The sequence below is a fragment of the Uloborus diversus genome, chromosome 9 (assembly GCF_026930045.1).
Source record: "Uloborus diversus isolate 005 chromosome 9, Udiv.v.3.1, whole genome shotgun sequence".
Lineage (NCBI taxonomy): Eukaryota > Metazoa > Arthropoda > Arachnida > Araneae > Uloboridae > Uloborus > Uloborus diversus.
The window spans coordinates 127,735,759-127,807,847 of NC_072739.1; the positions used below are offsets into that span (position 1 = coordinate 127,735,759).

Sequence of the window (72,089 nt, forward strand, 5' to 3'; positions counted from 1 at the left end):
TATAATAGCGACAAAGGAGAAGATTGTTCTTACTTTCTTTTTTTCTTTTATTTTGTTTTTTATTTGTTTTGGACTGATGAAGATTTTTGGAAATAATCATAACGGATATCATGAGAGGGAAATGTTATTTGAAAACGCTGATAGAGACCATTCTAATAGAGACTTTTGGGAATTTTTCTCTTTGCGAAATAATTTTTTTTTTTTTTTTTTTTTTTTTTTTTTTTTGTGCTATTATCCTCATTTAAATGGGAACTTAAAAAAAAAAAAACTGTTGTGCTTACTCTGATTTTAATGGTATTTTTACTCTGAACTTTTCCGTATTGTAATCAGGACCGTTTACGTTATTTAGAAACAGTTGATTTCCTTCTGGTGGGAATTTTAAAGGTTAGATGTTCTGACTCTAAAGGGACATTATTAGAATCAGTTTTTGTAGTGATTGTTGACCCTATTTTGGGACGATTTCTACAGTAAGAAGTTATACATTATACAATAATTTAGACTGCCGGTGTAGCGCCGGATATTATGTATTTGACGGTAATCGGGATTATAAAGGAAGTGTTTCACTTTATTTGGGAATAGTTGACCTCACTCGAATTGGATTTTTTGAGAATTACCCAAACTGATTTCTTTACAACTCCTGAACGTTTTCGTGATTTATTTTTTGTGATTTTTGCGTGTCTTCTCAGTTTTGCCGACATTTCATTAACTCCCTTTCCCCCTAATTTTCAGATTTAATCATACCTTGATACATTTAAGGGGGCAGGCAATTTGAAATGTCGGCGAAACTAGAGACAAACAATTTTTTGGTAACTATTTGACCTCTGCCTGTAATGACCATTAACTTGAATCAATTGAAAAAAACTACATCAACGTGAGCGAAGCCGCAGGTAAAAGCTAGTAAGTAATAGTTTTGTACAATTTGCTGCATTGCACCATTTCTTGCAAGGGTGTTTATTCCTAAATAAATCTAAATTTTGAAAAAGAGGCAACAATTTCTAATCCCTGAGTCCTTGAACAAAGGGTTGGGGGAGTCAGAGGTTAATCTTAGCTGCATTACACAATACGTGCCAACTTTTACTTTTCATAGAAAAATACATTTTTTCATTAAAAACATTTGAGTTTTTAGTGTTAAACGAGTGAGAACATAAATTTTAAAATTAAGTCTGTTTGTTACGTAAAAATTCACAACAGAGAGAAAAATGAGAAAAATCTAAAATTTCTTTATGTAGTAGAACATACTTTTCATAGTAAGAATTGAAAATAAATAAATATTTATGTATATAACGATTGGTTATCTTTTCCCTTGCATTGGAACCCAAAATTTGTTTTCAAAACTTCCTAATACGATTTCGGAATCAAAAAACAACTTGCAGCTGCCTCATTAATCATGAAATCTCAAAACTTTTAACAGGCTGTAAAGCCAAAACTATTAGATATTCACCATAAATATTTTTTACACTTTCTTAATATAGAACTTTTCTAAAATAGAACTTAATATATATTTCTTAGTATAGAACTTGATGCCTACATTTCAAACTACAGTGTATGTCTTTTCACAAACAAGTGACATAACAATTTGCAATGGTTCAGCAGGCTCATAAAATGCACTTCAAGATGAGGAAATTGCATAAGAGTTAACGACGCATCCAGTTAGTTGTACTCTAGCTGCAATGCTTGGTCTTGCATTTTTTTACTGTTCCACTAGTCAGTTAGGCACCTATGCGGGCGAAGAGCCACAATGACGGCAAAAAATCAATTGTGCGGTTTAGTACCTTTTCCTAAATTTCGTCTCTGATTGGATGCTCAATTAAGTTTGCTTTGCACATGCCTTTTTGCAATTCCGGATAAAGATTTCCATTGAAACGGTGGTCGAGTTCGAAAATAGATCAGCAGGGAAGTGGCAGGAACAAAATTCTCAATCGCATTCTTGAGCCCCTTCCAGCATCAAACGCTTTTTATCACTGTAGGACATCAGCCGCCATTTTACAAATAGCCAGCTAATTGTGCAAATATCTCTATGACACAGTTAATTGCACTCCATCACCTAGTTGAGCAAGCACAGGAGAGATTCATTTGCTTCAAATTCAGTTCGACTTTTAAGTCTGTGTTGGTTTTTAAAACGTTAGACCCGTGTTGATTGTGGTACGTTGTCAGTTGTTAAATTAAAAACGTTGTCAGTTGTTAATACAACATATTTCATTTGAGTTTAACACCCCATTCTTCCACTACACCGCTCAGACTTCTATATACTGTCTGCTTTACGGTCTAACTAGCAAAAATACCCGGCGTTGCCTGGGTCAGTAATAATTATGAGAAAAAATCGTTACTTGCTTTTGTTTTCTGTTTTAAGTGAGAGAATTTAAAACACATCTTTTTGACGTGATTAAAAATCGAGTTTCTTCTTTACCCATAAAACTAAAAGAGCAATAAGTATAAAGAACAAAATAGTATTGATTTAGAAACGAAAGCACTATATTTAAGCATATACAAATTTCCAAAACATGAAATTAATCTTCTCATGTTTAAAAAGATTAATCTGTTGATAACTTTTTTTTTTTAACATGAAGTCTAAAACCTTCTCTGAATGGCTAATGAAGTACGAAGTGATTAAAAAAAAGTAGCTGCGCTCGTAATCCCCTTATACTTGTTTTAGTTATTTTGGGAAATTTTAATCATTGTGGGCTCTTGGTGCTATTTTACCGAATTTGCGAGAGTCGTTTTGGGGTACCTTCGATGATGCTCCCCCCTTCTTTCCTTACATTGTAAAACGATATGATATTAATTTTCGTTACAGAGATATTATCGCCAGATGCTGAGATACTTTTGGTCACCATAAAATGGCGCTAAACAGTTTCATCCGAAATGTTTCCAAAATAAGTAGTAAAATCTGGTGATTGTTTGAAATTGTGCAAAAAGGAAAATTAATGAAAGTTTTTGTGCTGTTTATGGATTTGCCTAATTTAGTTTCTGGATTATTTAACACAGTAAAAAAAGTCTTTTGAAAATTCTTTGATTGGCGATATTTTGTTTACATGGTGAAAGCTGAGAAACATGACGTAGTCTCCGGCTTCAAAAACAGCGACGTTGAAAAAACTGCCAAATGCATCAGCTACGGAAATCTTTCTGCAAAAATTTTGGCGATCTGCTGGTTGATTGGATAATAAGTAAGTGTTCAATCAGCATAAATAATAATAAAAACCATTAATTACATTAAAGTTCCGTTTAAGTGGAAAATGATCAGCCAAATCATGTATTATTTGCCAATCTTGTGCAAAAATCTTATTTCAAGATTTGACTTGAGAAAAGCCTTGAACAGTCACGATAAGCAAAGATAGTCAACAATACAACAATTGTCGTTATCGACAGGGAGTTGAGATGATACACTAAATACTGTATTGAGTTGAGGAAAGCCTTCGAACATGGAACTAAAAAGCTCATAACTCGTTTTTTATTCTACTTAGAAATTTCGAACAGGTGCCATCTTCAGCAGAAAAATCAGAGCTTTCGATGGACATATAATGTAAATATGTGAAAGTATTTTTTCATCCCAATATTAGAGAATTTATACAAAAATTGTGTTTTATTGCCCCCTAAGGGGGTTTTGCCCCCCTTAACGCGACGAAAACTACCCTATGTGTTATTCTGATGCATAAGCTATATTATTGTAAAGTTTTATCAAAATCCGTTCAGTAGTTTTTGCGTGAAAGAGTAACAAACATCCCTACATCCATACAGACAAACTTTCGCATATATAATAGTAGTAATATTCAAGATGTCTGCAGCTCAAAACAAGTATCAATCTATTTCCATTCTTGGGAAATGGTAATACTATGAAAGCAAGGGCGCCCATATGCAAAATTTTAGGGGGGGGCGCTCAGATATTTTCCCCATGGTTTAGCTAGCTATTTTCCCCATAGAAAGTGGATTACAGTTATTAAAATTTGACATTTCTAATAACTTATTCATTAATTGCTGGAGAAGAAATATTTTCATCTTTTTGCAAACAAAAAAGTACTAAAAGCAAGGAAGTTCTAATTTCTAAGGGGGGGGGGGGGCGTACTTAAGGTACGTTACAAATGTGTCTTGACAAACAATTAATGAAATACACGCCAACCGAATTGCATCTGGCCTACCAACTTACAACAAGATCAACAGTAAGACAACAACATCTTTCAGCCCAGATGTGGGCCCCTCACTACCCATCTGTGGTGATTAATCACGCAGTGAAGGTAAGAGAGATAGCAATCGCAATGATGCTTCCATCGCCATTCAGGGCTCAAAACTGAAGTTCCAAAAACGAAATATCAAACGATCTTTGACATAAGAAGGCACTCTTCTGTGGTAATTTTTCGAAATGGAAGTTCTAAATAGACCGTTTGGCGATGTAAAAAGGAAATAATAGGTTACTCTCCCCAACTAATTTTTCCTCAAATTTTTCTTTTCAAAACACATTTAGCTGTTTTGCTTTTTATAATGAAATTTTTTATCTCCACCCAATTACGTTTATTTGTTTGAAATATACTAACTTCTGCGGCCCTAGAAAAATCTGATAACATTTTACATTGAGGTAACGTAAAACTTACAAGAAGACCAACTTACTACAGACCAAATTTTCCCCAAAAAATCCGGAAAGGACATAGACATCTGTTACTGCTTGTTTTCAATACGAAAAATTATAATTTAAAATTTAACTTGGTAAAATTTAAAAATATATATTTGAAGCTTTTAAACGATATATAATACTTACAGTTTTGTTAATATTGAAATTTTGGTGCTCAGGTTGACATTTTCATGGAATTGCCCAACAATAGGTAAAACGCATTGCAATTCACCTTAAAAACAATTGCAAAATACTGGCCAAATTTTCGATCAAATCGGTTAAGTATTAGTAAAATAGATGCGAGCATTTACGAGAGCGGACTGCCGTCATCTTTGATGACATTAGTATAGAAAATGTACCACATGGTAGATGTCCCCCCAAAGCTCGTAATACTCGAACCTTTATTTTCAGTCTCTTTCCGCGTCGCAAGGGCTGCCATCTGGCGATACATTAGCAAGTTCAATTATAGAAACATATAAATATATCATAAAATTATTTATTGCTTGATTAAGCTATAGCTAACATGTGATTGCAGCTTAATCGGTTAGGCGCTTGGCTACTGATGCAGCTACCTCGGGTTCGAATCCGGCTTCCGACGAGGAGAGTTTTAGTGTTCTGTTTTATTAAAGTTACCGATAATATCATGTAAATTTTTAAATCAAGGGTTTTCAATCATTTTTAATTGACATTTTTTTTTTCGGTTTTCTTATTTATCGGAAAATATCGGTGGACAAGGGTGCGTAATGTTATGTCATAGCGTGACATACTTAAAATATTTTTTAAATACATTGTTGTCTTATTGACGCGGGTGAAACCGCGATGCACAGCTAAATATAAATAAAGTGTGCTAAATCGTGTTTTGGAGTTACAATGAACCCCTTTTTCCTTTCAAAAAAGAAGTGAGCTTGGGATTTAAAAACTCCATCGCAGTCGATTGTCTTTGCGCACATCTTTTCTGTATTAAAAAGAAAGAATTCTCCGCGTCTTAAAAACACGGGTCTGGGAGGTTTTGCAAATTTATCATTTTACACTCATTTGTGAAAAATAAAAGTTCATTTTCCATTTTCCTTACTTTTAAAATTTGGTAATGTCCCCCCTCCCCTCCCCACGCGCTGAAAAGCAGCGACATTTGGATTACAAGCTTTATTTCATCGATTATACCTCTTTCGGGTTCTAAAAATGATTTGTATTTCCTAGCTGCGTCCCCCAACTTTGCACGGTCTACCTCGAAAATAAAAGTTACGTCAAGTGACGCGTGTTTAACAAGCCAGGCTTGAACAAAAAAAAAAAAAAAGAAAGAAAGAAAAGAAAAATTCCTTGACAGATTGTGGAAAATTAACCAAAGAGGAAAAATTTTAAATCCCCTGATTTCAGGAAAAGCCGGAATTTTATTTCTTCATATTCAAAGGGAAAAAATGACAACATATCTTTCTTCTTAATGATTTTCTTCATGCTACAAATTTTAATAAAAGCATTGTTCAACAATGACCGTTATCAACAATGGATTTCTAATTGAACGCTTACCTACAGTTAGCATGAAATTAGTCAAGAACAGTTATAACTCACGTTCTAATTAGCTTTTGGAACATTCAGGGATAGAAGTGACATTTGCCAACAAAAATATAGGAAAATATAGGAATTTTCTGAAAAAAATATAGGAATTCGATGGAAAATATAGGAATTTTCTGCAAACAATATAGGAATTTTTCGAAATAATATAGGAATATTTTGAAAAAAAAAAGGATATACAGGAATTTCGATAACAAAGCTTGCCAGTATGACATTTTTTTTCAAAATGCAACTCTACTATTCGATTAAAAACATGTAATTACACTACCTCACATAAGTGCAATACATACGCATATATAAGTCTAAAAATACACACAAAATCAATTTTACAAACAGTAAAAGAGCGTAAAACTGTAATTTGTACTAAACATATTAAGGCATACTTCTTTAAAAATAAAAAAAAAATAGACGAAACTTTTTGTAGATGAACACAAATCTTTCTTAAAATAGTTGTGTCACTAATCTAATTTTTAATGAAAGATTTTGCATGATCCGATACTGCGATGGGCAAGCTGTGCAGTAGAATGAATTTTGTGAAGTTCTGTTTTAATTTATGCTATCACTTGACAATGCAGTAAAAGCCAAACTTAAAGTTTTATAAGTTGTTGAAACATGTGCTATGCTGAAATCAAAGTCACATGTCACAGTAATATCAGGGGTCAACCCAGGTTTCATTTTAAGTCCCCGTTATGCGAAAAAGCAAAATATTTTTTGTGAATTTTCTTTATTTTTGTGAAAAAGAAATTATTGTGAATTTCCTTTTCTTTTCTAGAAAAAGTGTTCAGGTAAAAATTTAAATGTATGCAAATTAAAAATTTAAATGTATACTGTGTTTTTTTTTTTCAGAAAAATCTCTGATATGATACTTTCTGACCATTTTTTCCCCCTGAAAATCCTGACTTTTCAGAACCAAATTCGATCATAGTTGAAATCCACGATTTCCCATGATTTTGAAGGACACCCAGTAAAATATATATTTGATTCAGAAATATTTGGTCATTAAAGCAAAATAATCCAGACCTAAAAAACTTTGTGGCCACCACTGTCCCAAAGCTTTAAAGTACAAAAAGTGAGGGGGGGGGGTAGTTTTTACTACTTTCATAAAAAAAATTAATAAATAGAACCTTGCACTAGTTTACAAAAACATGCATTTTGGAAAATTTAAGTTAAAATAGGTTTTTAAATTACTTCAAAATAAATAAATGAGAAGTCGTTAGGAAACTGCATTTTAGTAATCAAAACCGTTTCTTTAAGTTCATACCAAAGCCTCCAAATCAATGAGGATCGAATGCAATTGTGCAGATAAAATTTCACTTTTCTAGAAACTAATGCAGGGCTCCCAACACATTTTAGTTTTAGAAAAGGGTAAAAGAGGACCAATTTCAATCAAAAAGAGGACTAAAGAGGACCAGTTAGGATTAAAAAGAGGATCTTGAGAGGACCATTCATTTAAACACAAGGAAGCATCAAAAGGCAAATTAGCTGCCTGCTGCTAAATCCCTGAAAATAATTTGTTAATTAACCATAATACTGATTTTTGATGATACAATTCCTTTATCACCTTCTGCACAACTGATCTTTTTATCCATTGAATAATATTATTTACACAAACATTTGGATGGGAGGGGGGGGGGAGGCACTTAGCGCAGCACTTAAGGCAGCCTCCATAGAACTAAATGGGCGTAATGATACATTTTGAATTGAACCAGGGATGCTGGTAGTCTCACTGAAGGATAGATGAAGCTGTGCTTCATCTTTCTATAGTTTAAAATTATTTTTGTGTTTTTCTGTATTGTAATGCTTCTTTAATAGCATTTATATCCCTTCTCCACCGATATGAATCCATCACACACCAAACAGATCTACTGTATTGAAAGTTTCCCTAAAAATGTCTGAAATTTTCAATCACAAAGAGAAGCAGATCACATGAGGCATAGTTTTGCAATTTTCATATTCAAAGTATATTTTCAAGAATCATAAAGCTTACATTAAAAAAAATAATCCATGATTGCAGGGCCATGAGTGTTTTGAACTTTTATGGGGGGGAAACAAATTCCCCCCTTTAGCAGGCATCATGCCGCCTGCCTTGTCTAGTGGTCAGAGAAGTCTGACTGCGATAGGAAGGTCCGGGTTTGAATCCCGGCTCGGGCATGGACGTACTTTCTCTCTCCTGTCCTTGTCCCCTATAAACGGGTCCTTATGGCATGTGTGTACTGTAGAAGTCGGACTTCACACCAAATTACTCTACAGTTGGAAAAGTGAAGCAGTGCACCTCAAATTGCCAGCCTACTTGGCACACGACAACAACAGCAGCAGGCATCATGACAATGAAATGATGTACAAATTCAACTTCATATAATTACATAATTCAACTTTGTTTCATATACAGACGCTACTTTAAAATGTTATGTGCTCAATTGTTTAAATTTAATACCCCTCCCCCTCCCACACAAAAAAACAGTAATAACCGAAAATAAGCTAATGATAATCAAAATTATGTTTGGAAAACTAAATAAGCTTGAATTAAACAACACAAAAAATATTAATTTTTTAGCTATTTAAGTAAAAATTTAATCGAGTTAATCTGACGTAGCATGTCAAAATAACTTCTAATTGCCATAAATATAAAAATATTTATAAGATGCAAAACGATTGAAAGCTCAGAGAAGCAAATTTTCACGAACCAAGTTCAATGTTGGCATGCTTCCCATAAAATAAATTTATTTATTTTCTACTAAATTAAACCTAAAACATGCTAATCTAAGTTGGAATATGGAAAAATAACATTCGATTGGGCAAAATATTTTAATATTTACATGATTCAAAAAGATTGAAATTTCAAACATTAAAAGCAATTTTCCGCGAAGTCCGAGTAAGTTCAATGTTACCATGGTTTCCAAAATAATTCCTACGTTAATTATTGAAATTAAATGAAAAATAAGCTAATCTAAAGTAGTATATGTCAAAATAACTTCCAATTGTCAAAAACATCTAAATGTTTACAAGATGCAAAAGGATTGAAATTATTTTCCGCGAAGTCCGAATAAGCTCAATGTTGTTATTGTTTTCAAAATATTTCCTTCGTTAATTATTGAAATTAAACGAAAAATAAGCTAAACTAAGGTAGCATATGTCAAAATAACTTCCAATTGTGGAAAACATCAAAATATTTACAAGATGCAAAAGGATTGAAATTTCCAACGCGAGAAGCATTTTTGCGCGAAATCCGATTAAGTTCAATGTTGCCATGGCTTCCAAAATAATTCCTTCGTTAATTATTGAAATTAAAAGAAAAATAAGCTAATCTATAGTAGCATATGTCAAAATAACTTCCAATTGTCAAAAACATCAAAATGTTTACAAGGTGCAAAAGGATTGAAACTATTTTCCGCGAATTCCGAATAAGTTCAATGTTGTTATGGTTTTCAAAATATTTCCTTCGTTAATTATTGAAATTAAACGAAAAATAAGCTAAACTAAGATAGCATATGTCAAAATAACTTCCAATTGTGGAAAACATCAAAATATTTACAAGATGCAAAAGGATTGAAATTTCCAACGCGAGAAGCATTTTTCCGCGAAATCCGAGTAAGTTCAATGTTGCCATGGCTTCCAAAATAATTCCTTCATTAATTATTGAAATTAAACGAAAAATAAGCTAATCTATAAAAACATATGTCAAAATAACTTCCAATTGTCAAAACATCAATATGTTCGCAAGATGCAAAAGGATTGAAATTTCGAACGCGAGATGCAATTTTCCGCGAAGTCCGAATAAGCTCAATGTTATTGTTATGGTTTCCAAAATATTTCCTTGGTTAACTACTGAAATTAAACGAAAAATAAGCCAATCTATAGGAACATACGTCAAAATAACTTCAAATTGCCAAAAACATCACAAGATGCAAAAGGATTGAAATTTCAAACGCTAGATGCAATTTTCTGCGAAGTCCGAATAAGCTCAATGTTATTGTTATGGTTTCCAAAATATTTCCTTCGTTAATTATTAAAATCAAACGAAAAATAAGCTAAACTAAAGTAGCATATACTAAAATAACTTCTAATTGTGGAAAACATCAACATATTTACAAGATGCAAAAGGATTGAAATTTCAAAAGCGAGAAGCATTTTTCCGCGTTCGAGTCGAGTAAGTTCAATGTTGCCATGGTTTCCAAAATAATTCCTTCATTAATTATTGAAAATTAAACGAAAAATAAGCTAAGCTAAGGTAAGCACATGTCAAAATCACTTTGGATTGTAAAAAGAATCAAAATATTAACAAGATGCAAAAGGATTGAAACCTCAAACACGAAAGCAATTTTTCGCGATAAATCATATCGAATATATATGTTCAGAAAATTGCACTAATGAAATATTTTTTAAAGAATTACAAGCACAATCCAAACAATAAATAAATTCAAGCAATAAAGAAACTTTTTATACTTTTTCAAGGTTTTCAAACACTAGAAAATGTGTGTGTGTGACCTTTCCCCCCCCCCCCCCCCAAGAACTTTTCAAGGTTTTTCATGGGCGTACGAACTTTGTTTAACACGCGCTGCGGCGGCGTGCTTGGGAGAACAGTAACTTTTAACGAAATGAAAAACTTTTAAAATCTGATATTTAAGTAAAGACAACATAAAAGCAAACTAATCAGACCATAATGTTAAAAGTCTAAAGCGGACTTTACCATAAAACACGGACTTTGGCGGGAAAAGCGAACCATTTGGGAGCCCTGCACAGTAGGAAAGATAAAATGGCGGCTGCACGTGGATCGCTGAAAAGGCGGTAGCCAAAAATCGAGGGGGAAAGTAAAAAAAAAAAAAAAAGGAATCGGAAACTGAAAATATAGGAAAATATAGGAATTATAGGAATTATAGGAACTTTTTCAGAAATATAGGAAAATATAGGAATATAGGAACGCTGCGATGCCTGAACATTGGAACAAATTTTATCTGATGCAGAAAATTAGGGTGGTTGCTATGGATATTTTATTTTAGTTTTTGCGAGGATTTTTTCTCCCTCATATAAAAGAAAAACGCCCTTTTCCGATCTTAAAATTAAAATTTAATCAGTTCGGTACGTTTCGTTTCTGGCGTTTGTAACCCCCCTCCCTTCTACGTTCCTTCGGCCATTTGGGGCGCCTAAAGAACGAGGCCATAGGCTATGGCCTTCAGCAATAATCAGACCCTGTGTATAGGGAACATACACACATATATACACACATACATACATTTATGTTCTTTGTTTTATAAATATCCTTATGTCACAATTGAACATTAATTTTGTAATGATTTATAAAAATCTCGAACGAATTTAAACAGCTAGCAAATTTTTCTTGATTTTAACGGAAGCTTTCTTCCCTAATTGATCACTTTCGTATTCGAAAAATAATTATAAAAAACATTTCAGTCAATATTTTTTTCGTCAATTTTGCAATCAATTATAATAAAATAGAAGTTGTTCTTCCAGATAACAGCAGCACGAGTTATTGACGCGGAATCGGACTGAAACTAACGTAACGTCTCCTCTCTTCGCTGAAAAAAAAAAAAAGACAAAAAGCTTTCTTCCTTAATTGACTACTTTTGTATTCGAAAAATTCAACAAAATTCCAGTCAATATTTTTTGCAATCAACTATAATAAATTAGAAGTAAACTTGTTGTTCTATCACTAGATGGCAGCACAAGTTGTTGTCGCGGAAACGAACTGAAATTATGGCTTCGTCTCGGAATTCACAAAAAAGAAACGCGAATTTTTCTCCTGCATCCCAAAAAATGCACTAAGTTGTTGCCCGAGCTGGACTCGGGCGACACTGGCAAGGGGTTAAGGCGCTGTATTTTTAGTTTCTTGGTCAGCCGAGTCGGTTGTTTGTCGTAATGCTCTCGATTAGGTATTTTAAAATTGTAACTTTGTCAGCTAACCTGACGTTGAAATTAATGGAACCTCGATTAGATAAATGACACTTTATTAGTCATATTACAAATTGCTCAGTAATGGTTTTGCATGTTTACTAAATTATCACGGCTTCGAGAAAATTTATTCTCCAATTTCATATTTCATATGTAAATAGCTAGTGGAGGAGATCATTGTACACTACTGGCCCTTAAAATTGCTACACCAGGAGGAAATGCAGATAACAAAATGATATTTATTGGACACATATATTATGTTAGAAATAAAAAATGATTAAATTTTCAAGAAATTTGGGTGGATAGATCCTGAGAAATCACCACCTCTGGCAGTAATAACAGCAGTTATACGCCTGGGCATTGAGTCAAACAGAGATTGGATTGCATGTACACACTGTAAAAAATCTCGGAAAACTCTCTGAATATACAAAAAAGTTTTCCGTAATACACAGATTCGTACGCCCTTCGCAGTTTTCTGCTATAATCAAAAACGTTTCCCGTTTAGCAAGAAAGTAAGAGTCGACGCATGCGCAGCTCACACGGAAATTTTATAGTCCAGCAGCAAATCTAAACTGAAACTTTCGAAAGCACGCAATGAAAACAAGTGCTGACTCATGTATGCGAAGTAACACTCATCAAGGGGATTAGTAGAAGTTTAGTTCCTCGCATGAATTCACTGAAGATAATTTTAAAGTCTTATATTTTCTTGCTTATGTATCGTCATGAGATTGAATTTGAAGCTATGTCACTTATTTTTAAGTACGAAGTGCAAATTCTCGACGCATGCTCGCGGAAGGAATACAAACTGAAATTAAGTCGCTTTGCAACTCTTTTACTTTAAAGAGATTTAGTTCATATAAATCTCGTTAAAAAAAAACTATTTTCTTCAGTATAATTTTTTCGTTGTGAACTATTGCAATTTGAAAATATTTTACATTACATAGAACACATATTTAAAGTGCAAGTGTGTCTAGTTTTATTCTGTAAAATTTATGAATTGAAGATTATAAAAAAATTTAAATAAGTGTTATTGTGTACTTTGTTTTTATGTGTCAATCTCAGTTAATATTTGGCTGAACATTTATGTATCAAGCATTATGAATTAAATGTTATAATATGCAAATTGTCAGGTTTAATAGTTCGTCTTTAAGGTTGCATGTTTTCATTCTCTTGTAAACAGCGTAGCTAGATTGTATGAAGTAAAAAAAAAAAAAAAACTATCTCTTGTAATTAGGAACATAGTGCTTCAGTATTATCTAAATGACGATATCTCTTTAAATATTTGCATTAGCGAAACGCTTTAAATTAGTTAAATGTGTATTAATTTATTTAACAAATAGATACATATATGTATTTAAAAGTGTCTTCATTTTTTTTCGTTTTACGAGCCTCAATTTTACCAAAAGCAAAAAAGACTTAATAAAATAATTTTGTATTTTTACACCATATTAAAGTATTTGACTTATAATTTATATGATACTTTGATTTATAATGTATATGATACTTTGATTTATAATGTATATGATGTTGCTTTTTCAAGGGGGGGGGGGGGCGCTTCATAGCATTTTATGGGTGCACCATCACTCTTATGGTGGGGGGGGGGTATTCTCGTATATGAAATGGAATAATCATGTAATAGAGTTCAATGTTTTAATAAATAAAATATATAATGCATTTTGCGCACACTGTAAAAATAAAATCAGTAACCTATTTTGAATAAGTATTTATATTTGTGATGAGCTGGAAAAGGGCAAGAACAGAAGAATCAACCCGAATGGTTCCAGCAGGGGGACTTGGTGTCATATTTAAATTCATCAATTTCTCTGTTGGTACTTTTCGGTACACTTTGTTCGTCAGAGAAATTGACTTGAGGTGAACGAATTTAGGAACGCGAAGGGTAGGTAAGTCCTGTCAAATTTTATCCGAAGATAAAAGCTATCAAGTTTGATACAAGATATGTTTTTAAGTTCTGCATTAAAAATACAATATGTTGATAGTTTTGTCTTGAAAATATTGAGAGAAAAACTGAAGTTTAAGATTGTTTAACAAACAATCCCCACTTTTCAGAAGGTACCCCCCACTCCAATTCCCCGACGATTTTGTGATTAGGAATGAAACTACTAGATTATTTCATAATTTCTCAAAAATTTATAACTGTGCATATGTTATGCTGTTAACCATGCTATTTGTCATTAGAAATTCCAAAAAAAAAAAAAAAAAAATCCACGAATGATTCTAAAATTGCTTGTATTATTGCTCTTAGATATGAAAGAATTGAAATTGATATGGTATGCAATACTATAATAAAGAATTATATTTTAGAAAAAATCACGGAAAAAGGATTCCGAAATTCTCGGAAACGTTTTTGAAAATTGTTTGGAGAATTCCGAAATACTCGGAAACGTTTTCGAAACTTTCATGAACCGCAGCTGCACAGAATACTCAGAAACATTTCTGGAAATTACGGAAAGAGGATTCCGAAATACTCAGAAACGTTTCTGAAAATTACAGAAAGAGGATTCCGAAATACTCAGACATGTTTCTGGACATTACAGAAAGAGGATTCCGAAATACTCAGAAACGTTTCTGAAAATTACATAAAGAGGATTCCGAAATACTCAGACACGTTTCTGGACATTACAGAAAGAGGATTCCGAAATACTCAGACACGTTTCTGGACATTACAGAAAGAGGATTCCGAAATACTCAGAAACGTTTTTGAAACTTTCATGAACCACAGCTGCACGATATACTCAGAAACGTTTCCGGATTTTTTTTACAGTGCAGGTACAGATGCCCATGCAGCTTCAACACGATGCCACAGTTCATCAACCGTAGTGACTGGCGTTTGGTGACGAGCCAGTCGCTCGGCAACCATTGACCAGACGTTTTCGATTGGTGAAAGATCTGGAGAACGTGCTGGCCAGGGCAACAGCCGAACATGTTCCGTATCAAGGAAGGTCCGTACAATACGGGCAACATGCGGTCGGGCATTATCCTGCTGAAACGTAGGGTTTCGCAGGGCTCGAATAAAGGGTAGAGCCACGGGTCGTAAAACATCAAAAATGTAACGTGCACTGTTCAAAGTGCCGTCAATGCGAACAAGAGGTGACCGAGACGTGTATCCAATGGCGCCCCATACCATCACGCCAGATGATGGGCCAGTATGACGATGACGAATGCACGCTGCCAGTGTGCGTTCACCACGATGCCGCCAAACACGGATGCGACCATCATGATGCTGTACACAGAACCTGGATTCATCTGAAAAGATGACGTCTCGCCATTCGTGCGCCCAGGCTCGTCGTTGATCACACCATTGAAGGCGCTCCTGTCTATGACGCAGCGTCAAGGGAAGCCGCAGCCATGGTCTCCGAGCTGAGAGTCCATGCTGCTGCAAACGTCTTCGAACTGTTCGTGCAGACACTTGTCTTCCAAACGAGCCCGTTTCTTGACTCACGGCTCGTGGTTGCACGATCCATTAAAGCCATGCGGATAATATGCCTGTCTTCTCGGCTGCTAGTGATAGGTGGCCTTTGAGATCCCGCACGGCGTTCCGTATTACCGTCCTGAACCCATCGATTCCATATTCTGCTAACAGTCATTGGATCTCGACCGACGCGAGCAGCAATACTGCGATAAGATAAACCGCAATCCCGGTAGGCTACAATTCGACCTTTATCAAAGTCAGAAACGTGCTGGTACGCATTTCTCCTTCTTACACGAGGCATCACAACAATTTTCCAACACGCAGCAACGTTCAAACTGAATTAGCACGTGGGAAAATGTCTGTACAATTTCCTTATTTAAACACATTGTAGGTGTCGCTGCGGGCGCGTGAAAAGCTAATCATTTGCATATCACACCACTTCTTCCTGTCGTTTAAATTTCATGTCTGTACTATGTCGCCTTCTTGGTGTAGCAATTTTAATGGCCAGTAGTGTATAATATCACCATTTGAGAAAATAGACTATCTTCTTCTATAATATTAAAATCTGTTCGCGTCTGTCTGTCTGTCTGTCTGAAGATCTATCTTCTCTAGAACCACTGCGAATCGGGAATCAAACGAGATACCGATCGACTCGAAATTTTCCAAAGAAAACAATAGGACCAATCTCGTAATTGTGCGACTTTAATTAGCAGAGATATTAATTAAAACGTTAATTAACATAACGTTATTCAGGAATTTTTATTTCTTTCCTGTTGCCATTTTGCATATGCGCGAGCAAGTAAAATTCTAATAATTGTTTTAAAAGAGATTTTTTGGCTGCTGTCCAAATCTTAAAACAACGTTTCCATCTAGAATTTCATTTTAAATTAGTTTAAAATTGGTTGCCCTATTCGGAAGTAGCCTTTATTTTATCGTCTGTCCTTTTTTTATTTTTTACATTCAACGTTCTTAATTCGGAACTCCAGCGCTCGAATACGCTACCTTGCGGTGATTTACAAAACTGCAAATGAAGCGTTCCACGTGTGTCTGTTGACGTAAACACAGGCAGTTTGTTCTGAGTATTTATTAACGCAATCGATGTGTCTTAGTTTGCTTTCAGCTACAGAAATTAATTCGTCACTTAGTAGTATTCTCGAGCTTCTCAAAATAATGTTAGTTTTCATTATTTCCTTAATAATTGGTAAAAGCGAAAATACTGGATTAATTAACTTGGATAACGTTATACAAGGTAAAATTTTTTATTGTTTTGTATGAATTTGTAAGAATATGCGTTTTTTTTAATCTTAAATTAATTAAACTTACCATATTTTACAGCAGCATTTAGTTGGAATGGACAGTATGCAAAATATTTTCTTGAATATATTATCGTAGAACAAAATGAAAAATGTTTAACCGAGAAAGAATTTACTTTATTCCTTTTATTCTCAGCTGAAAGGTATCGCCAAATTTGTTTAGGGTTATAGTTTTGGTATAGTGCGAGCAAAGTAGCCTTGTCGAGATTTCGCGTTTTTAGTTAAACCATTTTCAATTTTTATCATGAGTGGAATAAAATGGTAGTAAGATTACAGAATTTGATAAGTAAAAAGAAATAATTGTCAATCAACTGAAAAGAAAACTACCACCATATATCCGTGAGAATTTTGTTGATGATTTGCATAACATGACACAATTAAATCGTAACTCAGAAATTAGAAAAATCGAAACAGAAAATTTTTAAATTAACCGATTCGGGAATTCAAGAGAAATAACTCAGCTACAAATGGAAAACAAGTGCTAGCCAAAGCAAAGCAAAGAAGTATCATCTTCTTTTGGTAATAATTTGTAATGTCATATTAAATTTTCTAGCATTAATTGTTCTTGTCAGGCCACAATTATTATTTAGTTTTATCAAGAATTGATAAATATCGAATTCAACATCGTGAAAATGGCTGCTTAGAACTATGAACTACGTGTACTTTGCATTAATGTTTGACGTTTAGTAATGCTTCTTGAATTCTCATTTCTTTCTACGTGGGTCGGAATATCAAGAAGACTTTGAAAATTAATTTAAAAAGAATAAAGCGAAAAAAATCATACGTACGAACAAAAATCACAACACTTTTAGCATTTTCTTCGTTACCATGTGCGTTTGTTTTAGTTTTCAATTCCGCCATTAGACAGTGACTTCAGTGCCCCCTATAGTTCGTTGGAGTTGCGAATTCTTTTCAGCATATGAAAGTTGCTTCTTTAGCTATGTTTATTGATTTTAGTGTAAGTTTATTATGCACCGACCTCATATTTTGGTACATTTAGGATATGCGACTAATTATGTTTATTTTGTTGGACTTTTTCCCGTCACATGGGTGAGTTTTCGAATTGTAATAACTCTCTTTTTCCTTCCTGTTTCTATTTCTGAAATACAGTTTGTATCGTTAAAAGAACATGTCAAATTAAGATTGTTTGAATTTCTTTAAGTGAAACAGAGTTGAACAAAAATATTGTTTTTAAGGATTTTAACTAAAGCTTAATTCGAATCTGATGACTTGGTATTAAATTAATGCTAATTGGTATTTATTAAGTCTTGGCGCTTTAGTATCACGTAAGCAACCAAAAAGTATGTGTCATTTTATGTAAAAAGCTGATCGTAATTGTACATACAAATGTTTCAGATATAGTCTATCAGATTTAATTCAGTTTAAAGTGAGCACAGATTTTAATTGATAATGCATGTATTTTTATCTTTTGTGTTAATTAAAAATACGCATAACTTGCATTATTGATAACTATGATTAACTTTAAAGAGATTTTTGCTAAAAATATGCTCTACTGGTGTTTTGCAAACCTTGCATTACGCGTATTTATTTACTCCTTAGCGCTTTAGAAACTGAAGTCAGAGTAATACAAAAACATCAATTGGACATCTCTTTCGTTTTTTAAGTAGCCCGTGCAACGCCGGGCACGCAGCTAGTAAAAAATGAAATTGAGTCTGCGCACCGATTTAAATATATATATTTTCTTAAATAGTAAACTTTGTCAAATTATTTAAAAAATGGTCAAATCCTATGTTTTTAAGCATGTTCCTTCAGAAAAAAATACTTTTAAAATTTCGCAAACGACCCCATTATCATCATTCGGCGAAATTCGAAGTTCCATTCGGTAAATTGAAAATTTCTGCCCTCCAAAAATTTAAAAATTAAGTTTGGAGCTCCCCTGTACGAAGTCACTGTATATATGTATAACCGCGGCAAGTTTTCAAAAAGGGAGACAAGAGGGCACATGCCACACAAGAACAAAGCAAAATTGTAACTATCGCATAGAAACTTTTTTCATTTATTGCGTAAAATACCACAAAAAATATTTGAATCAAATCCCTTGTTTTCAACGATTATAGCCGTTTTCCTTACGTAACTAACTTGTTTCTTATTCAAGGATAGGTAATTCGTTGACGCTTCTTTGATACAGTCAGTCATTAACATAGAAAGAAGGACACGTGCGTGTGTTGCTGTATTTAGAAGAGTCTCGTGAATCAAGAAAACAAATTCTAAAATTAATGACTTATTTTTCAGGTTACAATAAACGGAAAAAGAAAGAAACCACATGGAACGTAAATAGCAACACGATTGCATTAATCAATCACACTTGTTGCTGTGACTTTCTTAATTACGTGGTATTCCGTGTTCTAATCAATGCAGAGCCATGCGCAAAGGTTAGAACTAACGATTGCCATCTGTTCCCCCTTGGGAAAAAATTTAAATGAATTTATAAAAAATATTTGTCTGTTAACTTATCTTGTTTTCGTGATATAATCAATACGCGAATTATTCTAATTATTACAGGTCATTGATATGGAAATCGGTGAAACGAAGTTAAATTTTTGGGAGGGCAGAAATTCTCAATTTACCGAATAGAATTCCAAATTTTGCCGAATGATGATAATTTTTCCGAATCGTCAGACAAAATTTGCCAAAGTTAGATAGAATTTGACCGAATGGAATTCCAAATTTTACCGGATGATGATAATTTTGCGGAATCGACAGACAAAATTTGCCAAATGATGATAGAGTTTGGCCGAATGGAATTCCAAATTTTACCGGATGATGATAATTTTGCCGAATCGTCAGTCAAAATTTGCCGAATCAAACATTTCTGAAAGTTTTACGGTGACCTCCCATGACTTCCCATCGGTGCGCCTCTGAAAATATTGTCTTCCCACAGATGCTATGGAATTGTCAAACGTCCAGTTAAGACGAGTCTATTTTTATGAGGGCGGAAAAGTAAAAAAAAAAAAAAAAAAATTAGTTCTTTTTTAATGACCTTTAAAATTGAAACACGTCTGCAAAAGCTGGCATCCCTGAAAACTAATAGATGCGTCCATTTCCGCCTGTGAACTGAATATTAGTCTTCCACTTCATCAGTGGCCAGACAGTATATGTGCTCAGAATTTAAATGACTTAAAATGTTAAAAAGTATAACTGTACCTAGACTGGGTAAAGTCTAAGTCACAAGAGGAAAATTATCCTGGAGATGAGTTTAAAGTTTTTCTTTTATGATGGTTTGCATTGCTGGATTGTCGTTTATGCGAGCTCATAAAATGAAAATTTGTTTGTTAAAATCTTAGTGCATTAACCTTTGAATAGACTTAGAAAAGTTAGTACGATGATGTTTAAATCTCGATTTTGAAAGAAAAATACGGAAAGGACATCGTGTCATTTACCTCCTAGGGATAAATATTAAATATCCTCTTTTGAAGTAAATTTCTACATTATTTCTTTGTAGTTTAAAAGAAAATTATTGGTTTTATAGGAATTATAAAACAACGTCATAAGAAATTCTTTTCACAATTTTGTCATGAAAAATTTTGAACGGGAATCACGTCTTACTCCCGGGTGCCGCCTTCCGGATGTATTTATAGATACGCTCCTGATATGTGCAACGTATATAATTTGAGGTTATTTTATTTATTTAATTTGTTTTATTTTATTTATTTATTTTATTTTATTTTATTTATTTATTTTGAAATAATGTTTTTTTTATACGCAGCTATTTGTGCTTTGAAAACTTCGCGTGAAATGTTTCATTAATGAATTATTTTATTCAAATTCTGAATCTTTCTTATTTAATATTATTTGGAATTACCAATTCAAAATTTTAGAAGCTATAACGTTTTGTTTTAGTAGCATCATGAATTCTTTTAAAATTATTTTTGTAAACTCTCTGGTTCAGTTTAGGCCTCTTAGTGGTAAAATTATTATTTTCTTAGGTCTCTTTAGTGCTGACCATATGCCCTACGTTGCTGATGAACCGGACCCATCACTGTACCCGTCACTGTCTGAAATGGCAGCAAAGGCAATTCGAATGCTAAGTAGAAGCAGTAATGGATATTTCCTGCTTGTAGAAGGTAAATATTTTTTATTTACTTTTTAGTAAAACCCGTCTAAGGATTAATTTCGATTTCAAAAGTTAATCTGCTCGTTTACAAGGTGGTTATAGCCTACGAAAAGAACGTTCTAATAAATGTCTATCACTGAAACTTGGTACTTATGCTATATAGACCAAGGGGAAAAGAAACGGGTTAATCACGAAAAAATTGAAAACTTTTAAACTATTTTTATCAATTTAAAGACTATCACTTATTAATTACATTTTTATTGATGCTCTATTTATTTGTAAAAATCTAGTATCAATGGTTTGCACACAACTACTGCTTAGTGCCCAAACAAAACTTTGCCTTAAATTGACGAGTTGAACCGCATCATTGCGACCGACTCTCGCTTATTGTGCTACATTCACTTTAGCTACCAGTTTCTTGATACTCCCAGCTTCAATTAGATGATACTTGCCTCCAGTTCGGTTATTGACTATTCCAGACTGGTGAGTCCACAAGAAAGACAAGAATGACATGCAGTCTCTGATTGTCATTACCAAGCTGTGGGTATTGTATATACTTCTGCATTTGTCCTGGCTTAACGGCGATAAATTAAGACTCCTATTCAGGGACGGTTAGTTGACTCCATCTTTTTAAAAAAGTTGTCTCTGAACTAGTTGGCTGTCGTTTTTCGTTGCATTCACTTAAGGCAACTTAACTGAATCAACTTTTCTTAGAATAAGCCGAATTTGTTCGAGCAGCTGTTTCACAACGCTGTTAAACAGTGGCGGCAATTCTGGGAGGGGGGCAAGGGGGGAAACCGTCCCCTTTTACTTTTTATAGTTAATTTGTTTATATTATTTTACAATTTAGGAACCAAACCTAGAAAATTTTTAAAAAGCAGATATGTCGAAATTTTCAGAACATAATTATTTGTTTTACTTTCTACATCTGTTTACGAAACATTATTTAGCACAAGCAGTGACTTTTAGTAATGTATTAAGTGTTTAGATATTAGTAAATCGATTGTTATGCTTAAACAAGCCACACTTGTTTAATGAAATTATTACCAAGTATTTGTGACATCTCAAAATACTTTGGGGTAAATTATGTAAGCCTAATTAATTTTAAAAGGTTTCTTTGGGGAAAGTTATTGTGTACAAAATTCATCAAAATCTTAAGAAAAACGTGAGTTAAGTTGTTAGATTTACATCTATTTACACTCATCTGCTCTCAAAACCAGCCCTAAAAATTTTTTATATACTTTCTTTTCCCTCCATTTTTGTGCTGCTGCTATAAGTCCTGTGGCTTTTTTTTTTTTTTTTTGCACCCCCCCCCCTTATAAGCGCCAATTGCCACTTTTGCTGTTAAAATGGAACCGAGTTGACTCAACTACTTTACTCGTGTATACAGAATTGCTCTAATACACTGAATCAACTAAAAATTGATTCAACTCATCGGGATGAGAATGGTAGCAGCACATGTGCCTATTCTAGCGATTTGACTGACGTGTTAAGGCTGCCGGGCATACACCCGGCACTTTTCTACCTGGTTATTAGATAACCGTCCATTCGAATTTTGATTCAAGATGCCTCGTGTGAGGGCGGCCTCTGCGTAAAAAAATCTAACCAAAAAGAAAAGTTACCGTTGTGGAACAGAAATTAAATAGAAAAAATGATTCTAAAACGTTTTCTGTTTGCAATTTCAATAAAAGAAACTTTTAAAAAATCATTAATATAAATGCGATACAGTGGACATTTAATAACAAAAATTAACTAAAGCAGTTAAGCATCAAAGTACTACTATATACTCTTCTTAAAAAAGACCTTACTTATTTTATTTCGAAATGGCTGCAAGAGAGCGGTCAGTATGAACAATAGAAAATTTTCAGACACAAATAAAAATCAAACTTTCTTTTTCAAGAAAAAATTTTTTTTTTTTCAATTTATGTTGTAAAAAATGTTTTGTGGAAGGCATAGGGTGGCGGCACCAGTCACAGACATGCTTAAGACATCGCTCTCAGGTTAACTCAATTTTCTGAGCCTTTTAATGTATTTAGACCTTTTAAACTATTTTTCGCTCATGCAACTACATCTCATCTAACGTTTGGCTGCTTCTGGATCCTCTGAGTTAGTTAATTCTATTTTTATTTGCTCAATTTCAAAAAAAAAAAAAAGGTTCGACCCCCCAGTAACAGACACCAAACATTCTGATGGTATCAAGTAATAGATAGGATGAGGAAAGGATAAGTAATGGACAGAATTCCCTTTTTCTCTTCGAAATGTGCAAAAGTTCTTTAATTTTGGATCTAAAACCTTATTAAATTCAAATGAACATGAAACATCGGCAGACCTCGTGGTGGCTGTTCAAAACCTTCCACCACTGCCTTGTAATTACCAATTGGCTCATAAAATTCCCTTTGATAACACCAGATGGTTGCACCGTATTCATGGGCCGCAGCAACATCAGTTTTACTCGCATAAAATTCTTGTTATTTAAATCTAAACTTACGACTGTCTGTCATTGGACCCTTGTCTGTTACTGGTGCCGGTACTCTACTAATGTAACTATTACACCTAATATTCTCCTTTTGGTTCTAAAACAAGATATTTTTAACCCCTTACATCAAATGTTAAAATATTTCTTGATACATTTTGTTGTTATGGCTTGACCACGAAAAGAAGGCGGATGACTTTGAAGATAAAACGTCATTTTTATCATTTCTAATAGGTTGTTTGCTATTATTTTAGAATAGATATAATTAGCGAGACCATGCCTCTTACTATTCGGTGCTTTCTGGCAGATTCTACCAATTACAAATGTTACAAATGATGTTTCGCTTTAAGGTCATCCGCCTTCTTTTCGTGGTCAAGCTATACTTTAGTAAGATAACTATTTTTATAAATAGCATTTCAGTTATGCATCACATGTGCCCCAATGCTCCTTTGGGTGACTGTATATATATTTTTTGATTTTGATACTTATTAGTAGTTTTTCGTCAGGAGGGAAAATCGATCTTGCCCATCATGACAACTCGGCGTTGAAGGCGCTCGAAGAAAGCTACCAGTTCGACAAGGCCATCGAGACTGTGCTCGGTATGACGAACCCCGAAGACACTTTGATTGTGGTGACTGCTGATCATTCGCACTCCTTCACCATTGCTGGAAACTACCCTTTGAGAGGAACCAACGTACTTGGTAAGACATTTGATTAATGATACCAAGATAGCGAATATGTGAGTTGTGGGAATACTGAACTTTGTAAGAAAAATTGCGTGTCCCAAAGACACACGATAGAAATATCTTCTTTTTTTTACATGCTGAACTGTTACTTCACCTGCACGTTTTCCTTCACGCCACGCTCTTATTCTTCCTACACCTGACTTTAGCATATTCACATCAAAACTGCATATTTTAATGAAGAAAATTGATTAATAAGCAACGAGAAAACTAAACAATACTCGGACAAGGAAAATAATAGAAAGTATAAAGTTAATTTTGCTTGTAAAAGTTAATAAACTAATTTCAAAGGTAAAATTTTAGCAATGTGGATTACACTTTTAACGGATTACTTGACTTGAATTATATGCTTGCTTGATTTCACCCTTGGAATTAATTTGTTACATTAATTAAACTAGTAACTGATTATAACTGTTGACACAGTAACTACAATGAGGTTAAAAGTGAGGTAACAAAAAGTACTTACTCGAGACATGCCCTGCTCCCAGTGATGGTTAAGAGGTCAGACATAGGCTTGCACAACTGCGTCCTGTCATATGATTGATAAGGGTCATAGCTAAACGAAATCTTACAGCTAAATTTATCTTCCCAATGGTCAAGTAGTTCTCCGTCATCATGAAAAACTAAAAACAATGATTAGAAATAAAAACTTGCTTATATTAAAACATGGATTAATAGAGCAAGATCCCACGAGGGTCAAATTTACGTCTTAGTTGAAGAGGCTCCATTGAAGCCTTGAAATAGCTATATGCTGTATCGTCTCCAATATTTGTGCTTTATTTACGTTGTTTTTTCACTTTAATCATATTGTAGCACAAAGCTTATATGATAATTTTTCATATTACGTCTTAGTAGTCTTATGAACATTTTTGACAATATATTTTGACATGTGAATAAAGATAATCGCAGAAACATTTATACAATTTGGTATTGAAATTCGCATAAATTATGGTGATGTTGATATCATGATAATTGCAACAAATTTGGAAAAATATTTCTCTGCAAAAAATGTCGTTGTCGTAGATGAAGACGTTGATCTTCTTGTTCTATTAATAGCTTTGACTCCAAGTAGAAATAATCTTCTTTTTGCATAACCAGGCAAAGATAAAGTGGACAAAAAGATCTTTTATTTATTTTTTATTGTTTATGGCATTAATTTAAAACTGTAAGCAAAACCAAGGATTATGACAGAAAATGTAAGTTAAGAAATAGTCTAAAAAGTACAATGACGTCAAAATATTGATTAACGTTCCAAGCAGAGACTGTGAAATGTCCCTTTGTCCGAACTGCAGTAAAGGTAGCTTGTATGAGCTTATAATAACGTCACACCATCGGTCATGTTGAATTGAATGTCATGTTTTTGCAATTAAATTTTTTGTCATCTTCAAACAATTAAGCATATCCTTTCTCACAGACCTCGTACAATGGAAAAATAGGAATCAATTTTCATGTTTTTTCTTCTACTCTACATTATGAAACTAAAAACTAAAGCATGCTAATACCTCATTGAAGCAGAAGTAAAATCACAATCAGGTACTTAGCATTTAAGTCTTTGAACCTCATAAAGAATACGGACAATTGTAATGCTTGATAATTCAAAAATAAAAGTTTTAAATATATTAATGAATGAAATTACTTACTCAATTTCTTGAGTTCATGATCTATGAAGAATTCTTGAACTATAAGGCCGTTTTCAGTACATCTAGATAAAAAAGATAGATCAGAGGCAATGACATCTAACAACATAAAAATAAAGCAATATGAAAAATACTAACCTTTGAGGACCCTCACGAAAACCTGAAAAAGAAAGCAAGGATATAATGCTTTTGTAAAACAGTGGCAGAGAAAATCATAAAACTTTAAGTCCAACTAAGTACAACTTCGCATTTCTCTTAATTTCATAAAGGAAAAACAAACAACTTCATTAGCTGTAACTTTATTTAATAATAAAATGCAAATCTTATTACTATTATATATGCGAAAGTTTGTCTGTATGGATGTATGGATGTTTGTTACTCTTTCACGCAAAAACTACTGAATGGATTTTGATGAAACTTTACAATAATATAGCTTATGCATCAGAATAACACATAGGGTAGTTTTCGTCCCATTATGGGGGGCAAAACCCCCTTAGAGGGGCAATAAAACACAATTTTCGTATAAGTTCTCTAATATGGGGATGAAAAAATACTTGCACATATTAACATTATATGTCCATCGAAAGCTCTGGTTTTTCTGCTGAAGATGGCACCTGTTCGAAATTTCCAAGTAGAATAAAAAACGAGTTATGAGCTTTTTAGTTCCATGTTCGAAAGCTTTCCTTAACTCAATACAATATTTAGTGTATCATCTCAACTCCCTGTCGATAACGACTATTGTAGTATTGTTGACTATCTTTGCTTTTCGTGACTGTTCAAGGCTTTTCTCAAGTCAAATCTTGAAGTAAGATTTTTGCACAAGATTGGCAAATAATACATGGATTTGGCTGATTTTTTTTTTCCATTTTAATGCAACTTTGATTCAATTAATGTTTTTTTTTTTATTTATTTGTATTGACTGGGTATTTAATCGATCAGCTGGAATCTAGCCAAACTTTTTTGTGGAATCATTTCAATAGCTAAGGCATTTGGCATTTTTTTTCAACTGTCGCTGTTTTTGAAGCTAAAGACTACGCAATACTGTTTCTCGGTTTTCACCATGTAACCAAATATGCCATTTCTTTAATATTTCTTTCTTTAAATTTGTTAAAACGTAAAATAATCCGCCAACTATTTCGCAAATTCATAAGCAGCGCAAAAACTTCCATTACTTTGTCTTTGCACACAATTTCAAACAATTGCAAAATTTTTACTGTTTATTGGAAACATTTCGGGTAGCATCATTGTTGACCCTATTTTGGGACGATTTCTGCGGTAAGAAGTTACACATTATACAATAATTTAGATTACCGGTGTAGCGCTGGATATTATGTATTTGATGGAGATCGGGATTATAAGGGAACTGTTTCACTTTATTTAAGAATAGTTGACCTCACTCGAATTGGAATTTTTGGGAATTACCCAAACTGACTTCTTTACAACTCCTGAACGTTTTCGTGATTTATTTTTTGTGATTTTTGGGTTTCTTCTCAGTTTTGCCAACATTTCATTTACTCCCTTTCCCCCTAATTTTCAGTTTTAATCATACCTTTTGATACATTTAAGGGGGCAGGCAATTTGAAATGTCGGCGAAACTAGAGTCAAACGATGTTTTGGTAACTATTTGACCTCTGCTTGTAATCCCATTAACTTGAATCAATTGAAAAAAAACTACATCAACGTGAGCGAAGCCGCGGGCAAAAGCTAGTTGAAAAATAATGTTATACAACATGTAAAACCGGAACATGTGAATCGGAAGGGCATAAGCGCAACTAATGAAACTTTTCAAAATTCAATAAAAAGTGTTTATTTCATATATGAAATGTTTATTTCCAAATGAACTCCTTTCTACTAGAATTCTTATAACCAATTTAGACATAAGTAGGATCATTACCTCATCTTAAATTACGTTTCAGTTCCTCACTAAAATTAATTAAATTTCTTAACACTATTTGAACCTATGCCATCATTAACCTGAAAATGCAGTTTAGAGTGATGAAAATGCAAGTCAAGTAAAACAGATTTGCTTTAAATTGATTTATTATAAACTAGCAGTAGCCGCACGGCGATGCTCGTACTAAGAATTTAAAGGAATTCCGTTGAATAAAAAAAAAATCCTCCCTCCCCCCATGTGAAATAAGCATTTTTCAAAAAAAACCTTTTAAATTCTCTATGGAATTTAAATCTATTCGTCGAGACATTTTAAAAGATTTACAGTAGCTTTAAAACTCAAAATAATCGTCCAACTGTATAGTTCATCACTTAGCGCGCCAAGCAACCACGCTACGATTACCCTGCCCTTCTGCGAATGAAGCGGTTTTTTATCTGCAATTTGAAATGTTTCAACAAATAACTAAAAAAGAAATCAAATAGTATCTTTCAAATTCAATTCAATCTATCCCAGCTCTTAGCGAGCGAAGAGAACTCCAATTAATTAGCTATCCCATCTGTATAACGAAAAAAGAAAAAAACAAATGCTGTGGGACAATCGAAAATCGTAGTCAGGGGAAAAAAAAAGAAGAAAAAGTATATTTCATTCGGTTAAAAGCAAATCAAAAGTTTCTTTGAAATTCAAAACAATTCGCCAAAACATTGAATTACATTCAGGGCCGTCCGAAGAGCACACGACGCCCGGGGCGAAAGTTTCCTGGCGCCCCCCCCTATACACACAGAAAAATCAAGTTAGTTATAACATCAATGCGTAATAGATACTTATTATTTTTTTTTACATATTAATGAACAGAACAATCAAAGGGCTAATACAAATTAAAGCAAAAGCAATGAACCTGTTTCAAATATTTGTGAAACATAATTGCCTCAAAAACTTTTCGAAAAAAAGGGAAATGTTGAAAACTCAAATATTTATATAGTAAAATGTTATTAAACTAGATAAAAAACTAACAATCAAAACTGGGTTGGTTATTCATATTAATCAAATGAAGAACACGAATAAATAATTTTCTGATTATAAATAGAAAACTTATTTATCGAAGTAAATTACATCAAAATTAAATTTCGATCTGGATTCATTCAATGATTCTTTCCGAGAGTTTTTTAGCTTTACTTGTACCAACTTCATACCAGTTTTCGTATATGTTATAAACAAAGCTGCTTTTCCTTTGCATCAAATATTTGTAAGTTTTAGAGAGAAGCTCACACAAATACTCAACAACATCAAAAATCGCTCAGAATGGCGTTTTTGGAGCTCTAATTTCGAAAAATCACTGGCCATAATAATACAAAATATGGCCTTACAAATTGCAGTTTAAGACTTGAGTTTGAGAAAATATTCGTGCAAGGGTCCCCATGCCGCCTTTCTTTAATATCATAAGCAATGGATTTTTTAAACGACACTTACAAAAAAATTAAGTTGAACAGCCCCTGAATGTAAAACTGCTTAAATGTTTTGAACCATAATTTTGAACAATTTTCCTGGGAAATGCTCCAGATCCTCCTATCCATAAAATCTTCAAAGTTTGTTTAAAGTTGCGTTTTTGAAACTTCAATTTCGAAAACTTGCAGGGGGAGAAGGAATTGATTTCAATCTGTTTAAAAAAATAATCGATCGGAAAGAGTCTGTGAGCCTTTACCGTAACGTCAATAACCATGGCCTATAATCGCGTTTTTAAGGCTAAAATTGCGTTTTTAAAACTCAATGCTCAAAATTTTGACCGAACAACTTATGACCTTTTTTCCTGTTCGACCAAAAAAAAATTTTTTTTTTTCTTTTTTTTGAAAGTGTTCCCTTAAAACTTTTTTATGGTTACGTCACTGCACGCAGGGGCAGAATTCAAGCAAATTTGGTGAGAACTAGACAAAGGAGAAGTACCTTTTGTTTGATTTTAAACAGTTATATTCCCAAAAATTGTATCTGCTTCAATGATACAAAGGAAACGAATGTTTTGGAGACTTAGAGAGAGAGGAATACTTTCGGGCCCTAAGAAAAAATAGAGAATCATTGCAATGATTCCCTATTTTGTGTGTCTATGACTATGTATCTATGATACATGAAATCAGGGGGCCCCGCAATGCACCCCTAATTTTATACAATCGGGGCATTTTAAACCACCCCTCGTGAAAATGTCGTTTTCGTGTGAATGTCGCCGTGTTCCGTCGAAACGAGGGGCGCCTTGCGGCGCCCCCTCATTTCTTGGCGCCCGGGGCGATTGCCCCGCTCCCCCCCCCCCCCGTCGGGACGGCCCTGATTACATTTACAGTTGCTTTGAAACTTAAAATAATCTACCAACTATTGTTATCGTCTAACTCGCCAAGCGACAGCGATGCCGGAATCCAGCATTTTTGCGAGTGAAGCGGATGTTTTTTCTTTTTTTGCAATTAAAAACGGTTCGCCAAATAAACGAAAAAGACGTCAAATTGCATTAAGAGTAGCTTTCAAAAGTAAAAAATTCAGCAAATCTATTGTTTACCGCCAAACTCGCCAAGTGACCCAGTTGCCGTAACCCAGCCGATTAGCGAGTGATGCGAACTCCGATCGATTAGCAACATTATCAAAGAAAAAAAAGTTCCTTGATTAAAAGAAATCCTCTCTCCCCCTTTGATGTAAAATAATCAATTTATTTCACAAAAATGCCCCGGGGCAGTAGCCCCGCCAGCCCTCCCCTAAATCCGGCCCTGGTCGTCATGCCTGCTCCGTCTTTTCTCATTTCTACTTTAATGGGACGTTCGCATTTAGTTATGACTCGATTTGTTCATTTAGCAAATAATTTTACATGTTACTAGATCATTTAAAGTCTATTTGGCGAATTACTGGGGGTTTTCATTTGGCGAACTTTTTTAATTTAAATGACTTGGTTTAATTATTTGGAAAATTACTTTTCATTTTATTAGTTTTGTTTCGGAACTACTTTGATATACCCCCCCAAATCTGAAATTTGGCGACTTTTTTTTCTCGCCAAGAAAAATACCTGTTTTGGCGCCAATCCAACCTCCATCAAAAAATCAATTAACATCTGCATATCTTGAGCCAAATGATGCATAAATAAACAATCAACAATAACTGGCCTTCCAACTGTCGGCCTACCTGACGAAAATGAAGAACAACTATCAATTTTCCGACTCAAAATTTCGTGAATCTTTTCAACAACACTATATACAGTAGGCATATTGAAAGCTAAAAGATAAAAATAATGAATAGAAAAAAAATATATATAATTGGAAACATAGGCGGATTTAGGACTGAGTTCCGGGGGGGGGGGGGGGGGGGGGGGGGCAGGATTTTTTTTGGAGCAACATTTTTAATTGCCTTTCCCTCCCTCTCCCATGTTTCTGTCTGTTTCCTGTGATGCATAAGGCCATTCTTTACATTTTTATGTGTCGTTTTCATTACTGTGTGTAATCATGCTGTCCTTTTTGAATTGACCTTAAAAGAGAGGGAGCTGGTATTAAGAGAGTGACGCAGAGCTGCCTTTTCAGTGGGATATAGAATATCACTAATTTTAGGGGACCCGGGGATTACTCCCCCGGAGGAAATTATATAAAATGGATATAAAATTCTGCATTTTGATGTATTATAACGATTAATTGTAAATAATAGGCAAATATATTTTTTTTAAGTTTTATGCTTTAAAAGTGCTTTGTGATGCAAGTTAATACTTTAAAAGAAATGGTGCACATATTTAGAGAATAGGTATCAAGAGAGTAACATACTGCCCATTTGAAGAATTCTTAAATTATACACTTGCTAAGAAATAAAATTGAAGCACACTTTGCTTAGGAGTTTTAAAGACTTGTTTAATTATTTTCAAGGTTTGGTTGGTAAGATTGGGTTTTTGGCTCAAGAGCCCTGGTAGGCTATACTGCGCCAATTCTTTTCAGGGATTTTAGAACCTATTAATAATTTGCACTTTCCCGTCTCTGAAATTGAATAGTAGATTATACAGTTGTACAGTATTGTTCTTTGTAAGAAACGGCTATTTTAAGTTTAAAAGAAAAAAATAAATTTTTTTAAATTTCTCATCACAATTTTTTTTTAATTATAAGTAGTACAGAAAACGAAAAGGAATAGGGGTAGTGTATCATTTTTTCCCGGGATAAACAGATGAACAATATGCAGTAAAAGTAAGATAAAAGCAATCAATACAAAAGAATTTCCAAAATTCTGCATTTGGGATTAAATAAATAGCAGGATGTGAAGCATGTGAGTTACAAAAATTTATTTCAAGTAATGTGTTACAAACGCGAGAACCTTGATTTTTACATTTTTGATGCAAGATGTAGCAAGGAGCTGAATTTGACACATTTTGGCATTCCTCCCCTTACCATTTGTTAGAAATTTTAAAATTTAAGGTTTGTAGCCACACGTTTCTAAATATTCAAGGTTTTCAAGTGCTTGAAAATGAAATTAGTTTTTCAAGCACTTTCCATTTTTTTAAGGAACGAATCACAATTTTTTGGGAGTTAGGGGCACACTTCAAAGCAGGGGCCCTAAGTTATAGCTTGTTTATCTTATAGGCAAATCCGACCCTGCATGTAATTCACTCTTACCTGCAGATTTTTGTTTGATTTTTTGTAGTTGTAACGAAAATTCGGCAGTTTTTACAGTTAAAGGATTTTTACGATTTTACCAATCTGTGTAATGTTTTTATCGGTTTTTATCAAATTTGAGCAAATTTTTCCAAAACTTTTGATGACTGAATTACTCAGATTTCAATAATGACAATAACTGTCTCATTTAGACTTAGATGATTATGACTTACCTTAATTTTTAAACAGTATTTAGAAAGTAAGGAAAATGGTATTTTCCCTCTAAGTAAAAAGATTCAATTAATCAGAACGTTCAGATAACTGAAGTTTATTCACGTTTGCGATAGTATTTATTTTTCTCTCTCTCAAAAAAAAAAAAAAAAAAGACAAGCCGAAAATTTTCCAAGCACATGAAGTAGAGTTCTAACTATTAGTTTCATATATACAATTTTTTTCCTTTAAAAACATTTCATCAGGTAATAATGCGATCTTACAAGAGTTGTGCAAAACTTTCGTACCGGAAATATATATACCCTCACTTTTTCTTTTATTCAGACGTTTTCCTTACAATGTATGATTCTGGAAAATCAGAAATTTAGTTTTGAACTGCTAGGGATTGAGATTCCTATTTTTTTCACCTAAAAAATTAACGCATTGTTTATAATGATTTTACGTTCTGTTTGTTCAATGGCTGGACAATTTTTCCAGTTTTTTTTTTTCATTGTTGAGTTGCACATTCGTTGAGTACGGTGTTAACTGTTACATTTGATAGTATTTTGCTGTACAAAAACCTTTTAGCTATGTACTTCTTTTGCAATGGCATACATTTCAAATCAGCCAATTTAATTTGAATGTGTGAATCCAGAAAGTTCTTCAATCTTTCGTCTGTAACAACCCAAAACATCTAGTTTTTGAAATCACGCAAATTGAAAATAAACATTCTGAAAAGAGAGAAAACAAATCGTAACGAATAGATCGTTCTGTTAAAGCACATTGGGAAGAGTCCCAAACGTCAATAATTATAAGTGTTGCAGCTGAATGCATAGCTCGTTTAGCCTATATTTTCATTCATATACTTGCCCAAATGGTTTTCAGTCCAAAATAGTGAATTTAGACCAATTTTCAGTACCCCAGTGACAGCTGTACTATTTGTATTTAATGTTCGTTTTTTTTTCTTTTACTTTTCTCCCTTCAGAAAAGGACATTTGCTATTCTCTTCATTTTAATTGAACTATTCAAAAAAGAAAAAAATCATGATTTTTTTTTGTTATTTATAAGATTTTGGAAGATAAGTTGTTACTATATAAACTCCTCCCAAAAATGGGGGGCATTGCCCCCTTTGCCCTCCCTATAAATCCACCCATGCTCTTCTAAACTATTCAAAAACGAAAAAATAATGATTTTTTAAAAAATTTTTCGAAGATGTGTTGTTACTACATAAAGTCCTCCCAAAACTAGGGGGGGGGCATTGCCCCCCTCCGCCCCCCATAAATCCGCCCATAATTGGAAAATACAACCAGATTTGCAGCAAAATACAGCAAGTCAGAAATCTGCTTGATCACTTCACAATGAAATGGCGAATGAATGAAAAGGCGCTAAAACATATATGAAATCCAAAAATTGTTGCCACAAAACTTTTTAAAAAAAAAAAAAGCTCAAAAAAATGGTACAAAATACAAGAAAATACTAAATTTGGCAACAGCAAAAACCTAAAAGATGAGAAAAAAAACCTAAATTGGCAACACCAAATAAGAAACAGCAACCCTAAAAAGTCCGTAGGGAGTGCCAGATTTGGCGCGTAATTTTTGGGGGTGTATATCAAAGTTATACCTTTGTTTCAATTCTTGTTTTTTGCTCAAAAAAAAAAAAAAAAAAAAGTGCACAGTGACAAAATAATGCATGATTTCGCCAAATAAATAGTTTCTACGTAGGTTTAATCAAACATGCTAACAATAATCAGAACAAAATCAGTCGCCAAGATTAATAATGTGCCGTAAAGTACCTATAACGAAAAACAAAAGACATGTCTTTGATATAATAAAGGTAATAGTTTTTAAAGAGAGTCGACGAATCTCTTTAAAAATCCTCGTCTGGAATAGTTTCGAAAATATTCATCAGATAAAATACATCTTTCAAATAATACATCTTTCAATAAATTCCTCAATATCGCCATTAAGACAAAACATATCATTCACCCTTAAAAATAACGTAAACAAAACCAGTAAGAGTCAGATTTTTTTTTAAAGACTACGTATCCATTAAAATCGTACACGAAAACATTGCCTTGCGAAAACTTAATCAAAAGGAAATATATTTTACATGCCCTGCTACACACACACACAAAGCCCCAATGCGTTAAAAACCAGTTGCAAGAAATTTTACTTTTTGGTACTCAAGCAAGAAATGGCAACAAATAGTATTGTTCAGCTTTTCTTCAAGCTAAAATTAATCTCGCACAAAAAATGGAGGAAGAAATTTCTTTTTGGAAATAAATTAATATTTATTTCAGACGCTTATAACTTTTTTTGTAGTCATTTTTCGATGTCCGCCGCTCTAGTCTTTGCGGATATTTTCGAAATGATTATTTTTTACGAGCTTTCCAACGGTACAAAAACCGAAAAAATCGGACCATTTCTTGGCATAGACGTATGTTCTCATAAAATTGAGTTTTTAATTAATATAATATCTCCGTTAATTAGCATCCTACGTGGATGAGGCTGAAATATTCGTAATCCATGTAAACTTTCGAATTTTTTAATACCTGGTTTGACCCTGAACTCGAGCCCATTCTTGAGAATTTTGCATATGAGTGCAGAACGTCCCCCATCCCGTTTCACCCCCTTAAAATCGAAATTTTGAAAAATCGTTTCTTAGCACGCGTTTACGTCAAAAAAAAAATGAACCTATGTTCCAAATTTCAGCTTTCTAGCCTCAGTAGTTTTTTCTGTGCGTTGATTGTCAGTCGGGACAAGCTACTTTAATATACAGATAAAAATAATGTAACGAAAGGACAAAAACATATTAGTGAAGCCCGTATGCATAAAATCATTGTCTTAAGAAAAGACTTAATATATTTTCCTCTTTCTCTCGCCTTGCTTTTGTGAAATAATGAAGTCTGGTGTAGAAAAAAAAAGCGTAAAATATGAAAACTAACAAACTGGAGAAAAAAAGCATAAGTTTTGTATGTATAAAACAATTCATATTCATCAAAGACATCCTAATATTGATGTCTTTTTCAAACCTTCATTTTTCTAGTTTTGTGGACCAAGTTCGATGCACATATTAATCAGAATTGCACTGAATAATTATCTTAAGATCGGTTATTTCCTCCTATATTATGAAAGTTTTCCCTTTTTACTCAATGATGTTAAGTTAGTTCAGCTGACAAGCGTTACTTCGTTTTTCCAAAAATGGAAAGTAATAAAAAGCACTCCTGTTTATATGAAAAATTAACTGTTCAAAATCGGGGCCAGGGGGCAATCCCCTCTCCCCTAAATAATCGACCCGCCTCTACCGCATTAATGCTTTAGTAAAGGTGCTATTTCCTGTTATTTAATCACGTGAAAAAATACAATGAGGGACAGTCAGACTCGGGGAACGAAAGGATAAAACACACATGCTACGCCTTCGCACATCACTATTGTTCGTTATATCGCAGCAAAAGGTGTGGAAAAAGTCGAATCCGTCGGAGCACTTTCGAATAGTCAAGTCTCGGGCCAACGCCTCGATTTCCCCCCTCCCCCTCTCCTACATCGATTTTGCAAAAAAATGGGACCTAGGCGCTTTCTGTAATAATCAACTGAAGTCTTTTGTTTATTACTGATTTGGTATATCCAGTGCTATAGAGTAGGGGGGGGGGGGAGGTGACGTCGTCCCCCGAAATCTTTGGTTTTTAAAAGCTTTATCATTTTTTCCCCAAATATTTTCCCCTAATAATTTTTCAGTTTTAGAATGTAAGCCGAAAATTTTCAGAAATGACAACTCAGTTTTCGGAAATTTCGGATCACAAAACCCCTGGTTGATTAAATATTTGTATAGTACTAGACACATCCATCTTGTATGCAGAAAAATAACATCACTTAAAATAATAGTAAAACAACGCTTAAATAAAAGTAAAATATGCGGCGAAAATCTAATAAAAAAAATAAATAGTCTTTAAATATTGTTACAAATTCTGTAAATAGTAATCATTATAGTAACGTAACCTGTAAATAGTTTCCCGTAATGAATATACAGCCCCTATAAATTCGGCTGAAGTATACGCTCCCCTATTTTTCATTGCTAAAATTTGCGAAGGAAGAGAAATAAAATAACGGTCTACGATTTTCGAGAAGCATTTGGAATCTTGTGGAATATTTGAGAGCTCTCTTTTCGGTGTGTATAAAAGCCGTTACGCTGGATAAAAAGTTCAGTTTCGAGTTAGTTTTTGCTTGTGAATCGTTGCAGCGGAACGCTGGAGAGCATTTATTGTTCTGTTTTGTGAAGCCTTTTGCGCTGTTGTTTTTCGTATTTGGAAGTAAATACGTGTGTAACCGTTGATTTTACGGTGTTGTGTGATATTTGTTTAAGTGCTGATGATTAATTTAACAGTCGTTGACGATCTTTCTTGTACATAGTGTAAATAAATTTCCTGTATTTTTAATCAAGAACTATGTCGTCCTTTCAAGAAAGTTGGAAGTCGCACCGGATCCGTTACAATATAATTCGGAATTGATAAATTACTGCTCGACTGATTAATTCCAATTGTGAATATTGGAGGTTGACAGAGACGTCGCAGTCTCAGAGTCTGATACAGGAACTCCAGATATGTTTTCATCGGGGAGGGGGGGGGGGGGTTCTTCAGTTTTTTCAACATGCGTGTATAATTGAAACAGGTTAGGGTGCCGTGAAAAAATTGTAATTCGTCAAAGAGTGCCGTGAGTCGGAATAAATTGGAAACATCTGTTATATGTAGTTTTTTCTAACAAATGCGGTTTTTTTCCGATAGGGTTTCCGTCTAATACGGTGTGCTAGTTTACGAGACCCTTGGTATAATGAGGTTTTCCGCTGACACGACACTCGAATTTTACATTTCCTGCACGATACTAAATCCAAAACACTGATTTAAACTAATTAACTATTTACAGCACATTTAAAAATAAACTCAGCACGGCTAAAGATGAAACTATCTAAAAATTACAATAGAAAGAAATTATAACCTACAGAGACTTTACATAAAATAAAACATTTACACACTCAAAGGTTTTATCAATTGAAGAGATGCCTGCAGCTTTGGATACAGTTTTAACCATACAACAAATTTAATCAACTATCGTTGATTACATTTGTTGCAAAAAAAAAAAAAAAAAATCGTACGGGCGTCACACTTCTTTGTTGCTTTTCATTATACTAGTTCCAGAACAAAGTGCCGCAGACAAACTGTCTCAAGAAAAGCTATTTTACTGTCTATATCTTTTAAATACATATGTTATAAATGACAGGTAATATCCCCCTCCCCCCCCCCCCCAAAAAAAATTTACTGTTTCTTATTATGCGGTTTTGGTTCCGCATTTCCTTTTTTTTTCAAGCAGTCATGTTTACTACTTTAATGCAATGAACCTCAAAACAGATTACAAAGTATTGTCGCAGATTTTGATGGGGGGGGGTCATGACCCCCACCTTTTATGCGGTTTTAATCAAATTTTTTATTTTTTCGAGCAAACATTCAAATACTGTTGCGGGTTGCGGGGGTAGGGGACCACATGACCCTCCCCCCCCCCCCTGTATTCGCCACAACGTCTCAGTCGGTACTGAAGACGATGAACCAGTGTAACTTCTAGTCCATGAAAAACAACTACGCGAAAATGCTGTTAAATAACACTTTTCGGCGCTCGTACGCCTAAATTATTTGTTTTGCCAAAAGAAAAAATGTTATAATATAAATCGTAGGAAATTTTTTCTTGTTTAATTTTGTATGTAAATTAATTCATATACACTGTCAAAAATGAAACGCTCAATTTTGACGATTCGGCAATCCTCGAGCACTATTTCGTTATTTTCTACGATCCTTTCGTCACCGAATCACGTGATATTTGACGAAACCAGAAAGCTCAAATTTTTCACGAAATAATTTCGTCCCGATTTCGTCACATTGCAGTGCATTATGGGAGTTTTCGTTTCAGTCTTGTACTTGCTCCTTAAATTATTTTACTGCAGTTATTCTAAAGGATTCATAAAGAAGGTTAGTATTTATTAAAATTTGTATGTGCAATGTGCCTTCTTTTATGTATTGTTACATTTTTGTTTAGTGTTGTGTTTATTGTTGGATTTAAAACACATTAAAATTGAAAGCGACCTGTTCGATTTGGTTTGGAATTCTGTATAAACTAACTTTGAGTCACCTCCACGTTAGGCTTAACTAGCGTTATTTTTTATTTGCAAATGAAAATGTGTGTTTGTTGACATTTGTTTCCGAAAACGTACTTCCTTTATTTCCCCCCATTAGACTATTGACAAAGATGACCAAAGCATTTTTACGAATTTAAACTTACATAAAAAATTCCACCGTCGCTACAGCAACGCAGATAATAAATACAGCGCCTTGATAAATAGCATAGAACTTTGAAGCTTTTAATTTCAACGTTGAATATGTTGCATGGTTATGTGTTTTCATTCTTCTTCATGAATTTTACTAACATAATTCTGGTGAACGAAGTGTTTTTGTTTAATAATTCAAAATTTTTTTACTCTGCATTTTTATTTTCTTAAACAAATATTCCGCCCCCACCCCCTCTCTAAGTATTGGTATTTTTTTCTTCTACTCTACATGTAATATTTTATTCAATACAATAATAATTTATACAGTAGCTCCTCACAAAAGTGTACGTAACACTTATCATTTACAATGAAATATTGCTCTACCCATTAGGTAAGATTAATATTTTGAAATGGATAAACTATAGATCTTCTATAGTTAATTCTTAACAAAACTACATAAAATATTTTAATAGCAAAATGAAATATGATTTTGAAGAAATTAATAATCAAAAAGTATTAAGAACTCACAAAAGTGTTCATAAAAATATTTTTTAATAATTGCTTAGCAACCTTTTAAACAAGCCCACAAAAATCGAGGAAAAAAAGCGCTTAATGCAGTTAAAAATAAATGCAAACTGGCTATCAGCTTATGGTTCGGAAATGATACCCTCCCCTCCTTTTTTTTTGTTAGGCTCGTTGACCGGACTTATTAAAGTCGCACCCCATGTTGTTTATGTAATGTCATCCCCTTCTGCGGCTGTCTCTTGTTTATGTTGTATCAATACTTCACTATTTGTTGAGTCTGTTTCTTTCTTTTTTTCTTTTGAAAGGTTTTACTTGCAAAATAAAACATGAATTAAAATAAGTATTAATTTAAAACAAAGCATTTTAAGTTACAAAGAAAATATTAATTTCTATAAAGAGCTATATCTTTGTGCTTTGCAGCTAAATATTTTCAATATTTTTTCAATTTTTCCCAAATTTAAAATAAGTTATTGAAGGTAACCTTGATTTTAAAAAAAAGGTAAGTTAGCAGCATGTTTGAAAATAATAACAATTATAAAGCGTTCTTTGTTGTTTATTTTCACATTTAGTACGCTAAATTCTATGTTAATTTGTGTTACCTGATTTGTGATAATTATGAATTTTTCCATTATACATAGTTTCTACAGCTGAAATAAATGCAGCATTAATTTTATTGCCATATTTGCTGCCTCAAGGAATTATCAGCAAAATAAAGGGAATTCTCTTCAGAAGCATTTCATAGATGAACTACTAGTAAGTCCAAATTTAAGTTAGAGTAATGGTTTTTGCTGCAGACAAAGTAAAATGTCTATGTAAAATTTCAATTGAAAAATTGAAAGGAAAATAAAAAGTATATGATAAAAATTAGTAAACTTTTCTCGATACGCTAGTCACTATTTTCATTACATACCTATGAATCTCTTACTTGCAATTCTGTCTTAGCGTTGGCCATAGTTGCATTAATGCTTATGGAGCTATCTTAGTAAATCAGTAAAGTTCTAATCAATTATGTTATATAAAGGTACCTAATTTCCCTTGAAGTTCCAAACAGGTAAATATGAAGTATGTACCAAAGTACTTCAAAGTATAAAGTATGTACTGCATGCAATAATACACTTCCTGTATTAAACATAAATTTTGCCAAACAAGCATTCTACATAGAAGCAAAATTAATAAGGCAAATAATCGATTGAAAAAAGAAAAAGGTAAGCTTTTTTTCAAGATTATCTAATTTCATTTTCTGTATCTAATTTTCGAACAAAGATATACAAACTTAAAGCTGTACATTTTATTGCACTATTTCTTTAAAATTTATGGTATTAATTTTAAAAAAATCTTTTTTTTTTTTTTTTGGAATTTTTTATGCGATGCAATGAAGAAGTAAATCCCCAGCAATTTTCTCTTGAGCAAATATTGATGTAACTCTGCATAAAAGTAACTTATGTCTTATTCTTCCAGAACCCAATGTCTGCTGAGGAAGTAGCACTTCTATATTCCCAGTAGGACTGGACGATGTAGGAATTTTTGCATCGTGATGCATCGTCAAACTTACATCGCGAGTAGTTGAAGCAGTTTGAATTATTCTTCCAACTATAGGTGGCAAATCCCCGATTAGGGGAGTTTTCCTTGCAAAAATCGAAGCTTTTGTCAGAATTTTCCCAAATTTGGCACGAAAACTACCCTATGGGAATTCGCAAACATCAAAGGACAAATGTACCAAACTTGGAATAGATCCGACAAAAACCCACGCGGGGGATTCCCCATGCATAGCGGGACTAAAATGGGGGAATTCTCGAGCATCAAAGGAATTCAGTGCCAAATTGTTAAAATATCTTATAAAAATTGGTTTTTGAAAAAAAAAAAGAAATAGACTCCAATAGCTGGACGAAAACTCCCCAACGAGAAATCCTGAGCATCAAAGAAATTCTGTGCCAAATTCAGAAAAGATCAAACAAAAACTTGCTTTTTATAAGGAGAACCCCAATAGGGTTGCCCCCCCCCCCCCGTAGAGGAAGGAAAACTGATCTGCTTGAATTCCCGAGCATCAAACTACCTCTGTGCGAAATTTAGAAGAAATCCGACAGAAATTGGTTTTTATAAGAATAACCCCAATGAGGGGTTGCCCCCCCCCCTCCCATAGAAGAACGAAAATTATCCTGCTTGAATTCCCGAGCATTAAAAGACCTCTGTGTAAAATTTGGAAATGATTCGACAAAAACGTGGTTTTTATAAGAAGCACCCCCAATGGGGTTCCCTCCCCCCACAATAGAGGGACGATAACTACTTTTTGAATTCCTGAGCATCAAACGACCTCTGTGCCAAATTTAGAAGAAATCCGACAGAACTTGGTTTTTGTAAGGAGAAACCCCATGGGCGTTTCCCCCCCCTCCCCCATGGAGGTACTAAAACCATTGTGTGTGCATTCCCGAGCATCAAAGGACCTCTGTGCCAAATTTGGAAAAATCCGACAGAACTTGGCTTTTATAAGGAGATTCCCCATGAGGGTTGTTCCACCCCCCTCCCCCCCATAGCGGGAAGAAAACTGCTCAATGAGTATTCCTGAGCATCAAGAATGAACCTTTGTGCCAAATATGGAAAAGATCCGGCAAAAAATATATTTTTTTTGCAGGAAAATCCCCCTTATGGGGTTTTAGTTAGATACCATGGGGAGTTTATGGGACCGGACTAACATGCGAGTTTCCGTTCTTTTTTTTTTTTGCTTGGATAAAAAAAAAGCTTGGATGTAAGCAAACTTGTGGAGCACACCGATCTATCGGTTTAGAGGTTTTTATTCTAAACCGGTGTAATGATGTAGGGTGTACTGTACATCGGTATTTTACGATCCATCGATGCATCGTAAAGCCCTAATTCCCAGATACCATTTCACATTGTTCTTTAGCTTGAATTTGCAATAATTATTTTTACATTTTAAAGAAATTGTCTGCTTGTATTTTTACATTAATAAAAAAAAAATTTAACATCTTTTATGTGTCTCTTTTTTCAACAAATACTTGCCTTTTGCTTTAGGCGGAGGGGGGGAGTGCAGGCCAGTCATTTCGATTTTTTTTCCAATTGTGGAAAAAGGTGTACACTCTTCAATGTTTTTATAGAGAACCAACTAAAACCACGGCCTCTCGTACGTAAAGAATAAAAGTTCAAAAATCAAGGGGGGGGGGGAATGTCAACCCCCATAAATGACCCCCCACCCGCCGTAAATGACGGGCCTGTGAGTGTGACTATGCGCGTCAAAGTGGGAAATTATGGTGGTAAGATTCTGAAGTAAAGATTTGACTAAATCTTATAAGATACAGTCGAACCTCATTAAAACGAACTTTAATGGATCATTAAGATCGATTACTCTTAACAGAATTCGTCTTATCCGAAAAACAAAAAACAATGGGACAGAGAATACAAAAAAGTCCGTTTTAGAAGTAATTCTTTTTAAGCGTGTTCGAATTAACGAGGTTCGTCAGTATTGTCAAAAAAAAAAAGAAAACTAATCAGCTCAAAAAAGAAAAAATAAAAATAAAAAATAAATAAACTCAAAAAATTACGAAATTAACATGCTCAAATATGACGAAATTAATTTGACGAAACTAATACTCTCAAAACTACGAAAATGATTGTCGATTTGACGAAACTAGAATGAAGAAATATTTCGTTACATTTGACGAAATTCGCATCTTCAAACCAGAGACGAAAGCAGTTTCCTCAATTTGACGAAATGTTCGCTCGGAGCATATCCCTGGAAGCGATTTCGTCAGAAACGAAGAAAATTTCGTCGAATATGAAAGTCCATTTCTGAGAGTGTAATGCATAAATTAATGTTGTATATGGTTTTTTGGTAGCAAAATGAGTCAGAAAGGAGATATCGTCAAAATACCGCTTTTAGACGCCATTTTTTCAATATGGCCGCGCGAGCGGCAAAGATACGAGGTGGCAAAGTGGAAATTTGAAAAAGAGCATATCAAAATCTATAAAATAACCAATTTTCAAAACTCCCGGAAAATTTTCCAGGTAACCCCCTTTTTTTCGACCAAATGACTGGACCCCGTTACGCGCGTTATGTTACAAATCGGTTTACCCTCCCATCAAAAGTTATTGCTTCAAAAGTCAGCCTTCTTGTGATGCTCCTGCAAGCGATAAATAATTGCTACTGCCAAATAAATATAATGCTTGAAATACACCGCCAGCTCAGTCATTTCCAGCCGAGGACCGCAGTTTCGTGCTTATTAGCACTCATCAGCCCGGCATAGGAAAGTGACCTGTCACTTTCCTATGGCGTGCTAATAAGCACGAAACTGCAGTCCTCAATGACTGAGCTGGTGGTGTATTTCACGTATTTCTGCTTTAGCCCTGGCTAATGGGCGGTAATTTACTGAATATACCTTGCCTCGCGTTCAATCTTCGAGTTGAACCGAACCATTGCTTCGGCCACTCGCCTGGTCTGCTAATTCTATATTAGCTACCAGTTTGTTTCGCACTCTTGGCTTCCTTATGAGGTTTTCCATCTCCAGCTCAGTCACTTTCCTATGCCGGGCTGATGAGTGCTAATAAGCACGAAACTGCAGTCCTCGGCTGGAAATGACTGAGCTGGCGGTGTATTTCACGTATTTCTGCTTTAGCCCTGGCTAATGGGCGGTAATTCACTGAAAATATAATGCTTGTTGTTTGTTTCTTGGAAAGAAATTAACAGCTGAAAATAAGTTTGGTTTTAAAAAATTTTGTTCATTTGTTTTATCACAGCTAATTAGCAGTGGTGTTGTTGTAAACTTTTCTGAAAAGGCGTTGGTAAGTACTTTTCTCCCCGCTCATGATTTAATAAACAATAATAATAGTAATAATTATATATCAGTAGTAATAATAGATATCAGCGAAATGAACTTAGAACTAACTGTAGAGGGACAGTAAGGGTGGGGAAAAAATATGATCGCTTCAGATAGGGTTACCAACTTCAAAATTATCGCCACTTAGCGTCTAGCGTTAAACTTTTATAATGACTTGATTAATATTCTCATCATTTTACCAGCTTGTCAATATTTACGTTTTCACCGAGCGGTGTGATGTTTAACTGTTATTTTAGGAGAAAATTATATGGTTTTGATTTTTCGATGCTCACAAGGATGATCAACTTTAAATAAACTATTTTACTTACAGTTTTTTTTCTTCAGATGTCTACATTTTGAAAAATGCTATCTTTTAACATCCGATATGAGAATCATATTTTGTTCTTTTTTCAAGCTAACTTCGCTTTTTTAGGATGCAAATGAATGAAAAGTATCTTTATTTTTGTTAGAACGCTCATTTCAAGTTTTTAAAGCAAAATTCCATTTTCTTTTATGAGTCAAAAATTAAAATGCTGAATCGATGGTTGTGATTTTTTTTTTTTTTTTGCTACAACTGTGTCCACAGATATCAATGATATGTTTATCATAAGACTCTAAAATGCAATTTTAAAACAATTTTATCAAAAATATTTCTTTTGCAAGTCGTTTTTTATACTTTTGATGCCTTCACTTTGAGAATTGCAATCTCTCTCCGCTATGGGAATTCGATTTTTCGAATTTTTGATGTTTAGTACGCTTTGTTAAAAGGTAAACAAATAAAATCTTTTTATTTTTGTTAAAATCACGGAATTTATAAGTTTTAAACGAAATTCTGGGCTTTTTAACAGTGTCTTGGGTCAAAAAGTTAAATTCTGAACCCTTTGAGTTTTTTTTTTTTTATTATTATTATTACAATTATTTAAAATACTGTACAGAAATATTTCTCGTATAATTTAACATAATGTAGAATGTTAGATAAATATTGATACTTGAGAGAGCGATGCCCCCCCCGCCAAATAATAGAAAAACACCGCAGAATGATGTTTTCAACATAGAAGAGGTAAACACTCAACTTTAAGTTGAAATGATGCAGTTTGTGCCATCTCTAAATTCTAAAATTTCGTTTTAACATTTTTTTTTTAATTATTTGATTTTTCACGAAATAAACTCATTTTTCACAAAAAACGGACTGTGAAAATCCTGGACAGACCCCTGAACATATGACTATAGATAAGATTTTGAGAAAAAAAATAATGGTGCTGCCATCCAACCGGTATTCGAGAATATGCTTTTCGTTACAAGAAGGTTGGGGACCCCTGGTCTAGATTGTTATACAATCCCACTTAAAATATGACTTGCTTCATCACTGTCCTTTTATTTTAAGCGCATTTTAAAAACACTCTACGGAGAGAAACGGAGTAATTAGCAGCAACACTTCTGAAGCCCACTTTCTTTATATCTAGAAAGCAATTTAAAAAAAAAAGCAGAAAAAAAAAAATTAAAATCATAACAATAAGTTTTTGTACCGTAACCATTGCCTTCTTCGTCTTCTGGTGGATCTTCTGAATCAAGTACTGGGAGGTTCTATTTAAAAAAGAGAGAGAAAGAAAAAATTAAGTTGTTTCACAAGAACTGCTGTTGAAGGAATTTTTAATAAAATTTAAAGTATATACTGAAAATGGAATTCCTTTCTTAATGATAGAATTTTCATGTCTAGCTAACAAATGAAACAACTTTATTGCCGCGTAAAGTTGTGAGCTTTCGTGCGAGGGAAGTCCTAAACTTGATCAACCAATCGTAACAATAAACACGGAATATTTTGGAAGTCGCTTTTTCCCTACTTCAATTATTTGTTCCTAAGAACGTGAACATTTTCATACATACATAATTAATATTCAGAAGGAAGTATCAGCATTGAAATATTACATTTTACAGTGTACTTATAGCTCAGCAAATTTAGGTGAAAAATAGTCGATGCACCACAAATTTATAATTAGCTGAATTTTTCAGGATAAGTTCCTGAACATATGTAGAACGAATCCTGAAAAGTCCCCTATGCTCCCATGTGAGCTTTTATCCAAAGACCAAAGATGGCTACCTGAGATATTTTGCCTCCCTTATCAGTGCCGGATTAAGCCAGTGCGGGGCCTGTAGCAGAGGCGTAGCTAGACCCGACTTTCGGGGGGGGGGGGGGGGTTACTTCTTATATATATATATATATATATATATAAATGTGTAAATGTGTGTGTAAATTTTTTAGTATTAAAAAAATAAGAGGGAGGCGAATCTTACATACTTTGGAATGGGGTGCCCCAATTCCAATACTTGTGTCAAACAAAACAAAAGCAAAGATTTTTTTTTTCTTTTTTGTTATGGAAATATCAAATTTTTTTTCTTTTCCCTCCATTTAATTTAAAGTGAAATTATCTAGCAACGGTCTTGTCAAAACCAGTCTATCCGAATCAGGGGGAAATCAAATATCTGATGAGCGTGTTCCGTTCATTTCAGTGTGACTGCTTAGTTTAGAGGCTAACACACATCTACAAAAGCTGGCATCCCTGAAAGCTAATAGATACTTCCATTTCCGCCTGTAAACTGGATGTTTGACTTTCAATCTCATCGGTGGTCGGTCAGACTATAAAGACTATTTTTACTAACTTGGTTTGCACTAAAAGTATGAAATAAAATAAAAAAAAGACTTATTGAATTATAACCTGCAAAAAATGAAATTGCTTTTCATATCGTTATATTTATATGTTGCATTTCATATATTTACATTTATGCTAATTCTAAAGCAGTTAATAAAATTTGAATAAAAAAAAAGTTAGGGAAGAAATATAGGCGGTAGAAAGTTGTTCGCTCAAATGCATATCATCTGTTCTCATCTCAAGTCTTTAGAATTTACATAAATATCTATTTGGGAGAGCAACAGCAATTTTCGAGTATTATAAACGGAAGTCTTTTTTATTTTCTACTTTTTAAAGCAAACCAAGCTAATAGAAATAATCTAGATTCATTTCCTTTTTAAACATTTTATTCTTGTAATGCTATGCAGTTTTTCTTGTGAATTAAAATAAAATTACCTTCAGAAGGGTACGATGGGACTAATGCTGCTTTGCAGACTACTTCGTTTTCTTCAGACGACGTCAACTTTCTCTTTTTAGAGCAATCCTTTTCGTCATTTTAATTTTTTTCTTTGGGTTAAAAAAGCTTGTTATCGGTTTTGCTCGCTTCATTATGCAACAGCTTTTACTTAGAATGTACTATCTTAAACAGACTGTACGTTTCCAAAAAAATACGCAGTAAATACTGGCTGAAAAATCAATGTGATTGCAATGGATACTCTGGTTAGCAAAGGTCGTTTTGACTATGACCTATGACACACACGAGACCAGACCAACAAAAACCTCTATCGTCTCGAATTCCGGTTATGCTATCATTTTCGGATTCGAAGCCTAATGATCTTTAAAGCAGCAAACAAAAATATTTTCTTCAACTCAGAAAGAGAGGAATTGTCTTCAAGAGCTGAGGAGGCAGTGGAAAAAGAAAAATGGAGAAATGCGTTCCACGAGTAGGCTTTCCAGGAAGATTAACCAAAGGACAGTCGTTTCGCGCACTTTCTTGGAAGAAGAGTAAAGGGGTGAAATTCACAGGTTTGACATGTAAAATGAACATTTCAAGTTCATGGTTAAAGGTCATTCAAGTTAAAAGCCATTTCGCTCTGTTATCTGGATTAGTACTGTTCTTTGGTTGCTCTCTTTCTTAAAATTGTGATTCCTTAGAAAACCGAGATGACTGCAGTGAAAAGAAAATATAAAATCAAGTGATGAAAAAAGGAAAATCGTAGAATACTGGCCAAGATAGATTTGCAGCAAGTGCTAACCTCAAAAGGATAAATTATGAATCCAAAAAAAAAAAAAAAATCAGGGACCAAAAAGCAATAAAGGACTTTTTCTTGAAAAAGATATGCTTAAAGTTTCTTTTACTGTCAAAATGATTCCTTAAACTCGCAATAAAGCACTTAAGAATGTAATAATAGAATACATACCTAACAAAACTAATAAAGAGGAATTTTAATCAAGAGCAAAAATTGTCATTAGTATCAATTTCAAATTTTCACCATCATATTTCAAATTTCTATAAAAAGTTTCTTAAAGCCCCCGTATCTCAAAACCTCTTTATCTCGATTTTTTCTTTAGTGTGAAATTCGAAACATACAGATTCGACTGTATGCAATATTCCCACTGCGCGGCTCATAAAATTAAACATATTCAATAATTTGCTGAATCTATGAGAAAGATAGGCTGCATATACGTGGATTTAACAAATCAATCTCATTTCTAAAGCGAAGTGTCAAATTTCACTCAATTATCAAAAAATTGTCGCATCAGAGGGAGGCGTCTTTATGCTTGAGGGTCACACATGGAGCAGATTTTCAATGTCATTGGGGGAGGGGGTGGAGTAGAGTGAATTTTTGACCTTTGTTGCTCAGAAAAAGTCGTTTTGATTTTTTTTCTTTTTCTTCTTTTTTTTTTCTTTTTTTTCTCTTTTTCTTCTTTTTTATTCTTTCTCTTCTCTCTTCTTTTTTTTTTATTGTGAGACTAACGTTTCGGGGGGGGGAGGTCGTCCCCAAACCCCCCCCCTTAGCTACGCCCCTGGCCTGTAGCAAATTTTATCAAGGGGCCCTTGTTTTTGCATGTTATTAAGAGCCATTGTCTGTAAGGATCAGGCAGGTTGTGATTGTTGACATTTTTAATTTTCTTTATTTTTGCAAATGTTGTTCCTTATCATGAAAGTAATGTTTGTGCAAAATATGAGCTTTGTCTGCCTTACCGTTTTTGGGAAATTAAATTTATAATTTAGGGGGCGTGGCACATTTTTGCGTGTTTTTCAAATTTGCAGATTTTAAAGTTCTTGATGCTTTAAGCGCCCCTATAATGACATAGATTTTTAAATTATATACTATTATATGACCTTCTTAGATACTATTATAGCTGTCAAATCGGTGTCACTACGAGGGCGACGGCCACAAACTCCGTTTAAAAATGACCGAAAATGATTTTTTTTACTACATTCAATGCCGATTTTCTCAAAGCGCCTTCATGATGACACCAACGTTTTTACATCAATTCCTAGCTACACTTGCATACATCAAAAATATGTAATAAAATTGGTGTCACTATAAGGGCGCCAGAAGATATTGGAACTTTTATGTGTTAAATTTCATAAAAATGCAAATGTTTGAAATCTAACTACTACTCTCGCCCTCATAGCAGAGATCTGAAACTAATTAAGTTTGATAACCAACATGTTCGTCTAACATATGAAATAAAAAAATCGGTGTCACTCCTATTACTTTTGGAAATATAATCATTCGAAATTAGTATGTTATGGAGTTATTTAAAAAAAGACTTCTAATTCCAATGTTTTTTGCACGGTTTGTTTTAAACTTTAATATAAAATTACAGTAGTGACACCTAAAATAATATGTTTCTAATGTTTTTTATAAAAAAAGCTTTATAAAAAGCATTGGAAACACAGGAAATCGATATAGGTACAGATGGACGTATTGTGTAAAGTGCATTATAGCTAAAATAGTCGTACTATATTTTTTCAACCATACTAATTTTTTATCTGTTATTTATATAAAAATGCAACTATTTATAACATAATGTCTTAAATAGTGATGAACATAATGTATTATATAGCGAGCGTTCAGAATATGAAACATAATTTGAGGATGACGTAGACTAAAACAAAGAAAACATAAAAAATCAAATCACCCAGTTTCAGAAAGACGGTCATCTCTTATTGATATCAGGTAATTTTGTATCACTTAAGCTTGGGAAAACATGATATTCCGGAGAAATAGTAGAAGTTGACCATTTGCTAATCTGAATACAACTAGCCCCCTCATAGCAGATATCTGAATCTAATTTGATAACCAACACGTTTGTCTAACATTTAAACTAATAAAATTAGTGTCACTCCTACTACTTTTGGAAATATAATCATTCGAAGTTAGTATGTTGTGGTGCATTTTTTTCATTTATTTTATTATTTTTGTAAAATTATTTTATTTGTTTATTTATGTATTTTGTTAATTTAATCTTATCACATCCAGATAGTGTTTTGAACATATTTATTTTTAATTTATTACAAAGAAGCAACGTTTTACATAAACAGCTTTGGGCAGTAAGAGCGTCTTTATCTTGAATAGAAAATGTTCGTTTTGATATAGGTACAGGTGGATCTATTGTGCATAATATGTTTAGATTATCATACCAATACTCGCCTTTTTTGCAGTCAAATAAATTTATTTATTCTAGTCCTTCTTGCCATGCATTTGACCTTTACTTGCAAATGGTAAACTTCTACTATTTCTCCAGGATACCATGTTTTCCCAAGCTTTAGTGCTACAAAATTACCAGATATCAATAAGAGATAACCGTCTTTCTGAAACTGGGTGATTTGATACTTTATGTTTTCTTTGTTGTATGTTCATCACTATTTAAGACATTATGTTATAAATAGTTGCATTTTTAGTATAAATAACAGATAAAAAATTAGTATGGTTGAAAAAATATAGTACGACTATTTTAGCCATAATGCACATTACACAATACGTCCATCTACCTATATCGATTTACTGTGTTTCTAATGCTTTTTATGAAGCTTTTTTTATAAAAAGCATTAGAAACATATTATTTTAGGTGTCACTACTGTAATTTTATATTAAAGTTTAAAACAAACCATGCAAAAAGCCATTGGAATTAGAAAAGTCTTTTTTTAAATAACTCCATAACATACTAATTTCGAATGATTATATTTCCGAAAGTAATAAGAGTGACACCAATTTTTTTATTTCATATGTTAGACGAACATGTTGGTTATCAAACTTAATTAGTTTCAGATCTCTGCTATGAGAGCGAGAGTAGTGGTTAGATTTTAAACATTTGCATTTTTGTGAAATTTATCACATAAAAGTTCTAATATCTTCTGGCGCCCTTATAGTGACACCAATTTTATTACACATTTTTGATGTATGCAAGTGTAGCTAGGAATTGATGTAAAAACGTTGATGCCATCATGAAGGCGCTTTGAGAAAATTGGCATTGAATGTAGTAAAAAAATTCAATTTCGATCATTTTTAAACGGCGTTCGTGGCCGTCGCCCTTGTAGTGACACCAATTTGACAACTGTAATAGTATCTAAGAAGACCATATAATAGAATAGAATTTAAAAATCCATGTCATTATTGGGGCGCTTAAAGCGACAAGAACTTTAAAATCTGCAGATTTGAAAAACACGCAAAAATGTGCCACGCCCCCTAAATTAAAAAAATTAATTTCCCAAAAACGGTAAGGCAGACAAAGCTCATATTTTGCACAAATATTACATTCATGATAAGGAACAACATTTGCAAAAATAAAGAAATTTAAAAATGTCAACAATCACAAATGCCCTAAACTGCCTGATTCTTACAGATAATGGATCTTAAACAATAGTGGACTTCTCCATGAAGACGGGGAATGCACTTATAATACATACATGCATACATACATATAGATATATTTTTAGAGCTTAATGAGGGTTATGACCACCTTATATTGCCCTTCCCCATCACGATGCATTTTTGAAATTTTCAATGTCAGAAGCGCTATTTTTGACGATCTAAAGAAAGGGGGTCCGAGAGTTCCGTAAAATTACCCCTGGAAAATTTTGCGATATTTCGATTCAAAAAGCACAACTTTAACGACTTCTGATGACTTAGGCGGAGAAAAAATTCAAGGGCCCTTTTTTGAGATTTTTTGAAACTGAAGTCAAAAAAAAAACGCGATTGTACTATCTTAAGCAAGGTTAGGGAAAGAAATTGGATTTACAACGGCCCTCTCCATCTCCAGGCAATTTTTCAGAATTGAAGTCTAAAATGAAATTGTAGATTTTCTTTCGTGAGTTTGAGGAAGAGAGGAAAGAGCGGGTTCAAGGAGGTCCCTCCAGAAAATTTTCGAATTTATAATTCTAAAAACAAACACAATTTTAAACCGAAAATTTTCAAAGTTGTAGACTCTGAAAGGGTAATTTTATACGATCTTTGGTGATTTGGAGGAGGGGGTTCAAAAGCTCCCGCCTGGAGATTTCTCGAAATTGAAGTGTTGAAAACGGAAATGTAGGTCATTGCTGGTAACTTTTCCTAAGGGACTCTCCTCGGAAATCCGGAAAATTTTCGGAGTTGAAGTTCAAAAAATAAATTTTAGGTGATCGTTAAAAATGATGGAGGGGGAAGGGTACTTTCTCATGGAAATTTTTCGAAATCATAGACCGCAAAAGAGATGGATTAGATTCGTTGACTTTCTCCTTACCCCCTTCTTTGCTACACCATCTTTCATTTATTTTCAAGACAAATATTGTGGAAAACTGCTCTACTATCAGGCCCGGATCTGCGTACCCGCAGACCTCGTAGTGCGGTGGGGCCCCACGTCCTTAAGGGGCCAAACGGCTCAAGAAATTGAAAAAAAAAATAAAAACCTAGCACAAAGACATTTCTGAGATATTTAACTTTTTAGGTTTTCCAAAAGAAATTTTCAGTTTCCACCCTAATATTTTTATTAGTTAAAGATACGAACATTTGCACCTTCAGTAGACTTTTCTCACTATTATAGACTAAGATGGCATTTTGTAACATTTTCCCCATTTTATTTAATTTTAAATACCCTGACTCCTGAATCTCTTGATAAATTTTTGTTTGAATTTTGTTTTTTACCTTCAGACATTTGGAGTTACTGATGCGACTTTTCATTACAATATTTTAGATATATTTCTCGTTTTTAAACATGTATGCAGTCTGAAACATCATTCGTTGACCCCGATATTTTTTCAAAATTTTGCTATGATTTTTGCTACGATATTTTTATTGAAAAAAAAAATCCAGACATAAATTGGTTGTGGGTTTGCAAGAGGACAACGAAGCTATGGCCTAAGGCCCCTGAATTTAGTAGAGCCCCGTATTTGATCAAAACCTGAATGTATGAAAATTTGACTGCTAATCATGAAGCAATTTTTGATGAAATGCAGTTTGACTATTACTGGTAAGCGCGAAAGTAAAATCGTTTAGCATTTGATAAAGGGTACCACCAGGTATAATCGCTTTATTCAAAATAATCTCCTCTTTCAGAACAAAAGGACCTATCTGACAAAATTATTTGTAAGCTTTTTATTTTTTATTTATTTTCTTTTAACGTCTCTATAGTTGCCCGCCCAAGTCGCAGATTGACATAAGCAACACAAAGCTGTATTTTAGTTGCAACTGCGTATCCTGAGTTTTTCTGAATAAAATTAATAAATTCTGAATAAATACTAAGTAAATATAAAAAGGAAAGGATTGGAAGACGGTAAAGTGGTTCTAGTCGAAACCTAATTGACAAAACTACATTCCAAAGGTAGTTCAATTTTTTTTTTTTTTTTTTTTTTTTGGTCCCCTGTGCCTTAGATGAGTAAAAAGGCCTACGTGTGGAGTTAGATTAGGCATTGGTTGTTCCCTATCGTTGTTAGTTTGCTGGCTCCTACCGTCTCTAAAATACGCAAGAAGATCCCCCCCCCCCACACACAGTGATAAAGGTCAGGATACTATTATCCCGTACACGTTTCGGGTCTGCACTTTAAAATAAAAAAAAGAGAGAGGAAGAAGTTTAAACAGGTAAAAGAGCGGGAAAGTAGTTTATTTTTTTTCCTCATGGCGCGGGGCCCGTAGCATTTGTTACTTTTGCTCTATGGCTAATCCAGCCCTGGTGCTATTACGGCCGCAATGAAAATGTAGTTCCATCAAGAATTGATAAATATCGAATTCAACATCGGGGAAATGGCTGCTTACAACTACGAAATTTGCGTTAATTTCTAACATTTAGCAATGCTTATTGAATTCTCTTTTCTTTCTGCGTGGGCCAGAATATCCACAAGACTTTAAATATTAATTCAAAAAAAAAAAAAAAAGAGGTCATGCATACAAACAAAAATCACTAGGCTTTTCTACGCTACCGCGTGCGTTTGTTTTACCTTTTTCATTCGCCATTAGACGGCGGCTGCAGTGCTCCTATAGTTTGTTGAAGTTGCGAATTGTTGCATGCTCATGCATGAAAGAAGGGAAACCGTAACTTGGTACACTGAAAATTTTTTGTTGCATTTTTAATGGGACATATCTACAGGTCTACATCTTGTCTTGAGGTGAGGTACTGGGGTACACCCTTAAAATAGAATACTTTGTTCGAATGGAAAACCTGATTAATATGCTACTTAGTCCGTCGGACCTTACGTCCGCTGGATCTTATATCCGCCGGACGTTCTGTCCCTCGGATCCTCTGTTCGTTGGACACTTTGGTTCTGGCCGTTGTGTTCGGCATTCCTACAGAGCTGCATTGTTCGGAGATTGAATTTCGGATTTGATTTGGGCGCAGTCAATCCGGAGATGCCGTAACGAAACCGAAGAAGAAAAGAAGCCTGATTCAGGGATGAGAGTGGTCAGAGAGCAAAAAGGAGAAAATCCAAAAAAATTTCGTAAAAGATATGATATCCAAAACTGCATCAAAATCGAACCTAGAAGCCATGATATTCTAAAATTCAACAAAAATGGCTAATTTACCAGTTTTAAAGGTAGTACGTAATTCATAGGGAACCATGGCACACCAACGAGGTACGGGGAGACATACTGTATCTCATGGTGAGCAAGGTTCAAACATTAAGGGGTAAACTCCCAGCTGGGTTGACGCCCAGCACGGGGACCTTCCCCGGCGCAATAAGCATCAAGCGCGTCCGTAGCATGATACGACTATCGACCGCCCCCGCTACGCGGACCCCCCGGGCGGTGGAACCTAAGACCTACGGCTGAGAGGTGGGGTGTGTGCGGAGAAAAGTACGTAATTCATTAAGTATAAGTCATAGTTTTATACAAATTGCTGCATTGTACCATTTCTTGCAAGAGTATTTATTCCTAAATAAAACTAAATTTTGAAAAAGAGGCAACAATTTCTAATCCCTGAGTCCTTGAACAAAGAGTTGGGAGAGTCAGAGGTCAATCTTAGCTGCATTACACAATAAGTGTCAACTTTTACTTTTCATAGAAAAATACATCTTTTCATTAAAAACATTTGAGTTTTTAGTGTTAAATGAGTGAGAACATAAATTGTAAAACTAAGTCTGTTTGTTATGTAAAAATTCACAACAGAGAGAAAAATGAGAAAAATCTAAAATTTCTTTATGTGGTAGAACACACTTTTCATAGTAAGAATTGAAAATAAATAAATATTTACGTATATAAACGATTGGTTATCTTTTCCCTTGCATTGGAACCCAAAATTTGTTTTCAAAACTTACTAATACAATTTCGGAATCAAAAGAACAACTTGCAGCTGCCTCATTAATCATGAAATCTCAAAACTTTTAACAGGCCGTAAAGCCAAAACTATTAGATATTCACCATAAATATTTTTTACAATTTCTTAACTATTCAAAAAAATTAACACCATGCCAAGTTTCAATTCGAGATAGTGGGTTCTAAGCCACATTTTTTTTATTAACTTTTGCATTTTTTCTAAAACAAGTTAAACTGATAAAAATATTACTGAAATGATGAATAAAATAAGCAGATATAGGGTAGCACATAGTAAAAAACAAACCAATATTAAAAATAATTGAAATACTCGCAGGATGCAAAAAGATTGAAATCTCAAACGAGGCATGCAACATTCGTCGCAGCACGTGTTTGACGTCGTTGGTATTATTCCAAAGCGTACGCTTTTGGCAGATATCGCGGAGGATGAAGATTCGAGGGGGGGAAAAGAGAAAAAATAAAAATCGAACACCGAAAATTTTAAAAAATCCTTTTTTTTCCCCGATTTTTGAGAAAAATAAGGCTTGAAAGAGGCAAAAAAGGAAGGAAAGGCTTAAAAAGCCAACAGAAAAAGCCGGAAAAATCTCATCTCTGGGGCTAAAAATATGTTTCACCAGTGTAAAATCGGCGATCACGTAACTTGTTACGATTCATGAAACTTTTTCGCTCTGTGTTCACATCAAACTGGTGTAAAAGTAAACCTTTGAAAACCTTACTTGAAAGAAATCAGTGACGTTTCGGAATTTTTATACAGTGAACCATATTTAGAAACAAAATTGAAAGAAATCTAAATTTTACCTGAAAAAATCTCTTCATTGCGTCAGCAATATCTTTGTTGGACATTCTTCTGTTGATAAAGTAGCTAGTAGCTCTTCAATATCAAGGGTGAAAAAATCAGCAGTCGAAAGAAACACGTTGTGACACTAGCGGTTCAACCCGACAGACACTGCAGGACTGCAACCTACGCCGGCTCGAGGAAGAGTTTATCTCATCGAGTAGGGGTGCAAGCAAGCACAAGTGCAAGTATTGAAGCGGATGATTGACACAGCCGATAACGACACGTAGCTCTGACGCAAGGCCGTATCCAGAAATTTTTTTCGGGAGGGGCCCAGATTAGCACATTGCCCAACACACACATCATATAGTATTTATAGACACACCAAACGCATAAAAATGTTAACATAGAAGACTTTTTATCTCGATTTTTAACGATTCCACTGTTTGGACTGTTGTTATTTTATTTTAATTTCTTATTATTTTTCTTATTCACCTTGTAGTGGTGAGGATAACACGAGGGTGTCCCTTTAAGTCGGATGTAGAACATCCATAATTTCAGGGGGTCCGGGGGTTTCTCCTCCCGAGAAATTTTTGAAAAAAAAAAAATCTGTATTTTGAGGCCTTATATTAGGTAATTGAAACAACGAAAATATGAAAAAAAAATAGGCAAACAAAGTTTTTTAAAAGTTATACATTCTTTTTCCAGTCAAGATCAAACAAAATAAAAATTGCTTGCTCGACAAATCATGGAAATTAATGGACAGAGAGGAAAAACGAGAGAGGAGAAAAGAGAAGCACCCCGTCATCTGCTCATATCGACTTTTAGTGAAGTTTGTTTTTGATCACTCCCCCTACCCCCACTTTTTTTCATTAACTGCCCTACAGTATGAAAATTGTACAAAATAGTTTAAAAGAAATAGTGTAGACATAATAGTGTAGAAAATAAGAACGGAAGGGTAATATTCTGGTCATTTGGACAATTCATACTTTATTTTCTTGATCAGATACAAAATTGAAGAACTTTTCAAGGAATTTCAAAAACTTAAATAATTTTCAGACTCTCGAACAGTTGAAATTATTTGAAGCTCTTATAACTTTGTAAGACACACCCGTTTTAAGTTAATAAATGCAACGAAATATTTCTAGAAACAAACTTTTTTTTTTCAATCACAAGTAGTGCAGAAAATTAAAAAGAGTAGAGTAAGTGTTATTTTTTTTCCTCATACTTAAGGTATTAACAGTATGCCGTACAAGTAAGAAAAAAAATTAAAAAAAAAACAAGCAATAACAAAAGAACTTCCATGATACTGAATTCGGCACTAAATAAATGCAAGACATGAAACATATCAGTCACAAAAATGATCTTGAAAATTATGCTACAAAAACGCGAGAATCGTGATTTTTGCATTTTTTACGCAGGATGTATCAAGGAGCTGAATTTGGCACATCTGGGTAACAAGATACCCGCCTAATTGGAAACTAGGGGCCCAGCCTTTGGGGAGTCCCCGACTCGAAATCAGTACAGTGTAAGTTTTATAAGAGTTTTAGGGGGAGAGGGCAGGGTCGTGTACAGAGGGGAGAAGGGACACCTGTTAGTCCGGGCCCGAGCTTAAATGGGGCCCAATATCTTTAAACCTAGGGTTCAAAATATAGGTAAACAATATGGAGGGGGCCCAAAAAAGGTATTTGTAATAGCCCCAAAATTTCTGTGCACGCCCCTGGAGGAGGAAGTGCAAGTCTGCCGAACCAGACTTTACCAAAACTGACAAAGGGCCTGCCTTGACCCTGGACTGCCCTGAATTGAATTGGGAAAGAGAGCAGGAAGTCCTAATTAAAGGTCTAAATTTCAAGTGTGCCTTGCGGCTAATGAGAAATAGAATTGCTTTTTCTGTATTTCTTCAAAATATTATAAATCTTGAATAGTAGCAAAATTAAGAATAAAAAAAAACTTCGTTATTCTCCTTTTCTGACCTTAGGAATTTAAAAAAAAAAAAAAAAACCGTCTTCTGTTTTACGGTACAAAACATTTCGGGTTTCGGGGGGGGGGGGGAGCCGGGCCCGGCGGGCCCGTCAGGCCCCCCCTCTGGATACGGCCCTGCTCTGACGAACAACTTTTCGCTCCAATTTCAAAAATCGTCGAGGTAAAATGAATGGAATATCAGGGGCGTTGGAGCTGGGGGAGCTTGAGCTTCCCCTGAAATATTTCAGACCGGCTCAGCTCCCAGAAAAATTCTCATGCTGCAGCCTTTTGCCGCACATTGTCTTCCTCATACCTGATTTCAAAAATGTGATGTGCCTTTTCTAGGAATTTTCACCCAAAAGCAAGGGACAGACCATGGTGGATTAACACTTTCAGCCCCAAGGGCAACCATTTTGAAAGCACCTAGGGTCCCAGCCACATGGCCGAGTTTCTTGTTCTATGCTTTCCCCTTGTTCCTTTGTCCTCTTAGTGCGCACTGATGAGTTGCTAATCCTATCCTTTTCATCCTCCCATCAAGTAGTGACAGGTGTTCTACCCTTTCCACGTGGAGCAAATTCCTGTAACATTTTCGCTACATTTTAGGAATGTGAAATTTTATGTTTTCTATTTGAAATGTATATAATTGGGTATGGAGAATTTAGCACATTAAAGCAAAGATTTTTCCTATGTCTTTTTACATGTTCATTATGATTGTGACGTTAGAGGAAAATAATAAGAAAAAAAAGAAGACAATGAGATTAAAACGTAACAATTTATTTGAAAAAGAGTTTTTTTTTTAATTTAAGTTTTCTAAGAACGTTTACGAAAAATACGGAAAAACATGAAGTTTGTTCAGAACTTATACAGCTTGCTTGTTCATGTACTAACACCAATTTTGCTGTATTAATAACACTAAAGCACTAGATTGTTTCGAATCTTCGTTACAAATAGTTAAAGAACTGTTTTTAAACAATATTATTTTCATTGCTGAGAAAAAACATATGACTATTATGAAAACATCATCGAATCCACTCTTCTGTCGTTAAAAATGATACTCAAGTCTCTAAAGTAAGCCAGCAAAATGCTCATTATGCCTCCCCCCCCCCCTACGCTTTTGGTTTCGGGAATTTTTCCCGAGTTCTACGCACATTTAAATTATTGTCACAAATAATGTTACAAATATTTTCAAAAAATGTCCAGAAGAATTTGGATTTAAGTTTATTCTTTCTTCGCCTCACTGACATTAGATATGTATGCATTGCAATTCTATAGATATTTGTTGAACCAAAGTTATCACAGTCTCACAATTACAATAAAGTATATTTAATTACATGTCATAAAAGTGCATTGTAAAAATGTAGAGCTTAATTTTGGAAAACAGTGTGCATTTTCCTTTATTCTAATTTTTTTTTTTTTTGAAGCAACCCCCTTCTCCCTCGCTTCTAGCATGCATTTGAAACCAGACCCTGAAAAATCAGTTTTTCATTGATTTTTGGGTCCCCGGAAAATTTTGTGGGGAAGCTCTATCGAACCGACTCTTTTTTATAATCAGAAACTGCAAATATGTTGGCAAAAAGGCAACATTATTTCTTTTCATCGCGCTTTTTTTTTTTAATTTATTTAATTCCAACATTAATTCATTTTTGGTTATTTGTTTGTAGTGTTTTTCACGAATGTAACGCTTATTGTCGGGTTATTAATTTACATCTTAATTAAAATTTAAATATGTTTCTGAACTAATTCCAGATGTTTCTATTTTTTTTTCTCAATTTGCAGGTTTTCTGGGTCATCAAAAGTAGAATTAAAAAGTATAGCATTAATTTTTCCCTGCGTTTTCTTTTTCCTCCGATATGCCATTTAAAAATAATCAAAAATTTAAACAATGAAGTAGAAAAATGAGACTTCTCTTCCAAGAGAAAACAGCCAGCAATGAAAATTTCATGTGGAAGTGAAACTGCGATGTTGCTTCACATTCCTTCTCATTGTCCGTCATGTCAACTGTCGCGCTTCTTTATTCCCGTGCACACGCCCCGAGTTCACGCCTGTTAGCTCTCAAGGGAGTGGGAAATATTCTGGGCTGCGTTGGGCGTTGGGCTATTATGGGAGCCAAAGCATTCGGGCGCGTTCGGCTATTACAGGGCAGAAAGAGTTAAGGGGGCGAGGGGGGGGGGGCAATTCCCCCAGTCTTGGAAGGACTTTATACAACACACCTGGTAACAACACACCTCCCAAAATCTTAAAAGAAAAAAAATCATGATATTTTTTTCTTTTTTTGAATAGTACAGAAGTGAAAATGAAGAGATTAGCGAACGTCCTTTTCTGATGGGGGGGGGGGGGACCTTACACTGGGTATTACAAGTAGTAAAGCTGTCACTGGGTTGCTAAAATGTGTTTAAAACTACTATTTTGAACTAGGGCAAGTATTATAAGTGAAAATATTGTAATGTGCCGTTCGGCGATTTTTGAAGACAAATTTTTTGAAAACCGCTAGAGGCCAGTGCGGAGTGCGGTCAGAGTGCAGGTTCAATTTCGCGGTGTTTACATTGGTAGACGCGGGATTTTGTTACAATTTAGTTCCGCGTTTCTCTTTTTTACCTATATTTCGCGAATATTTCATGAAACAGCGTCTAAGGCTCTTAATGGAGGCATCAAAGCTGAACATTAGAAGAAATAAAGCTTCATCTTGTTTCGTACCAGGGTGCAAAAGTAGATACAAAACATTCAAGGAAAAAGTTACGTTTTCAAAGCTCCAGTAGATGAAGAAAAACTAAAGTGGAATTCGTTAATTCCCAGGTTAGATAAAGTTTTTGATAAATATTGCTCCATTTGTGCTCTGCATTTCGAAAAACATTTTATTGAAACGCATTTTAAGCATATTATAAATGGTGAGGAAGTTTTGATTCCTCGGGGGAAACCTTTTTTGAAAGATGAAGCGATTCGGACAATTTCCCCAAATCTGCCAACATACTTTGCTAAAAAATTACCAAAGAAAAGGTCCAACAGAAATTATGCAGTTAAGAAAAATGTTCTCTGTTTGAAAAAAATAAAATTTGATCTTTCCGCAGATGAAACTGAAATAGCCACGTATAAATCTATTATAAATGAAAGTGTTCATATTAATTTGCCTAACGAATATTGGGTTTGTATGAAATTTAAAACATCTTCAAATATTGTAGTTTTTGTATATAATGAAAATTATGTGGAAAATAATATTGACGATAAAAAAATCATTATTGAAGTAGAAAAAAATTTACAAATCAATGCTACTATTTTAGTCAAAGTTGTAAAAGTAGATTATCTTCTCCTTAAATCAGTATCGGATGTCAGAAAACTTTTTATTGACATTGAAGCTAGAATCGTGTGCAATAGGATGGGTATATCAGAGAAATTTAAATTTGTGTTGCCTGTAATGAAACCAACTGAATATTTTGTTGATGGTTCATCTTTAAGACACTAAATGTCAAGGTTTTGTATTGAATGAAAAATTAAGTTGTAATTTTTGTAAAAGAAACGTAAATATTTGTTGACACAGAGAGCTCTGAAAAACAAAAGAAATATAGCAAATTTACAAAGAAGTATGGTTGCGAAAAAAATTAAAAACATGCATCAAGTAACTTACCGTCGGAAGAAAAAATCAATGGATTTATCAAACAAATTAAAAATTAAGGAAATTAAGAATAAGGCCACTTGGGAGACTCAAGCCCCATTCATGTAGCCAGCATGAGTTTAAAGCAGAAAGGAGCGACTCCTGAGTCAATGAGGCCCCTAAATGAGAAAGAGCCCGAATTGGGCACGGTATATGGTAGCACTAGCGACCCTTTATTACTGAGAGATGCGACACAGGCGTACTGCGCGCTGATTGGTCACTGGCAAAAACCGTCCAACGCTCAAGTTCCCGTCCATAGGATTTGCATTGCGCGTAACACGCGCTCAAAGAAAAAAGGTGGATTCCTTTCAAAATACGGAAAACTATGCAATTTAATTTTTGGTTTTACATTCTTTGATGTGTTGGTTACCTATATCTTGCCTTCACTAAGGAGAAAATTTCCCCAGGAATTTCTGAAAAATTGTTTTGTTTTGCCAGACTTACGTTCAAGGTTTTGTTTCTTGTATCCTAAGCGATATTTTCGACTTTGATGGCAAACCAATACATTTAGGATATACTTTAATGTGTTAACTTACTTTTTCTCGAAATTCATAGTGTTTTCTTTCCTGTAATATTAGTTTTAATGCTGGATTTTCCGATTCATGAAAAAAGCATGCTTTGGCGACATTCTGGATTTAAACACGCGCCAATCAGGTTACTGTACTCAATGTTAAAAAGTTTGTATTTACAAACAAACAAAGCTGGATAATTGAAGGATTCTCTTTTACGTGATTTATATAATAAAGTTGTTGCTTTAAAAGCATTAGCAAGTGTACGTTTGACATTTTTTTTTTTAATTTTTAAATCTGATAGCCAGAACTTTTGAATCAATTGGCTTCTACATTCTAAAAACATTTTAGTTCTTTTTATTCCCTCCTGTTTTCGCAGGGTTTGCTGCTATATTAGTACATATAAATCCAACGTTTATTTTAAAATTATCATGATATCTGATAATTTCGATATTTATTTTTGGAAACACGATGCTTGCAGTATCGTATATCAATATTACTTAGTTCCTCAGTTTTCGAGGCTACGTAGCATGGTGGATAAGGGACGCGCTTAGAGGTAGGGAGGGCGTCGGTTCGATTCCCGATGGAAGCAAATCGTTTTCGTCAGCGCATTTTAAACTTTTAGTATTATCTCTGCCATAATTAGTTTTATCACCAATTAAAATCCTATAATAATTTTTTACTAAATAAAAATTTGTAAAAAAATAAAAAAAAAAAGATTTTTTTTTTTAAGTAGAAATTTTTTGAAATGACTTGCACAAATAATGCACTCAATTATTCTTTTACAGAATTTAATTTTAACTGAGCGAAGAAACGATTTTCGTTGCAATTCAGTTCTACGGATTTCTTCCTCATACGATATTAAAAGCTAATGTGCTTGAATTCAAAATGCTCCTGTAAAAAAAAATAGTTGGAACTTAAGTAGTTGAAACTTAATTCATCACTGAAATTTATTTAAAATATCATACATTGATATTAATGATTTTTTAATATGTTAAATGTGTTTAATACATGTATAAAAAGTTCTATGGTTGGGGTAGTAAACATAACATCGCAACATTGTGAAGGCTACGCAGCGCTGCCGTGTTAGGTTTGTCTCAATATTATTATTAAAATTTTTTATAAACCTTTAACAAGATTTGATTTGCGTGGTGTTTAAAATATATTCCATTCATTAGTCTGTATCAAAGCAAAATGTATGGCAAAAAAAATTTCAAAATTCAGCTGTTTTAGATTTAACTACTCTCTTAACTAAATTTCTTGAGCAGATTGCTTGTTTATTGTAATTTCAAGGGCGGATTTATGGAGAGGCGAAAGGGGGCAATGCCCCCCAGTCTTGGGAAGACTCGATACATGGTAACAACACATCTTCCAAAATCATAAAAGAAAAAATCATGATTTTTTTAAATATTTTTTTTTTTTTTTTTTTGAGTAGTTCAGAAGTAAAGATGTAGAGAATAGCGACTGTCCTTCTCTGATGGGGGGGGGGGGGGGGGGGACCGTACACTGTATTACAAGAGAGTAAAGCTGTCACTGGGTTGCTGAAATGTGTTGAAAACGACTACTTTGAATTGAAAACATGAGTAAAAATACCAGCTGAACAAGCTATGTAATCAGCTGAAAATACTTAAAATAATCAACTATTGTTTCCACAAATTAAAAACTGAAACAAAGGTTTAAAAAAAACAGATTTACCTATAGACTAGCTATAGCTTAGGGCACCCGTTTTGTTGAAGGCCCCCAACTCCCCCAAAATTTCATCATTTGTTCTTTAAAAAAAAAGAAAAGTACTTGAAAAAATGTTTCTTTTTAAAGTGCTTGAAAACCTTGAAAATTTGGAAAAGTGTGTCTACAAACCATAAACTTAATTTATAACATATGGGAGGGGGTAGGGGGAGAAAGGTCGATATGTGTCAAATTTAGCTCCTTGCCACATCCTGCATCAAAAATGTAAAAATCATGGTTCTCACGTTTCTGTAACACATTACTTGAGATAAATTTTTGTGACTCGCATGTTTCATATATTGCTGTTTCCCAAATGCAGTAATTTTGGAAATTCTTTTGTATTGCTATGCGTCTACTGTATATTATAATCTGTTTAGCGCAGGGGGAGAAAAACACTACATCTATTTTTTTTTCTTTTTTTGCACTACTTTTAATTGAAAAAAAAAGTTGTTGTAATGAAAAATCTAGTTTTTTTTTTTAAACTTAAAATAGAAAACTGTGCAATCTAATACTAAATTTCAGGGACTGGAAAGGGCAAATGAAGTGCCTTTAATAATTTTAATTGTTCTCGAGTCCTTGAAACGGATTATAGGTGAGTCTGAAATTCCTAAGCAAAGTGTGCTTCAATTTTATTTCTTATCAAGTGTATAAATTATGAATTGTCCAAATGGGTAGCATATTGCTCTCTTGTGACCTATATTTATACACAATTTCTTTTAAAGAATTTTTTACTATTGATCATTTTGTATTTAATTCATTGTTGTATTTGTGGGTGGGTTGGAACCAAGATCAAAAACTAATTGAATTGAACCGACAACCAATGTAAGCAAATAACAATGCATAATCTTCCCTTCCTCCTCGCTTTTTCTCTGAGGACTGCTGTCATTGATTTGTCAACTCGAAAACGATTTTTATTGTGTATTATCGTAATTTGCAAAAGAATAGTTTGCTATTTGTTTCCGATATTTCTGTAGTTCCAATTACCCCTTATAAGGCTTCAAAAAGCAGAATTTTATATCTGTTTTACAAATTTTCCTCCGGGGGATCTTCCCCTTAAAATTGGGGATTTTCTATCCCACCTTAGACCTTATGTTTAAAGCAGAGTTCCAGCCGAAGATTTATTTCGAAGGACTAAAGAGCAATATTGTGAAATACCACTTGTCCCAAATATATCAATCCTTGAAAAAAAAAAAAAAAAAAAAACTCGATATGATACATAAACGGCAAAATTAAGCGTGGAATATTCATTCTTGCTCGCGTGAAACTGACTGCTCTGCGCCAAACAAGCGATAACGCGCCAAATAATGCCCTCGCCAATTCGAGTTGGACGGTTTTTTCGACTCGGAAGTATGCGCAGAAACGCTATTTCAGCCTGTGTCGCATCTCTTAGTATAAAGGGTCGCTAGAAAGGACCACTGGGAGTATTACAGCAGAAAGTCATTGCGTGGAATCGTTTAAAAGCATTTTCAAACTAATGATTTAAATCATGCAAACTCACATGCATGTCACAGGCGTTTTATGTTTGATCGGTTCTAATGCACCGGTCGAAGGGATATTTTTGTATGTGGATACTTTTTGGAATTGCGAAAAAGAACAGTAGTGTATAATGTAAAAGCAAATTGTATGAAACCTCGCAAAAATGTCACTACCATTTATGATCCGTTCGAAAAGTACCCGTGCTATTTTGAGCATCAAACGCTACACAATTGCTTTCGCTTAATTTGTTTTAAATTAAAAGCTTTACAAACAAATTTTAATGCTACTTGTCTTTTTTATATGTGTCCGTTTCTGTTATTTTTTGTAGTATGCGCAAAATGCAAAAACTCATAAGACTTTTTTTGATACACAAGTAGTTGCCTGAAATTGGTATATTTCCGTCCCTTTTTGAGGAAGAAAAAGGCCACCGTAGGGCCAATTTTATGCCAAATTTCATAAAAATCGACCTAGCTATCTTGGCCCTAGAGGAGTAACATGCATACATAATACATATATGAATACAGTCTACATTAGAGCCTATCAATGGACATACTAGGCTTCGTTATTAATAGAGATGTATGGGAAATTCGATTAATCCGTATTAATTTGAATGGCTGTTTAATTTCACAGCATGCTTCTTTACTAATAATAAAGCTGAAAGTCTGGATCTCTGTCTGGATGTCTGGATCTCTGTGACGCGCATAGCGCCTAGATCGTTCGGTCAATTTTTATGAAATTTGGCACAAAATTAGTTTGCAGCATGGCGGTGTGCACCTCGAAGCAATTTTTCAAAAATTCAACTTTGTTCTTTTTCTATTCCAATTATATGACCGTTTTACCGAGCAAATTATTATAAACTGGACGAGCAAACTACCATCACGTGGACAAGCAAATTACTATAACGTGGACAAGCAAAATACCATAACATGGGTGAGCAAATTAACATAGCAAATTGGGGAGAAATTCATCATCCATTATTTGTGAATATACATGCGAAGCAAATGAAGTTTTGATTTTCTAGTACGGACAAAACCGTGCGGGTACCGCTAGTCTATACTAATAATATAAAGCAGTAGAGTCTGTTTGTTTGAACGCGCTAATCTCAGGTACTACTGATTCGAATTGGAAAACTCTTTTTGTGTTAAATAGTCCATTCATTGAGGAAGGCTATAGACTTAGGCTATGATATAGATATAGGCTATGACTAATAGGAGCGGAGCAGCAATAGAAAATGTTATGAAAACGGAAAGATTTATATTATAATATAAAATGCTTTGTGCGGAATATGCGCAACCACGGTGGTTCGACCTGAAAATGCGGGCATCGCGATCCAATGGCCGTAGGTTCGAGTCACCCACGAGGCAAATTTCGGGGGAACTTTTTAGAGAAAATCCTAAGCGATGCTAACAATGATTTGTAAATATATATATATATATATATATATATATATATATATATATATATATATATATATATATATATATATATATATATATATATATATATACGCATCATTGTCTTATTTTTAAGCTGAAGAGTTTGAATGTGCTAATCTCAGGAACTACATGTTCGAATTATAAAATCATTTTTGTGTTGAATTGCTCATTTATTGAGGAAGGCTATAGGTTATTTTTTTTTTTTTTTAATCAGATTGACATAAATGTTTGTAACTGCAACTTAAATGTTTAAATAATTGTTTAGTTCTATGAATTCCTAATAGATGGCGGGGTAAGTCTTGCCGACAGTGTCGATAGCTGCGAGGAACCATGCCCATGCTACGCTGTTGTGATTAGCGAACAGATTTTTGGATGTTTTTTTTTTCGATGTTCAGGTACATAATTTGATTTTGTAGGATTTTTCTATTGGGTTTTGCTTTCCTTATTTCTTTAATGTTTTTTTTTTTTCCCCTAACAGTTGAAGATAACAAACTGACTTATCTACAAGTAAATAATTTGCTTTTGTCGGATTATTCAGTTGTGATTGTTCTTCATAACCTTTTTATTATAGCATTGTTTATGCGGCGAAACACTTTAAATTGCAGGGGAATAAAACGACTTCACTCGCTAAAAGGCAGGGTTACGGTAGCGTGGTTGCTTGGCGCGTTAAGCCATGAACTGTGTAGTTGAAGGATTATTTTGAGTTTTAAAGATACTGTTAATATTTTTATGTGTTTCTAAAAATAATTTTAAATTCCAAAGAGACTTTAATAGGTCTTTTGAAAAGTTGTGTACGCATTTTAGTTGAAGAAAAGTGATCATTTCACAACAGAAAGGAGGCGGGGGCGTGGGTTTTTCTTTTTTTTTTTTTTTTGTTCAACGGACTTCCTTTAACTTCTAAGCACGGACATCGCTGTGCGTGTACTGCTAGTTAGAAATAAAAGAGATACTGCTTTTCCAAAAGCAAACGAGAAAACGTTTTACCCCTCGAGAGGTTTTTATCAAACTCCATTTACTTTTAAAACGTAAATTTGAAAATATTTCAGACTTCCCTTTGTTACGTATTTTTTGTTTCTCAAAGAAGTTTTAGAAATGAAAATAGTTGCAAAAATGTCGTTTGGAGTTAAAACTATATCATACGAGACTCACCAAAAGTCGACCAAAAAGACTGAACTTCTCTGACCGAAAATTGCATTTCGACAAGTATTTTTGCATGAAACACGCTATCGATTTGAGTTCTGCGAAGATGAAACATTTCCTTTCTTAACTAGCTCATCACCTCAAAACAAGGCCCGAATCGAGTACCCGAGGCACGTAACACTCACAACTGCGATAAATATCAGCGAGCTTCGAATGAACCCTGAGATGCGTAAGCAACCTTACCTCACGAATTACGTATCAGCCTCAATTTTGATCAACCGGGTATAAATTACCATAATAATAACTAGCTAGTGGTAATATTGAAAAAAAAAAAAAAACTGGAGCTTCCGCCATTCCCTAAATTCTCGAACTATAATTATCGGGGGTCAGTTCACTACTTAAAAAGAAAAAGAAAAATTGAATGAGTGAAACGCGGAAGAAAAAAAAAAAAAATACCAAAGTGATCTGCGGATTCGTATTTTGACCTATGTTCGTTACTGTTTTTAACCCGCGATTGATTATTATAATCCGTAGTTGTTACCGCGAGGTATGCATGCAAAAGGGTCAAAATCGGTTCTTTTTCCCCCTTCTCAGTTGGGTCGGGAGGATGTTTCAAATCATGCTCACATGATTGAAAGCGTTTCGACTGATATAGACCGTGAGAGATTTTCCACTTTCTCTGTTCTCAAGGTCAATATGATCGAGGACCCGACATTGCTTTCGAATGAGTTTTCTTTCAAGGGGAGTCAGTACCCTAAATACTTTCAAAAATTCGATTATTTGATTTTTATATATTTTGAAACTCCATTTCAATACCTTTTTAATGATACAAACATCTTGAACGTGCTCATATTAGAAGTAAGTTAAAATAAGCTTTAAAAAATGTAAAACCTATTTTGATGAGGTATGATTTTCCCCTTTAAATTGCAATATCTCGAAACGGTATTTTTTAAACTAAATGTTCCTTTTTCTCAGAAACTAAATTGTGTTACGGTTTGAAATGTTTACCACCTATTCCATACATCTAACTGCATATACTGAAGTAAACTTTTTCTCATATTCGAAAATTATTTTTTAATAGATCTGATTTTGTGTGGCAAAATGGTATTTTTTGAAACAAATACAATGACTTACACATTAGAATTTTTTACAAAAAAACTAAGCTTTCTTTCTGTAAAATTTTACTTCAGTATAGAGAACAGAGTCTACTTAAGGTACAGAAAAATATTCATACTTGTATCTTTAATAGATTTTTAGAAAAAGGTACATGAACCTGTGCAAATTAACATTGACGGTATAGGGGATACTGACTCCCCTTAAGGTACCACACGTCTGGTTTTCAGGCAGTCTGTCCCATTGTCAGCGCACATTGGATCGGGCCGTAGAATTAAGGGGCACAGTACCTTTCAAACATTTTTTTAAAATTTAAGTGTATTTTATATTTCTTTGAAACCATAACATGCATACTAATTTCTTAATCAATAATTTATTTTCAAAATTTAAAAATATTGCCTAATTTTTTAAAAATTCAAAAAATTGAAGAAAATTTAAATTTTTTTGAAATTTTTAAGGCTTTTTTATTTTTGCACTAATTTAATTTTTTTTTTTTTTTTGCTAAACGATCACTATAATCATCTCTAAAAATATGTGCATTCATTTGTTTATGAGTTTATTAGAAAATTTTCTGTGATTAATTATGTAAAAAATCAAAGTTTTTTTTTTTTTAAATCGGTTTTTAAAGGTTTAACATGCTCTAAACATTTGAGTAATTTATAATGTACAGTTTTGTCAAATATGTTATCCCAATTGCAAAAAGTATTACTTTAAAGCTGTATCTTTAATAGAAAAAAAAATCCTTAGGGATTCTAATGACATGAAAACACAAAAAAAAAAACATTATCAAGAAAAAGCAATTTAAAGTTTTTCTTTTGCATAAGAACACGAAGCGAGCATGGCCTAAAACCACTCATAACTTTTTAAATATTTGAACTAAAGCAATGAAACTTTTCCCCTGTGTTCAGAATAGTTTTTAGTTTTGAAATAAGCAATAAAAAATTTTTTGATCGTTTCATCATTTTTGAGGTACTGTAACCCCTTAATGTCCCATTTTCTGAAAGTTAGCAACCTACTCAGTTATATTGAAAAAAAGAAAAGTGAGAAACTTCAGCACTAATGATAGAATATAGGCGGCTTTCAAGTTAGTCACATGAGTGAAAAAAAAAAAAGGCGAGCAAAATAAGCATAACCATGTGATTAGTAGATCAGTGTTAGAAAATGGTTACTAAAATTGGAAAATATTAGTCAATTGGCTTTTATTTTCATAAATCACACTTGGGGCATTAAAAGAATATCGAAGTAGCAATTATTGTGTCACAAACTAAATTTGTGGTTAAAAATACGGGAACTGTATATTCACGCGTGGTTATACAATGGAAGCTTTTAAAATTATCAAATGGTGGTTCTCACATGTTGCTGCTATTTTTTGATAATTTTAAGTAGTGTTTTGGTTTTGGCTATTTTTCAAACTTTACATATTACAATCTTGATCTTAGAGAAGGAAAAAGAAAACACAAAGTGTCAAAGTTCTCGGATTAGGTTTGATTATTGATAGTGATTGACGAAGTGTGTTATTAATTATCCACTATAATATTAAAATCTGTTCGCGTCCGTCTGTCTGTCTGTCTAAAGATCGATCTTCTCGAGAACCGCTGCGAATCGAGAGTCGAACGAGATACCGATCAATTCGAAATTTTCCAAAGAAAACAATAGGACCAATCTCTTAATTGTACGACTTTAATTAGCGGATATATTAATTAAAACGTTAATTAACATAACGTTATTCAGGAATTTTTATTTCTTTCCTGTTGCCATTTTTCATATAGGTGAGCAAGTAAAATTCTAAAAATAGTTTTAAAAGAATTTTTTTTGGCTGCTGTCCAAATCTTAAAACAACGTTTCCATCTAGAATTTCATTTTAAATTAGTTTAAAATTGGTTGCTCTATTCGGACATAGCTTTATTTTATCGTCTGTCCTTTTTTTATTTTTTACATTCAACGTTCTCTCAACTCTTTTCAGCATATGAAAATTGTTTCTTTGGATATGTTTATTGATTGTAGTGTTAAGTTTATCATTCACCGGCATCATATTTTGGTACATTTAGGATGGGCAACTAATTATGTTTATTTTGTTGGACTTTTTCCCCGTCACATGGGTGAGTTTTCGAATTGTAATAACTCTCTTTTTCCTTCCTGTTTCTATTTTTGAAATGCAGTTTGTATCGTTAAAAGAACACTTTAAATTAAGATTGTTTGGATTTCTTTGAGTGAAACAGAGTTGAACAAAAAAGATTGTTTTTAAGGATTTTAACTAAAGCTTAATTTGAATCTGATGACTTGGTATTAAATTAATGCTTATTGGTATTTATTAAGTCTTGGTGCTTTAGTTTCACGTAAACAAGCAAAAATTATGTGTCATTATATGTAAAAAGCTGATCGTAATCGTACTCAAATATTTAAGATATAGTCTATCAGATTTAATTCAGTTTAAAGTGATCACAGATTATAGTTGATAATGCATATAGTTTCATCTTTTGTGCTAATTGAAAATACTTATAACTTGCATCATTGATAACTATGATTAACGTTAAAGAGATTTTTGCCAAAAATATGCTCTACTGGTGTTTTGCAAACTTTGCATTACACGTATTTATTTATTCCTTAGCGCTTTAGAAACTAATGTCAGAGTAATACAAAAACATCAATTGGACATCTCTTTCATTTTTTAAGTAGGCCGTGCAACGCCGGGCACGCAGCTAGTTTGTCTATCAAAATCTGTGGCACCATTCATCTTTTTAATCTGTTCATTTCTGTTTTTTTGTATTGAGCACAAATCAGTATTATTATTTTTTTTTTTAATATTAGACATGCTCTTTCCTAAAAT

General features: G+C 33.8%; 1 protein-coding gene across 1 annotated transcript; it reads right to left on the reverse strand.

Annotated features, from left to right (window-relative positions):
- Positions 1–24,572: 24,572 nt before the first annotated feature.
- Positions 24,573–56,384, reverse strand: LOC129230482 (uncharacterized). The gene is made up of 5 exons (XM_054864884.1): positions 56,279–56,384; positions 45,624–45,681; positions 25,886–25,907; positions 25,751–25,812; positions 24,573–24,733 (listed from the first exon to the last, which is right to left on the reverse strand). The coding sequence occupies exons 1-5, from the start codon at positions 56,321–56,323 to the stop codon at positions 24,573–24,575; spliced, it is 348 nt and encodes a 115-aa protein (XP_054720859.1). The 5' UTR covers positions 56,324–56,384.
- Between the last annotated feature and the right edge of the window lie 15,705 nt (positions 56,385–72,089).

What these genes read in the sequence shown, in the direction of transcription:
- LOC129230482 (XM_054864884.1), bottom strand. Translation starts at nt 56,323, where the DNA reads ATGTCCAACAAAGATATTGCTGACGCAATGAAGAGATTTTTTCAG. An exon ending in CAATGAAGAGATTTTTTCAG is followed by an intron (nt 45,682 to 56,278) that starts GTAAAATTTAGA and finishes TTTTTTAAATAG; the next exon opens with AACCTCCCAGTACTTGATTC. An exon ending in TCATGAACTCAAGAAATTGA is followed by an intron (nt 24,734 to 25,750) that starts GTAAGTAATTTC and finishes CATTGTTTTTAG; the next exon opens with TTTTTCATGATGACGGAGAA.